The following is a 71,221-nucleotide window of genomic DNA, read 5'->3' on the forward strand; positions in this document are numbered from 1 at the left end:
CATGCTCTGTTGTATCTCTTGTTTGCTAAATACTGCCCGTTTCCTTTGAACCACATGCAACAGAAGTACAAAAGCAGTCTCTAGAATGATCGTTAAAATTAATCTGAAGAATACAAGTTTAACTTCAGTAAATGCCTTCAAAGGCACAGCAGACCCTGTAGCGCTCTGGCTGGGCAGGGGGGTGGTTATGTCTTTAAATCTCTTTATTCGACAGCAGACTTTTTCTTTCCCATGCAGAAAACCCCACCCATATCTCTGCAGTATCTGCAGCATGAATTAGAAGGTCCATGGGGACATCTAGGTCAGCATGAGCAGATCTGACATCAGCCTGCAGATTATGCCCACAATCAACTGTGCTGCAGTTGTTTCTCTTTCCTCCCCCTCTTTGTACTAGGAAAAAAATGATTCTCAAACGGCAATTCTAAGAAATGCTAAAGTGCCTCTACAGACAGCCTTGGCAGGATGCACAGCAGAAAAGCCTCGTGTGTAGAGAACATATAGAATCCGATCATGTGTATTTGCTAATGCAGTATTGACTGGAATTCAGAAAGCCAGCAGAGGATTGCAAAAGGAAAGAAGCTGAAAGCTGATGGTGATGCAGAGAGGAAAAATGCAACTCTGTTATCTGCTAATAAAAGCTTTCAGCAACAGAGCCGGTGGCCAGATCCAGAGCTCATTGCATGGCTGTCTTAATGAGAGCTGCTCCGCCAGCTGCACAGAATTGTTCTGTCAACTTTTATAAATAAATTTGCCCTGAATTGGCAAATCTCTACCAAAATACCACTTCTTGCTTCAGTCCCTTGTCTACCAAGCAGGTCCTGCCTACATTTTAATTTCCCCCACCCCCACCCCCTGCCTAGATCCATATATTAAGATATAGTTCAGAATTCTCCAATTTCCTGTGCTGCTCACAACCTCGGGGGCTGTCTCTTACATCCTTGTGCTATTTTTACAACACTCTAATTATGCTGGCCTCAGTGGAATTAAGCCTAATGTAGCCTAAGGTAAAACTAAACTCAAGCTCCCCAATTCTAAGCCCAATTATACAGTGGTGTAATTCACTGGAATTAACCTTAATTTCCCACATTGTACCTTGGGACAAAATTTATCCCTTAGGATATTGTTAAAGCAGCTGGGAGTAGCCATGTTCCCTGGCAGCTTGCTTTGAAGTGAGGTGGAAGCCTGAAAGATTTCTGTATTCCCTATGGAATGGAAACTTGTATTATGTTTTCACTACAGGCAATGGGAAAGTGGATTAGGGTAGAGATCCTATGGCTGAGAGCTGCTGGCTTAAGTAGAGATGAGAGACCAAGGCTGGGAAAGTGATGCAGAAAAGTCAAAAGATTTGCTCAGGGTCATTCTGCAACAGATCGGTGGCAGTCCTGGAAATACAACTCACGTCTAGTGTCCAAGTCACACTTCCTATTAGAAGAAAATCCTTTCTTTATTTTTTTTTTTTTTTTTTTTCCTCCAGGGAGCTTTTCATAGGTAGTATTTTCCTTCTAATCACAAGCTGGGTTGCATCCTACCCCCTGAGTGTCTTGCCTGGTGAATATCCCTGTCCTTTCAACCAGCTGCAAAAGCCACCTGCATTTCTAGCGACCTTAAATCCTGGTGAGGGGCCGGTAAATCCTGAATCTGGACGTAACAAACTTAAGCACGCTCGTGCACAGACAGTACAGGAGAACCCGTGCGACTTGGTGTCCGCCTGTGAAACAAGTATGGCTTAATTGGTTTTATTTCCCCGGTGCTGATTATCTGATGAAGTAAGCTGGGACCTTCTGCTGCTGCTAAGTGCGGAATAGCCGAGCCAGATTGAAGCTGCAGAGACTGATGCTGCTATGCTGATCAGGGGATAAATAATAAATCAAAGCCAGATGGGATGGCTGTTTCTTAATCAAAGGCCAGTGCCTTTCTGTCACTTGAACGGTGACGTGCTTGGATAACTGTCCAGAGGAACCTTTGCTCCCCTGCAGAGTCCCATTAGCTTCCCGTGGGCACAACGGGCTGTCTTTGAGGACCCAGGTGCAGACTTTATCTTCTGCTAGAGATGACTATAAGTACTTTCCTTTATTATTTTTCTGAGTTGAACACCTTCCAGTGCTTGAATGCAGTAAAAATGACATTTCGAGAACAAATTGGGACATAATTCTAAGTTCTGAAGTATATTGGAATAGAAAGCTCTGTGGAAGGGCAGAGTAAAAAAATTATTAAATAGCCTTCTAAAACCCATAACCTTTCTGTCCTATGAGAAGACAAATATTTTGACATTTCCCTGCTTATTTAAATGCAATAAACTAACTTTTTTCTTGCTTTTTTCCTCTTTTTGGAATTCCAGTATGACGTGAAAAATATGGCAGCTGGAGATCAGCTAGCAAATTATGCTAATACTCTTTGAACTTCTTTTTTTCCAATTATGGTTTGGAGGGGGGAATAAAAGCAGGGAATGTGAAACTAAAGGACTTTCATTAGAGTATATTTTCTTGCAACGCATCGTACGTTACGTGCCAGTAATGGAGATGTAGGAGGGCAAAAGGTGGTACCAGGATGTAGCTTCTGTATGCCTGGATCAAACAGGCAATCTGTCTTTTAATGACCTTGAATCCACCAGCAAAAGTCTTAGATTTCTATGCTTAAATGGAAGAGTTAGATAGTTTTACAGCAGTAATTGGTTGAGAAAAGCTTGCGCAAGAGCTAGGGCATCAGTCTAAGTGTTACTTCTGAATGGAAATGTAGCTGTTGTAGATCTGGCAACTGGAAGAGGCAAGGAGAGAGTTTGGGGATGAGGACTGGAGAGGAATATATGATTAGCAGCCTGACCGGGCAGCGTCAGCTGCTGTGCAGCTCTGGAACCCCACCGACGTGGTCCCACCATGCCTCCTCCCGGCCCAGCACGCGCGTGTGAGGCACGACGAGCTGTGCGGTGCTGAGCCCACCACCTGGGAGTTCAGCTCTGTGTACAGGTGAAGGGGTTTTGTCAGCTGCGGAGCGGTGAGAAGGTGGTAAAACTGGTGGTCCTTGCAACCACCCGTATCTTTGGCTTCCCCCTTGAAGGCTTCACGCTGTGACTTAGGACTCCTGGGGCTCCTGGGCTTTGGGTGAATTTGACCTACAATGAATACGGATTGTCTGATTTGGCAGTACCTATTTAACAGATGCAATTAGTATCAAGTGCCTGGACTCACCTGGAGCTTTGAGCCATGCTGGGAAGTGTTTGCATTTGCTTTTATTGCTGTCTGACTATTAATTCTTTTTCCATTTCGCATTCTGAAGCTTAATTAATTAAAGCATCTTTCTCTTATGAATGCAAAGCAGTTTGCAGTATTAGAGGCCATTGGGTTGAATATACCCGAAAAAGATAGCATACTGATAGATACAACATTAAGGACCTGATTAGATTATTAAGCGTTAATGAGTAATTTTCTCCCAATTAGTGTGCTGTGGCTACAATTATAGCCACTACAAGAGGGGCTTCTGTGTTCAGAGGCACAGGACTGTTCATATCAGCCATTTCCAACCTACAGCAGGTCAGTCGGTGCTTCCCTGACAGTAATGAACAGCAATTTAGTCTCTTTTGCCCTTGGGTGTCATGTTTGGCAAAGCCAAGGTGCAGCAGGAGCTGAAGATCGACATTGCGAAACCCGCTGAAAGCAGCAAGTGGTCTGCAGATGTGTCCTGAGCACGCAAGGTACGCAGGTGGGAGTTAATCTCAGGATCCGAAGGGGTTTTGTGTACTTAACCTCCCTCTTAAATTCCTATTCGGGATTAGAACTAAATCTAGAGCTGAGTGAGCTAGCAGGGAAGAAGGAAAAAAAAAACAAACCAACAAACCAGCCACAAAGCACTTCCACACAGCGCTGCAGTGGGGCTGTTTCCAGCCCTGCTCACTGTATATGAAATGAAGACAACAGAGCCTGGAACCAGAAATGATGCTGAAGGGATCCCAGGTTCCGTGCAGCCCTGTGATGCTGTGCTCCAGCTCCCTAATCTGGAGCTTAACCATTTTGTTTCAAGAACAGTTTAATGGGAACAGGTACAGTTTTATATGAAATAAATAAATATATAAATAAATGAGCCTGGAATCTGTAAGCTTTCTTCTTTTGGCCCAGAGATCACCACTGCTGACAGAATGTAATTTAAAAATAAATAAATAAAAAGAATAAAACACAAGACTGTAGGAGGCAGCTGGGATGTTCTCAGGTACATCTGAAGGACACTAAGGTGCCCCAGCCCATGGGACTGGTTATGGGTTTGGAAGGTGTGCGGAGCATCAGTCTGTGGGATAACACGGCCATCCCTGCCGTATTCCGAACAGGCTGCACTGATGCTCTGCAGGGAAAAGAGGGAAGTTCTGCTCCATAACAGCATCCAGCTGGGGCTGCTATTGCTTCAGCCACTTAGCTGAAGGTTAGTCTTTGGATTTTTTTATTTTTTATTGCAACTAAGTAGAGATGGAGGATGTTGTTTATTTGCATTTTAGAGCTGAAAATAATTCAGTTTGGAATTTTTTCTTAATTTTCCCCTCTGGACTCAGTCGCTTAGCTCTGTTTGCTCTAGTAGAGCCAGTGATTTTGTATTTATTATTAGCCCAGGATAAATCCCAAGCAGCAAGAAAGACCCCAGCTACACTAGTTTGGGTGCAAACACCATGCCCGCCCCAGGTAGCCGCTGGTAGAGGGCTGAAAGTAAAACATCCATGTCCTGAGCATCACGGCGTGCGGGGATGCTTCAGCTGTAAAGTTTTAGCCACACGACAGCAATGCCTTGGGTTGGCGGATTGTTTTGGAAGTGACATTAATTTGTGGTTAGATCACACCGATTCCATCGCTGCGGTGTTTGTAGGCAGCATGTTCCACTGAAACAGCTGATGTCAAGCTTGGCCTCTGCATTGTGGATTCAAGGGCAATATCAAATCAGCTTAAATCACCACTGCCCCCTCGGCATGACGACCACAACAACTTCAGGCAAACCAGCGTGGGCATTATTCAACACTAAACTTAATATATTACCTGATTAAAGGCTGAGCCAAAGTCTGTGAAATGAATGGAGGTAGACGTGGAGTCGTCTGGTCCTGTACTTTTGGTTTGATGGTTGTCAGCCCTTAACGTCGTAAAGTTAGTGTAACAAGATGCCGTGGTTCCTGATCCTTGAACTTGGTCTGTGCACACAATTATCTTTCCTTAATGACATCTTTTAGATTGCAGCCCAGCAGATTAATTTGAATCTAGTCAAAATCGAAGATAAAAAGGAAAACCAGTGCGTGTAAAAAAAAAAGAAAAATGTTTGGAGAAAGGGGATGTGAAGGGTTGTAGGTAGTTCAGCAAGGTCTGGAATCCATATGATAATGTGACGGATGATGTAATGATACATCTGTGATGAAGCGTTGGGAATGATTTCAATATGGATTGGCAAGAACCACCGTGCCATAGCTAAGCTGCTAGCTGAGTGTATGATATTTTTCTTTCCCCCCTTCTGGCTGATTTTTTTTCATGTTTTTTTATTATTCAAGACGGGTTTAGCATCAGCCGGGCTCAGCAGGCATGACTCGGAATTCTACCAGGGCAATATACAAAGAGCCAAACCCATGACACCAGGTCCCCAGGGGTGTAAACCAGTGTGCCTGAGGACATGGGCCAGTTTCTGCAGTGGCAACTGGCCCACAGTGTACAAGGGCTGCCTGGAGGGTGCACCCAACACTCAGGCTCTTGTTACACCCGCTGATTTAAAAGCCACTTGCAGAGAAATTCAGGCTGCCTGGAACGTTGTGGGGTTGTTTTTTTTAGGGTTTGTTTTGTGGGTTTTTTTTTCCCCAGACAAATATCGTCTCATTAAGGAAGTAAAAGATGATAACATCTTAAAACTTCAGCCAGGTTTGTCTTTGAATGAGTATTTAGTCCTTACTTTTTTTTTTTTTTTTCCTGATAAGTTTAGAAGACCTCCAGACATACTTCACAGATAGTGAGGAAGCCAATTAATTGAATTCCTTCGTGTCCTGAGCAAGTTTCTCTTTGGAGCACTGTAATAATGTACTGAATGAACAGTGACTGTATGAGCACGTGTGACCTGCTGCTCTGTCCAATTAATCCTGCATTCTCAAACTGGACCTTCCATCAGGACACAAGGGGTGTCTAGGTAGCTTGTGATGCGAGCCAGTAATATTTTGTAAAACTGTAGAGGTGTTTGGGTTAACAAAATCAGAATCTTCATGTTTTAAGAGGACACTTGTGGCTGAGAGCAAAATTGTGCTGGGGAGTCTTACCGGAGCAATGCTTCTGCTCAGAGATGATCTTGTATCCTCACCTCCTATTAATTTATTTGGCTTATTTCAGAATAAGCTATGTGAAGGGCCATGAGATGGTGCTTCATGATGGCAGCTGGCTCGGTTATCCACACTAAGACGCTCTGTTGTGAATTTTCGGTGTTTTCATGCTCCCTGAATACCCCCTCCTTGGTTTGGCTGAACTGGCAATGCTTTGACTTCAGCAGAGTTGGGCTGGGGAGGGATGGGTCCTAAAAAAATCTCCTGAAATGGACTGGGGGACCCCAGTGAATTCAGATGAAAAAGTGAGGAGGAGTGGCCCGTAGGCATTGCATGAACCCTCTGCACCGGGAAGGATTTTCCCCTAAAGTCTTGGAAGATAAAAAGAGTGAGCACCGTGGAGATCGGCGTTTAGTCTAGGGAGATATTATAAATGCTGTGCTATCTTATGATGTGCTTGGTATAATTATTAATCGCATGATTAAGTGTTTGATGTTCTTCATAGCCAAGTTATCAACATGTTCAACATTAATTTTGCTTGTACTGCTTTATGCAACTTTCATGCCCCATAAAATGCATGATAAGTACTAAGGATGTTTAATAATGATGTTTTCACTAGGGCACGATTGTAAAACTCCCTTGGGTTAAAAAAGATGAAAAATAGCAATGAATAAACTTCCTTTGACAGGATAGGTGAGGACGCTGAGCTGGTTAGAAAAAAATCTTGAAACAACAAAGGTAAATGGTAAAGGAGTTTTTATATCGTTTGTCAGTGGCACGGATCTGAACCAGCATCGAAGTCCATGTAGTGACCGGGTTTCCTTGTATGAATGTCAAAAAAACAAAGAGCTCTTTAGTGGTGAGTAATGAAAAATCTGATTGAATAGGAGCAGGTCTGGTTAGTTATCTTTTCTGTTGTGCTCTGCATCACCTCTGATAGCAGGAGTGATTTCTCTGCTTCCTCTTAGGATACATATATATTCATGTATATTCTTAGCCCTGGCAGCTGTTAAGTGGATAACAAATGGGTACAACGTCTTTTAAACTGCTCATTGACAAAACGAGGTGGGGAAGAACCTCTGCTTCAGAATAGCTGAGGAACATATAAAAGCTTCAAGCAATGTTGTTTTAGATTATGACTGCAATTTTATGGGCCAGTGGAAAGGAAAAAGTCTATTTCTCATACCCTGCTACTCTGTATAGTAAATCGATAAATAACTAATGGCACTCATTTTAACTCCATTGCTAATGGATTGTTGTCCTGATACTAAATGGGTGCAAATTGAAAATCCAACAAGAGCAGAAGAAAAAAAGGATCCTGTGTTAGTGTTGGTTGCCCCAGAACTGCTGGGAAATATAATTTAGGATTATTGTTTGATGTAAATATTTTTAATGAAATGCAAGCATCAGTAAGAAGCATTGGAAAGAAGAGTTTGAATTCAAGATAGTGCTTTCTAATAATGAAAAAAACCTGAAAACTGTGGGCTGGGCTGTCTTGAAGTCATGAGAAGGGCAACTGTGAGAATGGGAAATGGCTCTTGTGGTGGCCAAGGAGGTGCTAGAATAAAAAGTAAAGAAAATGAAATGCACATCTGAATGCTGAAGTACATTTATGCTGTGGTTTGAGCTACGAATATAATCTGCTTTCATTCCTGGCTAGAATTTGTTTTTCAACATTGCTATTGAGGAACTTCTTTGTTCTAACCTACCTTTCAGTGTTGGGTAGACTGGTTTCCACGTGCCCGTGTACTGTTTACTTGGTAAATACACTAATCCTTGGTTTGTAATGTGTTCTATAAATATCCCTGGTGTATTTACTACGTGCTAAAATTAGCTGCATTAATCAGTTGGTATCTATACTTGATATTTTGCTGCACTGTCTCTCAAGGAAGCAGATCTGGGCATAAAAATCACAAACCATACCCCTGAATTAAACCGCTGTTTTAGCTGCGTAACCTTCCAATTTGGATGACTTTAGTTGTAGTGGAGAGCAAGCTGGCTCATAACCCACTCCGTTTAAATGTTCTTCACTGCAGAGAATTTGTTCTCTTTCTCATACTCTTCTGGAACACAAAATACTATGCGAAGTTGTCTAAGCCATCCATGTCTTAAAGATGTGCTACTCGTTTCTACAAAGAAAGTCAGTCTTGGATGTACTTTTGCCTTTGCAAGGGAAATTGCTCGAGCTCTTAAAAAAAAAAAAAAAGAAAAAAAAAAAGAAAAAAGCCAACATAGAGACAAAATTCACCATTGATATTTGTCGGCTCGCTGCCATTGTCTTCAGTGGAGTTGCATCTATTCATCCCAATGGCTCAATTCATCCCTGTGGCTCGGTCCCCACTCCATCCCACCCCCCCAACCCCCCACCCCCAGCATCGTGGTTGCTTTTCCTGCTCCTCAGCAGACAAAGGAGCTCTTGTCTGTGCAGCCCAATACGGTGCCAAGCCAGGACAGCTGAGCTAGCTTCGAAAAAACCAACACTTTGGGTGCACGTAGCTCCTCCAGAGCACCACTGTTTCTGATACCCGCTCTAACTTTGTTAGAAATCGATTGTTTCTGCTTAGTACCATAACAAAGACATTCTTGGAGCCAACGCTAGCTGAGCCGCTATCTTGCCTGGTGAAATACTCCTGCGTTCGTGTGGTGGGGGCTTGCAGGTTGATGTTTAGTCAATAAGTTGAATTAAATTTATAGTGAAATCAGTTTATGAGAAATCGAAGGGGGGGAGGTGTACGTGATTTCACAGTCTGAACATGCATCAGGTCAACTTTGCATGGTAGTTTTAACAAATTGCCAGATTGCTTACAAGCGAGAGAACTTCTACAGAATAACTTAATGTATTTGACAACATTGCAATATGCAACGGTTTTGTGCCTGCAACTGAGACTTTCTTTTGCCACGGTGCCAATACTTATTATTCATCTCTTCTTGTACATAAGGCTGGACCTTCTGTCTAACACAGATCTCTTCAACCTTCAAGAGCTTGTCAAGAGTATCCAAAAGTAGGACAAAGCTCTGTGCTGTCCTACTAATGTGTTGTAACATTTGGCTTCGGTTTCCTGCCAGTCTAAATCGTGGTTCAATGTATAGACATCTCTGCAGTCATAGTAGCAAAGCATCATCGTTTAACTTCATGCAAACAGAGTAGGTAGCTACGTGAAACTTTGGAGTAGAAGTCATCGCTGGGTTGTATCTCATGTTATTTTGGTTTAAAGACTAGAAGTCCCTGTGTCTGAGAGAGAAAATAGCTGTCGGTGGGGTGGTATGTGGCTTTGACCTTGCTGGCTTGTCATTTAGGGACCGAGAAGTCTAATAAGACTTTCAGCTAGTTCTAGCTCAATAAATGAAGTTTATTACTCCTGACTTCTACTGATTTGGAGACCCTTATTTGGGAAATGGCAAAGATTTTCTAAGTTTCTTGATATGGCCCATATAGCAAATGTACTGCAGCTGCCCTTCAGGTGACAGTCCCTTACTTTACAAATGTGCCTAGTATAATGGAGTTTTACAGCATGACTATATTTAAAGCAGTTTAATAATAATAAAAAAAACCCTAAGTTATATTTTATGGCTTATAGAATATAAGCTAAAATTGGTTAAGCCAGATAATCTGTAAAATCAGAACCCGGTGTTTAAATTCTTTCATTCAGTCCATCAGCCTGAAAGGAAACCAGAGATCAAGGCAGTATTTCCCCATCTGGATCCCAGTTCAGAGAAACCCCAGCGAATGGGTGGGAGTGGTTCTGCCTGCTCAGAACAGGGTTTTTAAGTTTCCCAGTATCATCGATTGCAGCAAATTACTATCTCAATCTCTACCAAGACAGACAAAAAAATTTAGAAGGGTAATTTGTGCTCATGTCTTGTGAAAGAAATGAGGACATCATATTCACATCTTCTTCTTTCCCACCCGTACCGTCCTTCACGGAAAATTGGGAAGGCAAAATTGGTCTGGCTGAGTTCCAGCCCGCTTTGCCTTGGAAAGCTCCGCTCCAGCAGTTCACCAGCTAGAACCTGCTCGGAAAGGCGACAGTCCTCACCCCACGCTGGCTCTTCCACCCGGTTTCATGTCAATGCGTAATTTAGGGGGGTCTGTTTCAGGGAAAACCTGAAGCATTTTGGTGAAGTTACTTCTGGACAAAGACCTGGAGCACAGGTTGTAACCGATGTAGATTTTGCCACACGTTGGGGCAGGTGACTGTGAGGTTGTTGGCACCAGATGAAAGGCACGAGAAAGTACCTCCTACGACTCGCTTATGCATTTTTTTGGTTGGGCATCCCGTCCCCTAAAATTAAGATGACACTTCTCATTGACCTTAATGAGATCTGTCCCCCATCTGTGTTGGTGCTGGGCCGACGTGCCCAGTAAATGCAAATGTAAGAATTGGAGATCTGGGGGCTGATCCTTTATTGCAGGTGGGTTTGCTGAAGATACCGACTGTGCCAGCCGGTTTGGTCAGGTATTAAGAGGAAAATGACAAAAACCACCCAGAGGATGAAAGACACGGCGGTTTAACACCAAGCCCTCTGCTGCTCCCATGCTTTTGCCCAAGCTGATGGCAAGACAGCTGGTAACCAGCTTCACAGGGAAGCCCAGTACTGGTTTGATCCCAGCATAAAGTATTAGCCTGTCTGACAGCAACCATCCATTTAAAATAGAAAAAGTCAAAGGGCAGCTGAGTCACCATCCCTAGAGGTATTTAAAAGCCGTGTAGCTGTGGTGCTTAGGAGCATGGCGAGGTGGTGGGCTTGGTGGTGCTGGGTTAACAGTTGCACTTGATGATCTTAAAGGTTTTGTCCCCACTGAGACAGTTCTGCGGTTCTGTGATTCTGCGGCTGCAGGAGGCAGCGAGTTGGGATCTCGATACCCAAGGGTCTCAGTTGCGAGCGTGTGTGGTGGTTGCTGGAGCAGGGGACCCCAGGGGAGCGGGGGACCCCAGGGATGCGGGGGACCTGTGTGCCGCTGCCCTGCTAAGCTCAGCATGAGCCATCGCCATGTCTTTGCATGCCTGTACGGCCGCGTTGCTCAGCTGTTGGCAGCGCAGGTATTGCTTTGTGCTAATTGAAGTTCATCCGAACTTTTTGCCCCTGGAGGGGGGAGGAGGAAGGTCAATTCCCAGCTCTCTCATCAGCTGTGACTTCTCTACAGCAGCGACTGTTTTCAGCGAGTCCGTAGAACTGCTTCTTCGTGCAGCAGCCCCTGGCCAGGTTGCCTCCAGGCGCGATGCCAGTATAAACAGTGAAGGAGACAGGAGACAGAGGCTTCTCTGTCTCCTTTGCTTCACCCTGGTAAGAGAAACAGAAACTTGGCACCTGAGGGCTCCTTGGCTCACATCATCTGCACGCAGGGAAGATGTGACAGCGCCTGGTGCTGGGCTTGACCCCTGTTTGTGTTCCCCATACTTTGTGAATTGTCTGGAAATAACAGAGAAGGACTTGAAGGTTTTGTTAATAATTCACAATATGTTTTTATTTAGGGTGTATTTGGAAAAAAAAAGAAGTTAATTTTGCACTGAAACCATGGAAAAGAAATCGTCCCTAGCATTTCTCATCCCAGTGTGGCCAGGAGCTGTAAAGAGAAGGTGAGGATGGCCATCTCCCCTGGGGACCCAAAGGCAAGCTAAGGGTGCTCAGGGCAGGTCCTGCAGGGTTGGGGTCACCTGCTCCAGCCTGATTGATTTCCCATTTTACTGGGAAAAGAGGCGATAGCCATGGTATCTTTATAGTATTGTATATATAATTAAATGAGAGTATTGTATATGCATATACATACGTGAAAAAATACTTTCACAGATCCTCACTGAAAATTAAAACCGAAACCTTAAAAATAAATTTTAATCTTGAAGTTTTTAAACAATACCACTTTTTACACAACCCAGACTATTGTCACGACAAGCCTCCGGTGTTTTTCTCCCACGTACCTCTCCGTGCCTTTCAATGTCTTCATTGCTGTAGCTTATAATATAACCCTCATGAGTGTTTATTTTCCATATAGTAAATACTGATGTAAATACTACTGCACGTGGAAGGTGAAACAGGAAAGAAGCCTAAGCTAGGAGGAAATATTTAGGTGGAGACACAATTTGTAAAGATTTAATGAGCACACGGAGACTCGGTTTGGAAGCGTGCCTTTGACAGCAAGGGGGATTAGCGTGTACGGTTGTTGTAGAGCACTTGTGTGTGGTAGGACCCCAGCCCTGCATGGGGGGGTTGTGATGTACAGTCCCTACTCAGAGAAGAGCATTTAGAAAGTAAATGTACTTCACTGCCTGGCCTTAAGCTCTCTGGAGTATGTAGTGCGGCTGCTTTGTGAACTTCAAAATAGTTTTGTGTATTCTTCAGAATGAGCACTTGGTAGTTCGTAATTGACCTCATTAAAATGCATTGTTTCTAAATCATATTAAGAATATTATTAATTAAATGAACAGCTGCAGTGGGCTGCAAGGAGTTGCAGCAGCGATGTAACGGCTTATAGCAAGGTTTCAACTGCAATGCAGGAAAAAGAAAATTCGCTGGTGGTGGCAAAATCCATGATTATATATTATACATATTATTCAGAATTAATTTACACCTGTATCATCCTCTCTCTGTTAAAACAGAGTATTTTACATCAACGTGTGGTTTGACATCGGTAGATTTCTACACCCCCACCCCACCCCCCCACCCTGTTTCTGGGAGAAGGAAATGCTGTTGTAAGTATGTGGGAATAGTAAGTACTGTGGGAAGGTCAGACTGTGAGAATATGATGTTGTTTGTCCTGTTGCTGTGTGAGACAAATGCTGATGCCATGGTTTAGCTGGTGCACTGCGATCTCTCTGCATTGGAGATGGAGTGGGGGAAATGCAATAAGATGAGGAGTATCTGAGAGTGGGTGAGATAAGATACTGGTTAATTAAAAGCTGAATCCATGCTAAGATACTGCACTGGTTTCCGAAGTTTTAAATTGAAATTAAAGCGACCTCAGTCTGTTTTCAAGGTTAGGATGTGGTTGGAAGGAGAGAACCGGTAAGACCAAGGGAAAGGGTGTGGAAAAGGGAACAGGTGGAAAGGTCAGCTAGGATGAAAACCAAATCGTACCACCTAGCCGTTGCAGGGACCGGGGACAGTATTTGCAATCAGTGCTTTGCGTTTACAACCCCACCACAAGTAAAGCTCTTCACACCGCTGCCAGAAAGCGAAGCTGGGCAGGGTTTTCCTCATTTCCCAGGCAAGGAGAAATGCACCTAATTCAGAAAGGTGCTGATTTCCAGCCACACGCCGTCTGCTGCGACGTTCTGCACCCATGCTCTTCTGTGTTACTACTCTGCGCTGCCCTGGTGAAGAGCTACGCGCCCTGTCGCTCAGCCCGTGCAGCTCCATCCTCTGCCTGCAGACGCTGCTTCCATTTCACACATTGCTCCACATAGGTGCCCGTTCCATGGGGGAAATGAGACCCTCACTCTCAGAGAGGCCAGGAGGCGGTTATGGGGCAGGGGGGAGCAATTCCGCACCGTTCGTGTGCTACAGGTTGCCTTTCTGTTGTAAGCAAAGCGGCCAGTGTCTTTTTAGTTGTAGCTGAGTTGAAAGAGATTTGCAGTCAAACGGCTGCTAATTAAGTGGGTCTCTTAAACAGAAATGTTGGGAAACATTTCCATTTGTCAGCGGAGTGTCCACATGCTTTTGATTAATGCAGAAAACAAAACAAATATTATGGGGAAATAAGCCTACTGTGTTCATCTGTGCAATTCTTCATCTATCACTCGGCACTGTGAAATCAAGTACCATAAATTCTCTAAATGAAGTAATCGGAGTGTGGTTCCATTTAATCCATCCATTATTTTTTAACCTTGACATGAAGTTTCTTGATGCTGCTTTTCCACTTTTTCTGTTAGTTTTTCTTAATTGCTTGTCTTGGCAGCAGGACGTTTCAGCTGTCCCAGTGTAATCTACAATACCCTCTGGGAATGTTTCAACAAAGGTTTCTGTGGAGTCAGCCTTTCTGAAAATAAAGCAGATACTGAGGTTAACATAAGAGATGCATGCCTTGAGGTCACATTGTAAATTTTTTTATTTTTTTAAATTTTTTTTTACTGCATATAGGAAGGACAAGATTGCCTTGAAATCCTGTCTCTCCCTGGGTGCCTTGAAAAGAAAATTATCTCAGATGGTGCTAAAGGGTGGCTTGGTTATTTAGAACCTGCTTTTTGTTTCTTAAGTTGTAAATACTCATTGTAAAATAATCACAGATTTCACCTTAAGTCCTGAATTATATGATAAGAAGAAATACTTTTGTCCTATTCCTTGCACATCAGCCTTTCTTGTTTAAAAAAAAAAAAAAAAAAAAAGCCTGTTTAAAAGGTGAAACTGTTTTGAAGAGGGAATGGAGGGTGAACCGTGTAACCTTTGAGCAGCACAAACATCTTCAGCTCTGACACGCAACATGATAAATTTCAGAAAGATTAATTCTTTGAAATGAAGCAGCTGCTGTTCTCAGTGCTTTCCCATACCTGCGGTGGAAGGCCTCCCATCAATCATGTTATTTTAAGACGCGAATAAAGAGGTTGGATTTAAGATATTGGATTTAAGCAGGGGACATCTCATCTCAGACCTGGAGCAGCCCAAGGGGTGTGCCTGCCCCTTCTGCAGCAGGCATTTCATTAAAGACATTTATTCTTCTTATTAAGATTTATAGGACGTACACTCAGCCTATTTGTTACAGATGTAGAATAATTGCTATTATCTTATCTCCTCATTGCACTGAAGTGCTGAGAATTAGCTCTGGTGTATCTTCGCATTTGCTTTGGCAAAGCCAGAGATGTTAAAGTCCTTGATGCGCAGGATTTATCAGGCATCAATTTTCCTTCTATTGAGATTTGCCACAAGATATTGTAAAGATCAAGTGCTGCTCGTAGAATGGACATTTATTTTAAATAATGAACATGCCTGGAATTAATATAAAGTGAAGACTTTAAGTTTGGACTGCTGCTTGGAATTGAAACCCATGTGTGTTGGCTGCAAAATGAGCAGGATCTGGAAGAGGTTTTTGTTTTGTTTTTTTTTTTTTCCTTGTGAGTGTGTTACTGCATCGCTGCCTGCAGCAGGGCTCCTTGCTGCTTCTGGAGATGCAGGTCTTGGCCATGGCACGTGGCAACATCCCAGGCTGGATAATTTGATCAAGGTAGCGGCTCCCACCACACCGACGGTGACACCGAACGTGTCACTGAGATGGGTGGCTGGAACATCATGCCAGACAAAGCACTGTATTGTAAACTCTGTGGAGGGAAGCTGAGGGATTCATTGCTATGTGAAACTAAATGTGCCTGTTTTCCTGAGTGTGATCGATCGTGCTATAGATGATAATTGAACGCTTCAGGAAGTTAAGTAATTCTTCATAGAGAAACAACCCCTTGTTTTCTCCATGCACAGCTTTGCACAGGTTTCTAACTCACCAGATTTAATATTTCTCTCTGAATGACCTGATCTTTATAGTATTTTTGGCTACAGCCTCCTTCGAGGATTGAGACTGACTCTCCACTGACAAACCTTTTATTTCGAAACCATCTGTTTGGGGCCCTTTCCATCCTGCTGTGTTATTTCTGTTGAAGCTGAAACATCTGCCAGGAGAGAGGTATAAGGCTGCCTGTGAAACCTCTATTTTCAGGTGTCCCTGAGATAAGTGCTTTTTGCTGGAGCAACCCCCACCCTCACCCCCATCCCTGGATCACTCAGCTCCTCATACTCCTCTTTCTGACAATATAGTAAGCTGGAAGGATGTTATATATATATATATATATATATATATCTGCAGTAAGGTTATGCAAGCTGGGAAATAGATTCTAAATGAAGCGAGTCTTGTTATGCAAAATAAATTTGGCGTTTGCAGTCCTAGATTTGAATAACAGCAGGAGTTTTGCTGGGTCAGAGGTGCTCAGGAGTGATGCAGGCTGCATCGCCGTGCCCTGCTGCTGGTTTGGCACTGGAGCATCTTTGAGAGGATCTCAGAGGCTGTAAGGCTGCTCCTGGGGGTGGTTCCCAGCCTGAATAAAGGATGTAGTAAACAGGGAGGTGCAGACTCCTTAAGACCAACGCTTGGGCATCTCTCCTTCAGCAGCAGAGCTCGTCAGCTCGTGCTTAGCTTTGTGAACCCAGCCCCTCCTGAAGTTCATTGACAAACAGAGGTCACCAAGACCTCTCCACTTATTTTTGCAATACCCAAGGCTGGCCACTGTGGTGTGACACGCTTCACTCAGCTCTCACCATGGGTAATGCCTCAGGGTCCAGCACCATGGTGCTGTGTCTCCTGGGGTGTTGCGGGGTACTCTTCCCTTTGGCCGCATGGTGAAAGGTACAACTTGGGGTTTACACCCATTTACTTCTCCTTGTGAGGATTCTGTTGTCATCCCGTGCTGCGGATCGAAAGGGCGGCACGCTGTGTCTTCACAGTATTTACTAATATCTTTACTCAGTATTTCCTTACGCCTGCGGGTAAGAGCACTTACTAGTATCATACAAAATAAATTAACACTAGCAGCTCCCTAGGGTAATTGATTAGAAAAGAATTCTCCTCCTGTTGCTCAGTTCCTTTTCTGTCATGCCCCAACCAAAAATTCACTGTAGCCTTTTCTACTGATTTAAGTCACTCTTCCATCAGCTCCACGGTGAGACATCAGTTCTTTTTTTCCAGACAGGGCAACGTCACTGATACTTCGTTCAAAAGCTGATGTCACAGAAAATTACCTTCTTAATTGATAGTATAGGCAGCTTTTTGGTTGTTTAACTGATGGCTTGAAAGGTCACGCTGGTGCTACTGTGCAGTTCAGCATTTCTCCAAAGAGCTGACCTTACTGAAAAGCACCCTCTTGTCCTGCACTCGCAGGTGAACACACCACCAGGCGAATACCCAACTCGGCATTTCTTTCTCGCAAAGTAAAGATTTGTTGGGTTGTTTTTTTTCTCAGAGGCTAATGTTAATAGCTCAAAATCAAGCTCCGAAAGCAAGCAACAGCACATAGCATCCTTCTTGCTTTGGTTAGATGTGTAGATTTGGGAATAGACTCTTCCCACCAGCCAAAGGACCAAGAATTTGGGGTTGGATATGAAGAGATGTTCTTGTGAGCACAGATTTAATTCTCATTGAAAGGTTTCTTCCTCAGGCTGCGCAGGAGAGGCACGGTTGTATAAACCTGGGGTTTAGCAAGTTCCCATTTTGCCTTTTGGCAGCTGCTTCCCTGGTGAATTTGGAAAGATTGCGTAAAGCTGCTGCCTCGCTTTCCCCATCTGGAAGGCTAAAATTCTGAGCTCTAACCTGCTGACTGTGCAGGCTTGTTTGGAGGATTAGTTAATATTTTTGAAACATTGTGCAAATCCCATGCACTGGTCAGACAATGCAAAAGCGAGCAGTAAGTCTGGGATTTCTTCAGTATGTGCTGTTCCATTACCGAGCTCTTTCGTAACTTTTTCCATCTGCCAGGCTAGAGGGTTGTTGCTCCTCACACCCCCCATTTACACTGATGTTTGTAGGATGCAAACGTTCAGGATTAAAGTGAGTTTTGACAGCTTCTCTCTCTAAACCATCGCTTACGTTCTAGAGCCTGTGGTCTTGATGGGGTTCCAGCTTGTGCGTGAAGAAGCCTGTGTTGCCATCCCATATGGCTGAGAAAGGTGATGCCGGGGCACTTTATTCCTTAGAGTGGAATAAGCTCAGGAGCTGCAAATTGTGTGACAAAATCCTCATGATACTGTTTCAATTGAATTTTCGTGGTGGGACTGGAACAGAATGTCCCCCAGCTAATCGTATCCTTCCTAAGAAGCCACATGTAGCAAGTGTTGGATGGAACCAAAGGGTGACCAAAGGTCCAGCGAGTTCTCAGTATGCCGGGGGAGGTCACGCTTGCGTTGGGTGTCAGGAGCTCGGACCAAGAAACAGCCTTGTACCGTGGCTGCTGCTGTGTTAGTCAGCAGGGGCTGCACACAGAGGGTCGGTTCGCAAGTTCCCGTGAAAATCTTCCTGTGTTTAAACAGCAAATGGCTTGTCAAGTAAATCGAAGCTGGCACGGATTTTCCTTATTCACTTACAAAACTGATTTTCCGAGATTAAAAACTGTGACATGAGTGTGAAGCGCTTTGAATTTTTGAGTTGCTGGGTTCTGATTTTTTTTATATATATATATATATTTTTTTTAGGCAAACTGACAGGAAAAGATGAGGGGGTTGTTTTTTGCCAAAGGGGGAAATACAATGTCATTTTGTAGCAAAATCTGTCTTGTCTTTTGAAGTAATATCCTTAAACACTACAAAGTAGAGCATCAGTTAAAAGAGAGGGACCCTATTTAAGGGCAGATTTTGGAATGGAGGTGTTTTCCCAAAGATCAGTCTGTAGTCACAAGTGTGATTGATGGCTCATGCAGCAAATTCTACGCTTTGGGGTGCCGAAGCTTCTGGGCAGGCAAACCTTTGCACGCGTCAGATGTGGACAGGTTCAGATTGATGTCATCTACAAGTCACTGAAGAGCAGACCAGCTCCCTTCTGGAAGTTGTAGCTCTGAGTTAAAATGATGGAGAATAGATTCTGCCACTTAGCCTTGTGTTGTATCAGTGCATCTGCGATTTTCAGACTGAATCCAGCCCCCCTGGAGCTCTGCGGGGCACATCTCCCAGCACCCGTTGGAGCAGTCACCAGCTAGTGCAATCCCCCCGTCAAACACTGAATATTTGGAGCACGTGTGACTTGCCCAAAGGTCAGTCTTGAGACCATCCAGGCAACATCCAGGTGTAGAACGCTTCCCTCCTGCTAAAGCCCGGGGGACTCTTTGCAGGAGAGCTCCCTGCAGCACAGCCTGGGTTGCCTGGCTTTGGGAACGATGCGCTCCGCTGGCTGACGGCATCGGCATGACAGGCTGAGGTCTCACAAGGCTTCCGTGTGAGGCAGCGCTGCCTGCTTGGCAAGCGGTACCGTCGGCATCAGTGGGACATGACAAGCTGGCTTGTGCAGGCGAAGCAGTTATCCTTGGGATGCTGCGGCTCGTGGCGTTCGCTCCACGCTGGGGTTACAGCAGGTGCTGGCAAAGGCACGTTACCTTACCTGCACCCAAGGCTTTTAAATAGAACATAAAGGTGCAGAATTTACAAGTTGCGCATGAAAAACTAAATAAAGCTTTGGTCTAGGCTTAACGTCACCCGGCCAAGGGTCTGTCTGTGCCTGGGGGAGCTCAGGGGTGGAAGGGCAGGTTTCTCCTCATCTCTCTCCTACTTTGTACATAGAGACTGACAGCCAGGCGGACCTGGGCAGCTTGAAGCTGCAAGAAGTCAGGTTTTAGCTTTCGGACTCACAAAAGGCACGTAGAAAATGAGCTACGTGATTCAGGAGTTCCTCTTGCCTGAACCACTCTTAACCCCAGCCAAAGTGTTTCAGATCAGAACATCCCTGCAGCTTCGAAAGCTGTGCCCCCATGTCCTGAAATTAAATGCCCAAAGCACGTGTATAGTCTAAGGGAAACAAAACTTTGTGTTTTCTATCTGCCCCGAGGACGGATCCCGATGCCGGTGGGGGTAAGGGCAGCCCTCCGCTTTGTGTAACTCCTGGGATTGTCCTGAGAAATCCTCGGAGGCCCGGGTTGTGCCTGTGGGTCTGTGCTCGTCTGTAGAATTGGAAGCTGCTTATAACCCGTGTGCTGTGGTCAGATATTCAAAGACCCCTAAATACTTAACTACCATGTTCATCTAAACACCTTTGATTTTGTAAGATTTTAACGTCTTTTTAATTTTTAGCTAAAATAAGTCATTTTCTCTCCCTGTTTGCAAAATAATCCTCCAACACACTGAATTATTAATTCCTCTTCATTTTGCATGTCCTTTCAAGATCTTTTCTAAAGAGGGTTTTTTGAATACATTTAATTTTTTTTTCAGGCATCTGTGTCCCTACCAGCTAACGTGTTTAATATAAATTCACTCTCTGTCCTTGCAGATTACATTATGCAGTCTGGGGTTGATGGACTTTTTAATAAAGTGAATATCAGAGACAGATTTGATAAAAGACATGCCACATCTAATGATGTTTAATGAAAATAAAAGCTTTTGGGTTTGGTGTCCTGTCCATTAACTTAAGTGTGATTATATTTATCGTCCGTCAGGCAGCTCAACGCAAGCTCAGTCAGAAAATGAAATTTTAGTGTTACAGTAAAAAAAAAGGGAATGGATGCTTTGGTTGGGGGACAAATAGGGTTCGCAAGGTCACAGTAAATCTATGGAAACGTTGCCACCGACTGCAGCAGGGGTCGAACTGCCTTGCAAACGTAGCCAGGGAAGAAACTAGAACAACCCTGCAGGTCTTTCTAGTTAGGGCTGAAGTCGTATGTTGGATGGGTAACCAGATCCTTATGTTTTTCCTAATGTTCTTTGTCTGTTTCTGGTGGCTACTGGAGTCTCTGGACGTGGCTGGTTATGCTGCTTTCCCAGTGGTGATGGAGACCATGGGCTTGGCAGGGAACAGTGACAGCTGAGGGGGCTCTGGAAGATGAGCAAAAAGAAGAAAGACAAGAGAAAGCAAGGATACTAGAGAGAATGAGAAGACTTTCTGATATAAGATATAAGCGTGTGCTTAGAACTAAGCATATATTAGGATTGAAGGGCACTGGGTTCGTTGGAGTCCCCGTACCGTGGGGCAGAGGTGGGCACCCAGTGTGGTTTGGTGCCAGATCCGCTTTCCTCTCTGACCCCTGCTTCCCTGATCCTGATGGGAAACCAGACCTGGTTAAAGATCTTCCAGACCTGGTTGGAAAAGTATTAAAGAAAAACAGTTTTTAAAACACCACCGTAAAAATATTTAGCGTTTTCCAAATGATCTAATGAAAAGTGAGCATTTGGGGGAGGAGGGAAGAAGTCAGGTTTGTTCCATTTGCTTCCCTCCCTTCTTTCTTTTCTTTGCGTAAAGGAAATAATAAAGCAGAAATATAGACGCCAAAGAAAGGGAAATCCAGCTGCTTGGGAAACTGGAAGTAAAACTGCTCTTATTGTCCCTTCAAAATGGGGAAAGTCTGTAACAGTTAAAAAATGCCTCAACAATCATGTGGAAAAAAGGGCCATTTTTCCACTGGATGCAAATTAGTAGCCATATTAATTTCAGAAATATCACAAGATGAAGTAAGTTTTGTCTGGCTGAATATAGTGAGCCAAAGCATACACATGGGGAAAATAAGTTAAGAAAACCTCCTGACCGTTTTCTTTTAAGTGTAAAATTACTGCAGTTGCTCATCAGGTTTAGAACTGATTCTAGACCTTGTTTTTCAGAGAAGTCGGATACAGAATAATTGAAAATAAATGGCTGTTGCACGGTTTTTATAAATGTCATGTGCCAAAGACACCAGGTCCCACTGGCCAGATTCTAAAGGATTGGCTGGACGCAATAGTAGCGGGCTATAAAGGAGGAATTAACAACTTGAATAATACATGTGAGATAAAGAAATAAGGTTGCCCCCAAACCATAACGCTATCAATACGTTCTGAAATGAAGGTTTCCATGTTATGTTAAATATATTCTGAATGAACACCTACATGTACATAGACGTGGCATTAAATATCCAAATATCCAACGTGCTGTGCTTTTGTGTGCGGTTCCACGTGGTTTGTATGGGTGTGCACACACGTGTGTGTTGCATTTAGCACATGCAGCAGCTTTTATCTTCATGTACTAAAGGATTCCGAGTGAACACAGCGTTCTTTTTGTGGTCTACATATATTAATACATAAATATGAATACATATTCTACATGAATACATAAAGCACCTTTGAATCTTTCAAACCCTGGGGTTACACAGCACTTTCCAGAACAGAGTAATAGTGATAAATAACAAGAGCAGTGCTGCTTACTTTATTCCACAAGCAGAGAGAGGAGCAAGCATCTCTCAGTGTGTTCTAGCCCCCGGCTGAGCTGTTCCACAGGCTGGGGGGAGGGATGAAGTTCCACAGCGGTGATGAGGGGGGGCAAGGTGTCTTCTGCCCACCCCATTTTGGGGAACAGTGCAGCTTGTGGGGAGCCCTGGGCTGTTCCAGGTCAAGGATTTGGGTATCATGGTGTGTCAGCTGAAAAGTCACTTGTGTGCAGGGAGGGCAGAGCCCAGGTCCATGGGCTGCGGACAGCAAAGGCTGGATCCTGCACAGGGAGGGGAAAACTGGCCAGAGAACGCCCAGGCATTTATTTCTTTTTTGTGGCTACCGCTTTCAAATAAGAAGGTGAGTCACATCAAAGTCTCAGATCAAACTTGCTCCAAAATTGGGTGGATTGCCGAAGGAGATGCTGGCTGGAGGGGACGGGATCTGCCCTCAGTGACAGCCACAGCTCACTGGGAAGTGAGCAGCGTTGGCATCGCCGACGGGGGGGTCGTTCTTCTGGGGCTCAGCAGCAGGACCTGCTGCAGCACCCACGCTTTGCAGCAGGGTCGAGCACCAGCGGCTCTCACTTTACGGAGGAAGAGTGGTCCAAATCCCCAGCTTTTGCAAAACCTCCCACTATCTGCCTTCTACCGCGGCTCCTGAGATACCGTTTGCATAAATACCGTTTGCTAAACATGTCAAAATCAACCCGAACGAGCGCTGCTGTGTAACTTTGAGACAGTTTCCTCTCCCCAGGATCCTATCGTGACTTTCCTGATAAGACATGATGCATAAGCTGAGCAGGCTAAATATTACCACCTTTTTTTCGTTGTGAGTAACACTTACCAACAGGTTTATTTCTGGTGTAAAGAAGCAAATGCTGGCCCATGAATTTTTTAAACTAATATTGAAGCTTCTATGCAACTCCTACATGCCGTGAGGTACTCTGCAGATGCCCAGAAGATGCACGTATGTACCTGCTTTTTTTTTTTTTTTTCCTTTCCATTGGGCATAATTTGGCGTGTACTTCACAAACATCTATGCTGCTTGGCACGTTCTAAATAAGTAATGAGGAGTCACTTTTCTTCTGATTGCAGCATTCCTAGTGATGGCAGTGATGAAGTAAATGACTCTAACCCCATGTCAGGGTGGCTTTTAAAGCGAGGAAATGGTGACATGCATAAGGAATAGGGATGAAATTATTAATGTAGTCATTTGGGGTAAATAAACCCCGTGATGTTGGTATGAATTAGAGCTCTTGCTCATTTCTGATGGAGGTCTTGTGTTTCCACTCTGGTTAAATTTACAGAGTTTTGGGTCAGGTCTTATCAGCGAGAGAGGGAAGTCTGTCTGCTGTTTTATAATGTCTAGACAGCTGCCGAGATATAAGATATGTTGATAAGGGCACAATTAGATGCACCCACCACCACCACCTTTCCCTTTTCTGTGGGCTTTGTCTGCCTGGTGACTGGTGCTGCTCAGACCCAGGGCTGGGAAGGAGACTGCCTGGGGCATGTGGGATGCTGACCCAGGCCAAGCCGTGGCTGAGGAGCTCCAGTGGCCACCTGGATGGTGTGGCTGACCCAGGGTCCTGGGGTGGCATGCTGAGCACCCCAAAACCTGGCACCCTGCGATCTTCCTTCCCAGTGCCTCTGGGACAGCGGGTGTTCGTTTGAACGTGCCCGTGTTTTGGACAAAAAGGGAGCGATTCTGCTCGGCTCTCTAAGGGTCTCTGTCCTCATTTGTGTGTCTTCTCCTGCCTGCACTCTGCAGTAGGTCATTAATTTTTCAGGTTGATTTTCCATTCAGCTGCGTGCCTGCAGCACACAGCTGATTCTAGCATGAAAAATTCACAGCACATTACAGCCATCCGGAGGTCTGGTGGCTGCCCAGGGTCCCACTGCCGTTTCTCCCTCTCCCCTTTTTCGGGTGCCGATGCTGCATGGTTGGACCCGGGTGGGGTTATTTGTTTCCCTTCCCAGGGCTTCGCTACAGGGATTGGCAAACAAAGACCAGTCCCAGCAGAGCAGTGCATCAGTGCATTGGGACATGGTGGCATCAGAGGGGTTAAATATACGCTTTAGCGTGGGTACTGCAAGTCATCCTTGCTGTTATAGCTTAGAAAAGACCAACACAGGCCCCTTTGGGTGGGCTACCATGCACAAAAAAGGGAGTGAGGATCCAGAAATGTACGCTTAGCGTGGAGGTTGGGTAACTGGTCCCACTGGGCTTAGCCCCCAGATTGGGTTGAACATCCCCTCTGGAGCCAGGGGAGGCAAGTGGGGGCTCGGAGAGAGGAAGGGGGGGCTGGGGTCCTTATGCTGAACATGCAAAGCTGAAGCACAAGGAACTTAAGCCTGGAACTGAGTTTCCAGGTGAGTGAGCGTAACGTGCAGGGTGTGTGGAAGATGCTAAACTCTTCCGAAAAGCCAAGCCTTGGCTGCAGCTGCGAAGCACCAAGAAATCTGGCTGCTGGCGTGGGAGTTGGTCCCGTAGCACCGTCTGAGAAGCCAAGAGGGACTGTTGCCTTGAAATCCAGCTCGAAGCTACACAAGCAGCGTCAGCCAGCCAGTGGGAATTCTCTTGCTCTTCTGAGGGCGTGTGTACTGGGAGTGAAGGTGGCAAAAGCAGAGAATGGAGAGGGGTGGACTCATAACAGAGTGAGATGCCTGCAGCAAAGCACGTGGGCGCCCGGTTGGTGTCTCTGAAGGCGGTGAATCATGTTCATCTGCTTCACTACCTTGGCTGGGAGGCTATGGTATGGGGGTGGGTTTTGTGTGTTTTCTTCTCTGTTCAAGTCATCTTATGGGTTTTCTACTGCTATGAAGCCTCATCATAGAATGGGGCTGGGTAGCTGGGATTTTTTGGCTGAGCGATCTATAAAACGTGTTTAGCAATTCACTGCAGCACTTTAACGGAATGTACCCGCTGAGGGGATTCAGGGACGCAGCTCTCAGTGCTAGCTGCAAAAAGTAACATGGAAAATGCATTACTTCAGTGCACTTAAGGACATAAAAAGACATTCAGTGTATGGCAGAGAGCCGCTCCTTTCTCTCTCCATGCGTGAACAGATAAGAGAGAGAGACCGCCTCTCTATCTGCAGCGCAGAGTAAACGCACCTGAGTTCTGCCCTCACTTGTACGGAGGCTTGCTGGAAAAGTTCTCCAGTTTTTCCCAACGTTTTTTTACCTCCCAAAGGGGGATGCCTCCATTTCTGAAGTCCTGCTGAAGTCGTGTTAATTCTTTTCATTTACCCTGTTTCTTGGGGCTGTGCACTCAGGTCTACTTTGTCACATGTGACCGAGGTTTCCCTCTGCTCCTGGGTGCCATGGCTTAGACCAACCCTGTGGAAACTACTTTCCCTTTTTTAATAGCTCTTGCAGACACATCTGTCAATATTTCAGCCTCTGCTTTTTTCCCCTAGACCTTCTAAAGGCCAGGGCCATGCATTACATGGAATTATTTATGGATCTAATGTCAGTAACAGCCTGTTAATATCTGTGTCACTTTTCTGAAAATTGCTCTAAAGTGATCTGGGGGCCGGGGCAATTGCTGGCCCCCCAGCAGCCCCCCCTGCTCCTTTCCCAGGGCCTCCCATTCCCTCAGCTCCAGAGGAAGGTTAGAAGCACCCAGCAACGCCGTACTCGGGAAGTTATCAATAAACTGATGATTTAAATAACATTGAGTAGCTGACAGCTGAGGTTCACATGTAGGGATGCTAACGCCCCGTGGCAAAGGCCATCAGAGTAAGAACCATTTCTTTTGTACACTGGAGAGCCGTTAGGCCTAGCTGGGTGGTAGACAGACGCCAAGGTCTGAATTCTTAGGGTCTGTCAGCCAGGAAACTTCAGTATTTCCGTGAGTTTTCCAGTGGATTCAACCTGCAGCCTTTTATTCACTTATTTGCTAAGATGGTAATGATGGATGCAGTCCCACGAGGCTATGAAAGGTCTATGGGCATAAGGAAGCAAAAGAAAAAGAAGGTGGAAAAAATTTCTTAATTTCAAGTTACAAATGACATTTATTTGATGAGGGCTGGTAGGACAACGTCTTGTTTTCTGATCAGTGAAAGCTGAATCAATGAGGACTGCCTCTCGCTGCGTAGAGCTGAAAGGGTTGCAAGGGTTGGGTTTAGCCCATTTATTAGTGCTCTGGTGCCTCTGTGTCTGAAAAACTGAATGTGCCCCGCTCTCCCCACTCTGCCTGGCTGGTGGTGTTCTTGTTAATGTCTCCTCCACCTATAGCTCAAGGTCAGAGGAGGTAGTAAATTCAGAATTGATTCCTTTGAGGTGATCGCAGTCATCCGATAGCAAGCCAGAGAAACTTCTTCTCCATGCCCCATTGCCCTCTAATGGCCAGCACTGAATTTGCAGAGCAAAGTGGGCGATTCAGAGGACCAGGTGGCAACTGCTGAGGGCATCGGGCTGTCGTGATGGTCCGTCCGGTGTGCGCCTTAATTTTGAGAGCCCCCCAGAACTGCTCACAGTGACGATTGGTTCGGAGGCGCAAAGAGCAAAAGGTTTGCTGGCTCTCGGTAGCGGCATCCCTCAGACAGAGGGAGGGAAAAGAGGGATGAAAGAGGGTGGTAAATTTGGAGCCTGAAAAGAAATAGAAGAAAAAAGACGTTTTTGTTTTCCTAAGGAGTAAAGGGAGATGGAAGAGTGAAGCGCTCACTCGTACTAAAAAAACCCCAACAAAACAAAACAAACACCACTCCAAAACCAGTAGTAAACTGCTTTGCTTTTGGGCTGGACGCAAGAGGAGGGTCCGGCACACGGCTCCCAGTCCATGTGGGTGCAGCGGTGGCAATGGCACTGTGCCAGGGTCCCCTCTGGACCTCGCCATACGACGCCAGCCCATGGGCTTGTGGCTGTACCACCTGGGTGGCAAACCAGCCCATGGGCTTGCGGCTGTACCACCTGGGTGGCAAATCACGCTGAGCAAGGGACCCTGAACTGGGAAGAAGGGAACAGCTGGACCCGCACCAAAATATTGCGGTTTAGTGAAAAGACTAGGGAGGGAAACGTAGCCGATGATGCAGTAGCCTTCTGGGGCTACCTACTGCAGGTTCTTGGCAAGCGGAGTGCTGGAGATGTCTTCGGTGTTCTTGGGTTCACGTTCCTCTTGCAATAGAGGTTTTTTAACAGTAGATGTCACGTTTGCTTAACGGAAAAAATAGATTGTACCTACAGAGCAGCCCTTTGTGCCAGGCCTGGCTGGAACCACAGAGCACGTGCCCCACTGCGGGAGATACCATCACCTGCCCTAGGGATGCTGGGACCGAGAAAAGCTGTAAATCATAAACTGCTCAATGTAATTTTTGTGCTCTGATGTAATTTTTCTTAGGGTTCTACTGTAAGTCACTGCTGAGGATGGATGCTTGGTCTCTGCAGCACTTGTGCTCTGCTCGGGTGCTGGGGTTCAGGTTTGCTTGCTGAAAGTCTTCAGGTATCAAGGTTGGAGCCCGCACAGGTCGGGCAGGGTGCAGGTTTTCTGCAGGAGAACGTAAACCCAAGCTCCGTGGTTTGGGAGTTGAATCTTAGAAAGGTAATTAAGAAAAAGCAAGGCTCTAGACCTCAGCTTGTTTCAAATCTCGGTGTCCTTGGAAAATTCTTGAGTGCTCGTAGAGTGGACAAGGTCAGAAACCATGAAGAAGTAGATTTTTAAGCTGACAGAAAAATTGTGATGCAGTGCCTTGTCAACACTTACTATAAATTTAATTCAGTTTTCTGGCTAACTTGGCAGGGTTTGGCAACACCTGTGAACGATCTTTTTGGTCTAAATTGGGAATTTAAGGGATTTGGCAATATTATAAATTATCCTAATTTTACACTATTGTTGAGTGTTTCATGTGCAAATGATTATAAGACAAAACAACTACCTCCAGTTCAGGTAGAATAATTTTAATACAGAAATCTTTGTCAATACATTAATTACAGGTCATAAAAAATAAATTCTGAGTCTTTACACCATAGCCACATACAGACAGATTAAAATCCATTTCCAACCGAAATAAAGGAACAATTAGGCAAAGCAGAAAAAAAAAGTGATGCTCTTCCAGTAACATTTACCCTGAAACAAAAAAAAAAAAACCCAAAACCAAAACACGTCACTCCTCAAACCGAAGGCTGTAATTCCATTCGTCTGTACTTGATCGGCAACCTCAGAGCAAGCCTAGCCCAGAAGAAGAATTTGGGGTTTTTTTAGATGCATTTTTGCATCAGACACGATGGATGAGCCCAGAAGAAGAAATTGGGGGTTTTTTAGATGCATTTTTGCATCAGACACAATGGATGTGCAGTGTGCCGCCGTGGTAAGGCTCGCTGCAAATAGCGAGGCTCTGCATTGGAGACGTCACCGTGCAGGTACGTGGTCAGCAGCCGGACAAGATGACGTGGATCAGGACTTCTGCGGGTGTCAACTGGGTCGTGAACTTGAGCAGAAGCTTTCAGGCCCTCTGAAGATGGGGCTTTTTAAAAAGTCTTAACAGGCCCTGGTCAGAAGCAAGCCCAGGGACAGGGGAGTGTGGGGTGCTGGCCCGAGGCCCCAGGGTTTGTTTTGGTAGTTTGGTGGCCGGGTGCTCTGCCTGGGCAAAGACGCCATGGCCAAGGGCTGGGAGCTGCCTTCCTGAGCCACAGCATAAGCCATCTGGGTCTGTCCTGACTCTGATCCCGATCCAAACCCAAATCCAGTTCAGACTGGAACCTCTATAAAATCTTGAGTACTTTGCGTCCCGGACGGTTTTGTTTCTTTCTCTTTTTTAATTTTTTCCTTCCCCCCCCCATCCCTGGTAAAATTTTTGTTCCTTGAAAAACCCTTCTGTGCGCTTCAACTGAAAATGATGGATGCCAACCGCGTGAACATCAGTGCCAACGGTAACAATAGCATCAGCGCCAGCACCCTCACTGTATCATTAACATCAGCGCCAACAGTATCATGCAGATCCACGCCAGCAGGCCGATAGTGTCAACAATGCTGATGCCAGCAGGGCAGAGCGAATGAAGAACCCCACAGTAATAAACCGGCGTGCAAAGCCTCGCGCTGCGACGCTGTCCCATAATAACAAACCCTGGTGCCCAGCCCAGCTCTCATTAGCAACTTTACAATAACACACACCGCTGCAAGAGCGATTAAATGAAAACATCAAGGTGTGTATATTCTGGACGGGAGAAATGCTCGGCTATTCCTGGAGCTGAGGGGCAAATGAAATAAATCGTTAAGGATTTTTGTTGACTGCGCTTTTCTAAATTTTTCCTGTCCAAGTGCAGTGGTGGCAGCTGGAGCTCTCTTTAAACTGGCACAGCCAGTTGCAAGCCAGTCGTGCTCTGGGAGCACTTGCAAGCAGCGAGTGGCTTGACTCCCGCGTGCTTCGCTTCGGAGCCTGTCTCCAGTCCTACCAACTCAGCAGAGGAAGCTTGTTGAACAGGTAATCTAAGGATTAATGAGAGAACCCGATCCAAAAGGATCTTGCCAGAATCAGTGCATTTCCAGTATGTAATCCAAATTGTTTGAAAACTAGCTCAGGCCGTGAGGACAATTTTTTCCCCCAAGGGCGGGAAGGATTATTCTTGGACCAGAACGTGCAGTTTGCAGATGGAGGAGAGGAGGTCTGCTCTGTCGCCAAAGAGAGGGCTGGCAAAGGTCCGGAAATGTAGCAAAAATTGTACAATTATACAAACACGTAACACCCATGCTTCCCCTGATCTTCCCGGGTCTGTACCCAGAAAAGCAGTGTGGACGCAGGGCATCCCAGTGCAGCCACATCTTGCGGCAGTGGCCAAGGGCTTAGGATGTGCTAAACGGCTTTCCTAACTTACTCCCAGCCTACACCTCAGTGCAAGTAGTGATGCTGCTTTTGTTTCCTTTTGGACAGTAGCTTGATGTCATCGTCAAAAGGTTCCTCGCTGTTGGAAAAAGCAAACTTGTTCTTGCAAAGCAGCTGTCAAGCTGACAGTCTGTTGTTGTTTTAAAGAGATCTTGGTTGCCTGAAAGTGGAGGAATCAAGGGACGTACAAATTGTCCCTGAAAATTCCAGGTATCTCAATCAGCCCTACTTCAGAAGCTTCATACCCTGGGATTAATTGGAGGTTTTAAAGCCTACGTGGGGGAAAAAAAAAAAAAAAAAAAAAAAAAAAAAGAGTTAAATCACAGTGTGCCTCGTGCCATGTCAGTGAATTACAGCCCGAAGGAATTGCTGTTCCCATCTGAACTCCGGTTACCTTTGGTGGAGGTGGAGGTCTGCCTTTGGGAACTGGGAGATGAGCAGGTTTTCTTTCTGGTGCCTGTAACAAAAAATGTTGTTTAAATGCCATCAGGTTTTGCTGTTTGAGCAGCTGCAGGACGTCCGCAGACCTCAGCTGCTGCTACTGTTCCCTCATGTATTCACTACAACATTTTCCTGGTGCAAAAGCTAGGGGTGAATTAGGTTAATCTATCCACATGCAAGAAGGCACAATAATATAAATGCACAAGGGATACAGAGCTCCTGTTTCAGAAGACCACTGAGCTATTCTCAGGGTTTGAATTAATCTGTATCAAGTATCCATGCTCAAATAAGACTGCTTTGGAAGCCGAAGCTGATCAACGTGTTCGAGGTGCATGTTGAGGAAAGCATCTCTAAAGCCAGTGGGATTTAAAGGTGGTTTTATAACCAAGCTGGTATGGTCAGTTTAAATTTATTTATTTATTTAGTCCTCATCCATCATTTTTCATGCAGGCAGGACCATGCAGTGATGCTGGCAGCGTGAAGATGGTTGTATTGGGTGGGCGGGAGGGCCAGATGCCGAGGTAGTCAATATTTGAGGGAAGCATTTCCCTTGAAGTAGGATGCTTTGGGTTTATTGATGGGAAATACTTGGATTTTTCTGGTTTCCAAGGCTTTTTTTAAGAATTCACTAGATATATGTATATATGCACACTGAGGGAGATCCCCTGCCAGGTGGCATCCTTAGAGACCACCACACCTCTACAACACAGGGACCATTGCAGACATCTGTAGTAGCAAAGATGCTCATTGTTTGCGTTGTGTTTACACCTGAAATTCCTGTTGGTTTGGACTCCATGTACTATTGCTAATGAGAAAGGCTTGTGATGGTTTACAGGACTCCTTGATTAAGATTATTTTGTGCGGTTTAGGATTATGTGGCAGAAAAGGTGACTTCTACCCTAAAGAATATGTGGTTTGAATGTCTGTGATTATCAATTTTTTCCAGCCACAGTCAGAAACTGAAAATACTAATTAGCTTCTGATAGTCATTTGCAACTCAGATGAAGGACGTGAGAAGTTGTGAGGTTGTACTTACAAAAATCTCCTCTGTGTAACAGGAGGCTGGTTTGGTAGAAGGAACGGGAGGTGGGGGACCTTTTGGCCTCATGGCAGGCTGTGAAAGAAGAAAATGTGAAACATACTGACCCCGTATATGTACCACATACGTGTGCATCTGCATGTTCCTAGGGGAACGTGCAGGCTTGAGTTCTCTATAAAAAAGGCATTGATGGGGGTAAAAAGGTGCAGTGATTTCATAAGCAGGGATGCCTGGTGCTGTTTGGCCCTGAGGAAACACGCTGGGTCTTTTCTGGAGCTCAGTGATTTCCCCAGCCTCTGGGACCAGGTTGTCCTTGCCTGTCTCCACCGTGGCAGGAACCGGGATGTGCTGCCTTCCCCAAAGCCAACGGGAAAGCAAAGAAATTCTCTAGAAGTACTTACGCTCCGGAGCTGTGGTTTGTTCTCTTGCAGTGGAGGTACGGGAAGGAGAAGTTTCTTATCATTCACCTGAAAACAGAAAAGGGTTAAGCTGGATGGAGCCCTGACCTGGTTTATGCCCTTTGCACGCCCCTTTGCTGCGGAGCATTGCTCAGTTCCCATCCCCTCCCCTTGCTGGCGTTCACAATGCTATCCTTGCAACCCCAGATGAGTATTTTGAAACCCTTGAGGCAGCGTAGCGTGCTATGGCTGATGGGTTTCCATGTTTCGACCCCTTGGTTACAGTCCCAGGGAGACCACAGCTGACGCAGTGCCCCCCCGGCTCTTACCTTCGGGGTGGGTGCTGCCAGGACAGGGTGTTCTCTGCATCTTTGTTCTTGATCCACAAAGACTTGGTTTGTGGCTCCAGGTCCCCTTCTGGTCTGGCAGCTATGCAAATATTACATATAACTGTAAATCTTACCCTGACTGAAGTAGAAAACCCAACTTGCTGAAGCTGAATGCCTGCCTTACTCCTATTGCTGTGTCATATAGTCATGTCCTTCCTTTCCCGATTAATCTGAAGTTACAGTTTCAGGTCTTTGGTCTCTCCCAGCTATGGGATTTTTGGACCAACTTCCTTGGCTTTCCAGTATTTTCATTCCCTCCACCTCCTTTGAAAACCCTAGCTTAAACCCCATCCAGAAGCGGCTTGGCTTTGGGTTTTGGTTTTTTCCCTTGATGGGGATAAGCATCTTACCTCTTCTTGAGTAGTCGGAAGCGGATAAGTAACGCTGCTGCGATTGCTGTGACAGCAAGGACAACCAGCACACCGGCAACGACAGCGAAGCCTGTCAGGGAGAGAGAGCACAAGTTGCTATTTCTTAAAAGGTCCACCGTTACTGAGCGGTTTCCCATCACGACCATCAAAGTCATTTTTTTCACAAGTTCTAGACCCCATTTGTCCTCGCTATTGCTCAAGTTCATGGCTTCTCCTGCCACAAATGGTGACTAAAGGAATGTATTCCTGCCGGTCTTTGCCGTATTTGAAAGCTCTGGTTATTTTCTGCACTGTCCTCGGGCTAAACGAGCCTAGCCCTGTCCATCCATCCTCCGAGACCATTTCCGTGTCATCCCTCTTCTCTTTCTCCAAGGGTGTTACCCAAAACTGGGTGCAGGCCTTTGGGATCGTACACAATTAATGCTTCACAATTTCCCTTCAACAAAGCTATTCTAAAGCCTCAGCCAAGCCACAGCGTTGGGAGCTGACAGTGCTCTGCTGAGCGTGGAGAGGGGACAAAAATATTTAATAACACAAGCTGAAATATTTTTTTTTTCCCAAAAACACATGGAAAACTGTACACAAAGTGTTTTCCCTTCGAGGTAGATCAGTTGGAGGCCAGTTCCACGCAGATGATAAGGAAATGAACTTGCCCGCCTCTCTCACAGCAAAACCTCTGGGAGCTTGCCTCCGCTCGTTTGACAGGGCCAATACGGCTACTTGTTATCTCAGGATGGAGAAAGGGAAAGCCTGCTACTCTAATCTCCTGGGTGTTTCACTTCTGTCGGGTTAGACAGAAAAATAGCTCCCTGCAGTCATTCATATCAACTGCGATGACAAAGATGCGCAGGAAGCGGAGACCTGGGGATGCAGCACCTGCAACGAGATGCTCTGGCCCCCGGAGCAGGGTAGGGCTGTCTCGCTGGAGCGAAAGCAGCTTGTTTCAGCCAAGGGTTGGCAGTACCCACTGCGTGGCCTCCCAGCACTTACTGGTAATTGCCGAGGAGCTGTCGCAGGTTGGTGGTGCCCACCCTTCTTCACACTGGCATTGCAGCTCGTGGTCACACACCTAGGGAAGCACAAAGCCAGGAATATCTTGGGGTTGGAAATACAAGCGAGGCTGTAATGCCATGAGGTTTCATGCCCCTCTTGTTCTGCATAGCCTAAAATTTAGCGCTTGTGCACAGGACAGGCCTGGCTGGCCGCTAGCACGTGCCTTTGGCAGGGGTTTCTGCAGTGACAGCTACAGAACAAGGCACGAGGCAGCAGTGTTGTTAGTCTTTACATCTGTAGGTTGCTGAATGTTCAGAGAAGATAAGCCCAGTCACCTTCCCGAAACAGAAGCTGGCCTGAAGGAGAACAGCTGTGATACTGGGGCTGCGAGGCAGGACCTGGCACAGGATCTGTGTCCATCTCCTCCCATTTCCTTAGCAAAATTACCGATGCTATATCAGGTTAGATTCACTTTCATAAAAATATACAGGAAGCTTCTGGCGCCAACATTTTTTGCAAATTCCTATTGCAATGTCTTAAATACCGGCATCAATATGGTCTGTAGCTGATACACATAATTTTCTCTCTTTTTTTTTTTTTTTTTAAAAAAAAGTTAATAGCATAAAACGCTCTAATCTTACAGCATGTCCAGTACACTTGGCAGAGCAGTTGGTTGATCTAAAGAAACCTTCGGCGTAGACACACTCCCCATTGCTGCACACCTGAAATGCACAGGACAAACGTTAACAAAGTGATTTATCGCTTTCAGAAGATGCAGAGCTTGCAAGTTATTGTGTAAAGTGATGAAGAGTAAAAGGAGGCATAGAAACAGGTCAGCACATCACTTAAACCTGCGTTAGGAGTTTGATATGTGGATATAACTTTTCATTCGACCTTTGGGTATTTTATAGCCAAGGGAAGTGACAAAGATGTACAGACATCACTGCTTTCCACTCCTCTTCAATCATTCATCCCTCCCTTCCCCCTCAAGTAGAAATATATAGCAAAGAAATTGGAAATAGCACCCAGTGATGCCTAGCACATCCATTATAGACATAATTAAAAATAGTAATACATGTATGATCCTTTAACCCCTCATACAAAGGTATGTTTCTCTTGCCACATACATTTATGTCAGTAAAAAGTAATAAGGCAGCAGTCAAGCACAAAGAAATCGGAATGATAGCAGTTCCCGTTTGCTTTGCTACTGATTGATGATAGATGTAAGGCAGAAGGTATGGCACATCAGCTCAGCAGAGAAGGCAGAAGATATGGCAAATCAGCTCAGCAGAAGTTTAGTGTCCACTTCAGTCCTCCTTGCTTGAAAGTCTTTCTTGTCTGGTAAAAGAGCTAACGGTCGGAGCAAGACTGAAAGAGGGGGGAAAACAAGGAGAAAAGCTAGTCTCTACTAACCATCCCATTCCCACACTTGGTTCCATTGAGAATCATCCCTGGGTCTCCTTCTCCATGTCTAGGAAAACTTGCTTTGCAGGACTCAAAAGTCACTAGGCTCCCATCCTGAGGCATCTCCTTCCCCCCAGTACAGAACAACTTTCCGCACATTATATCTCTGGAAGGAGAACAAGAGGTGCTGGAGCAACGGCATGGCACAGCAAAACTGTCTGAGCTGGTCTCTCCTCCAGCCTGACTTTGTTGTGTGCAGGGACTCCAAAGAAAAAGCTGCAGAAAGGGGTGGGGGTTTTTTTGGTCTGTGGTGTGTTCAACTCTGTTTATGAGAAGGTGGCAGGTTCTTAATTCCTCTCGAGCTTCTCAGAGAGCCCACAGAAAAGAATATTTAACTGACCTGACCTCCACTTCTGAGCTTCCCCCGAGGCTCACCGCAATATTCAAAGGGACAAGGGACACAGGGAGATGGGTGTCATCTGAAAGGCTGCGCTCTTTGATTCTGTCTCTTAATTTGAATAGGAATGGCCTCTCTTCCCAAATCCCAGCGAGTTCTGTAACACAGTGCTTACTTTTTTTTGCATGGGACGTGACTACCTTTTTCTTTTCTGCAGTATCCATAATATACCCCCTTCTCGTTCATCCGGTAGCAGGAAGCTGCACCTTCGGTTGCCTCTGTGAAAGGGGAAGATGCGATGGCGTGAGCTGAGGTTCTCTGCCTGGCAGAACTAAGAATATTCTATTCCCTTTACCTGGTAAGGAAATGGCCCTTCCCAGTGAAGTTACCCACGGGCCTGAACCACCCACTGGCACTGCAACGGTGCTGTGCACCCCCAGCGGAACCCCCCTCTGTGCTCTCTCTCTCCCCAGTATGAACCAGTAGATCTCAGCTGACAGAAGGGACACAGCCAGGACAGGAGCTGATGTAGGACCGGGAAGAGGGGAAGCCACCACACACCTTCAGAAACCCGAAAGTGTGTCAAATTCGGACATTCTTTTGAAATGCAGATGTTTTCTTTTCCTATCAAGCGAAGAATACCCTCTCGGTTCCTTTGCAAAGTGAGCTCAAAAATGCTGTGCAAAAGAGGAATGCGCTCGCCACTTCCCATTTCTCTAGAAATATGTTGCACTGTATGTGCTGACCTTCAACTTGCATGATTAGAATCACTTACAGTGTTAAATATAATAAATCAGTGTCTGTACACTATGAACTAGAACTCATTCCTATAGATAAACTGTTCCTGATTTACAGACGATCCTTGCAATTTTGCTAGCAGACAACGTCTGCCTCCCTCTTTCCCCTTTTGCCTTAGGCAACCTTATTTTTTCAACTCCAGCTTGTACTTACGTGGTCCAAAAGCAGCTTTGCACTGGTTTTCTCGGGTGGGACAGTTTCCCATGTAGCAATAGCCTTCGCCGTAGTTGCAGGGATGTCCGTTCACACGGAATCGATCCACTGGGCAGTTTGCAGAGGAGCCGGTGCACATCTCAGCCAGGTCACAGTCGTGCTTAGCTGCTCGGCAAACAGCTCCTGCTTTTTTGTACTGAAGGGGTGGGAAAGCAACAGCACACTTCACACACTGCTCCTCCGTGCTGTTTGAAACTCACGCTGAACTAGACGGCTAAAATTAGGGGAGACAAATCTCATCCTCACTCAGCAAGTTGCCTGAGGAGCCAGGTCCGTATCTAATTTAACGTTGGTTATGTCGACGGGCAAGATTTTTGCCTGATTGTGACTCAGATTTTCTTTCCAGGAGAAAACGCATAATCAAAACGCTCATTTCTCCAAGAGGTTGAAAGATTGAGTGAATGGATAGTGGTGGTGTAGTTTGGGATGGACAAAGAAAGCTTGAGTGAATGGATAGTTGTGGTGTGGTTTGGGATGGACGAAGAAAGATTGAATGAATTGATAGTTGTGTAGTTTGAGATGGACAAAGAAAGACTGAGTGAATGGATAGTTATGGTGTAGTTTGGGATGGACAGAGTGCTTTTGTCATTACAAAAAAAATTGTAATGACAACATTTTAGTGCTTTTGTCATTACAAAAAAAAACCAAAAACAAACTAGCACCACATCAGTAATTAGGAGTAAAGGAGATTGGGTTTTTGGAGGTGTATTACTGCTTTCTCATGGGGGGTAAAAGGATACCTTGGAAAACATGAGAGGTTAGAGATTGAAAGGAGCCTTACTTGGCAGTTTTCACAGCACTCTCCATGTGCGCATGTGGAACCTGCGGTCAGTTGGCACGTCTCGGGGTTGCAGCACTCGTTTGTGCACTCCTGTGACAGAATCATCAGTCAGGGCACTGGGACGGTCCCCTCTGTACCTCGTTCCCAACGAACCATCCCGGACTTGCTTATGGAGGGAGGGGAGGCTCCCTCGGACCTGCGCTTTGCTGTCCTGAGAACCATTCCCACCAGAAGCCCCACCAGCCACCGTGAGCGGGCACTTAAAGAACACAGAGCGTGTTTGAATATGGAAGTGCTGGTAGAAGTTGTGCTGGGAACTTGTTTCTACCGAGGTGGTTTTGTATGTATGGCTTCTCCTCCTCCTCAGTTCCTCTGTCAACACAGTGTAACAAACCACGCGGTCATCTTTCCCACCCTTTGGCATGCGCTCTATAGGGATGCTGACATTGCAGGTCAGCAATTCGATGACCACAGTTTCTCCAGAAATACTTCAGGCTTTGAACTGTCAGCCTGCTACTGTACAGCCTGCATAAAACTCTCTACCTCTTCCAAGTATTCTTTTATTCCCGGTTATGCAGATACCTCAGGAGTACCGCAGTCGCATTCCTCTTCTTTTTCCACAAAGCCGTTTCCACAGGATGGAGGTGCTATGATGCTGCTGGGATCTGGGATGTTAGTTAAGCATTTTGGCATGTCGCTCAACATGTATTTCTCGAAGCTCTGGAGGCTGCAAGAGCTGAATTTCTTGGGGATGATAGAGCTGTGTTGAGAAAGCGGGAGGATTTGCGTAAGGGTTGGCAGAGGCAAGGAGAAGCAATACCCTTTACAAGGGAAAGAAAACAAGTGACCATCCCTCAAACTATCGGGTGCAAACAAGTAGAAACAAACAGATTGGAAATACTTCATGTGCTAAATGTCAACATTGCATGTAATAAATCGCACACCCCAAAGATTTAAGCCTGGTCTACACAGTTTGTGCCTGGATGCTTCAGGCATTAGGAGTTTGCCAGTGGGCCGTCCAGCAGAGGCTCAGGATGTTCAGCTGGAGATGAAAACTCAACTAAATTCCTAGGTAATGGGTGTTTATAAAAGATGCAAGCACCTTATGCAGTTTGCACAGGAGACGTCTTCAGCGTAGAGAACAAAAACCTACTTTAAGTAAATCTTGGGGAAGCTCTGCCATCCGAGATACCACAGCAGTTCCGTGCTGTCGTCATTGTAAGGAAAAATGATTTATGGTTTAATGTGAGGGTCTCCACCACACGTGCAAGATAATGTTGACTAAAGTTTGGGTTGGGCTTGGGTTTTGAGTTGGTTTTGGTGGTGGGAGGTATCTGTCTGGGAATATCTTACAAGGGCCTGGAATGTCTTCAATTTTTTCTTCTTTTTTTTTAATACTTGGAATGGAATAATCTCAGAGGACAAAAATAATCACTATTCCATTTTGAACCTGGCAGCTTATCCAAAGCCCATCTTGACGCGCCCCATGCATTACTGCCCTCCCTTGCCTTTTCATCCCAACTCCTACCTGACAGTATCTGTCATGATACAAACTTTACTACTACACGTGCAGGCTTGGGTGTCATGACTCATGCCCAGGTTGTGTCCCATCTCATGTGCCACGGTAGACGCAACTGCAATTTCATTTCTGTTATGATCCTGCAGAGACAAGAACAAGCTATTATTTCTATGAGTACAGAACAAGTAGGAACATCAGAGAAGCCACATGGCTAAGAAATGAGACAATTTTTCTTCATGTGAGATTGTCCTTGCTGCTACACGAGGATTGATACGGTGTTCAATCCATGCATGTGTCTATTCCACAGTTTATGCTGTGTTATGTTATAATAGCAACAAGATGATACCACTGAGTAAATGGGTATAATTAGTTTTTAAATAAACATGAGGAAGTTAGGCTGCCAAGTATCAACTGAGTGTTAAGGGGAACTGAACATCTGAAGCTCTTAATCCTCTCTCTGGATAGCTGTCTCTGCGCTTAGGGTAATTATGTGGGTGCGATATAATTATTACTCGTTACACCAAGGTCACTGTTGTGCTTGCACAGAACGGCAAGGCAGACACCGTGCTACGTCTTTGCTCTTAGCTTGGTGCTTTGTGCTGCTTGGTGGGAGGGAGGGAAGGAAATATCCTACTCTTCTGAGTAAAATCCAGAGGTATCAACAGCAGGTGGTAGTGGAAATACCTAAAGCACGAGGCACTGTACTGGCCATGCTCTTCCAGTGTGGCGTTGCAAATCACGCTGCTACAAAATGCATCCCCATGCCTGGAAGAGCATTCCGGTTTAACGATGGTCCTGGGATTTCCTTATGTTGTGGGAAAGCTGGAATTTCATGTGGGTTATTCCTCTTGCCAACAAGCCCAGCATCTGAAGCCGGGTGCAACGGTTGAGTTGCTGGTGGTGTTGGTAAAGTTTTGGATTTTGTTGGTTCCTGCTGAGGCTGAAGTTTAACTACAGTAGTTTAGGCAGCTGTAATCAAGTGGCTAAACTGAGGATATACATTATGAGAGTCAGAGCCAATTCCCCATTCAAAACAGGGAACCTTAAGGTAGAGGCAGAAAATAACTTATTTCTCTCCTTGGACTCTGTTGGAGCCTGGTACTCCGAGTACAGGTGTCCGAGCTTGATGTTGGTGTTTAGCTAACACAGATACCATGTGTTGCATGTGCTTTCTTTACTGTCTGCACTTTATTTAAAATAAAAGCTCTGACTGCAAATGTCTACAGTCTAATAAAACAATGATGTGAACCAGACAGGGAAGTGAAAGTGTCGTACACCCGACAATTGTCATTAATGTTCTTTGCTGGTTGAGCAAAAAACATTAAAAAAAAACAAACAACACTTTAAAAAATTAAAATAAACAGAAATAAATCAGACCTGAATAATACCTGCAGAATATATATCGCTGCATATGGATTTTAGGAAGGCTAATCCAATCGTGGTCCCCTCAAAGTCATAGCCTCTGCAAGGAAGAAGAAAGGCAGAGTGATGTGCCGTGATGTGACCAGGAGGCAGATCTGAAGGCAAGTCTGCTTTATTAACCAGGCTGAAGGCACTAAGCATATACTAATTCCCAGCTCTGCTTTGCATCCCTGATTTAATACAATAATTACTTAAATTACGTTGCAGTTCATCAGGCTCAAAGCATCTGTCTGAGGGTAAAGAGCTTGATGAAGTGCTCGCAACGTAGCAAAGTGCTTGGATGAATCAGGGTATTGAACGGGAGCCAGAAGAGTGAAGTGAGTGTCGGTTTAGTTTGGCGACGTGCATTTCCCAGCCATTAAACTTCACGTTGGGGCTCCTTAGGTTGTCAGCCCGTGCTGCCATCCTCGGGGCACTCAACTGTTCCGTCACCAGAGCAGGGAAAAGGGGAGTTTGGGACGTAGCAACCGTTTACATTGCCTGGTTTTGCAAGGATTCGGATGGAAAGTTTCCATCCTACGTCCTCGCAGGTAATTGTGCTCCACGCAGAAAAGAAAAGCAAGACAAGAGAGCCTGCGCTCACCTTTTGGTCTAGGATTGGAAAGCATGAAATCCCACTCGGTACAGACAGCGGCTGCCAGCTTGGCGAGCAATTTTTAAAGAACAAATTCCTTGAACGTATTTGGAAATGCAAACAGGCAACAGAGCGATACGCACGTGATCAGCTGAGCATTGTCGTTTCTTTTCCTCTTTAGTAAATCTGATAAACGCCACTTTGAGAAACTGTCCAGAGTGAACCCCGCGGCGCGGCTCAGGGGGCATTTATCACCATCCGTCCAGATTTCCAGGCCAGTTAAAGCCACGTAGATATTTATGGCCTTATAAACCTGCAGCAGAGAAAGAGTGTTGCTGTAAAAATGAAGTACCTTATGAAGACTTCGAAACAAACACTCATCCTGGTCACCGGTTCATTTTGGTCACTTGCCATCTATTCCGCTCCAGACCTGATTTAAGTTTTTCCACACTTTGAAGTCGCAAAAAAAACCCCTAACAAAGACATGGAATCTCGTTTTCCCCCACATTTAAACCAACTAGAAAAATGGCTTAAAATATTTGACAATGCCAGCAATATTTTTGAAGAAATTTGACTTGCAAAAGATATCAGGAATCCCTTCAATCTTTCTGAAGGATTTCGATCATCACTTCATTAACAAGTATGAAAAAATAGGGTATAAATCTTCCTTTATAGAAATCTTGTATCTGAAGGCAAAGAATAGCATAGCATGGACAGGTGTGTTTAACGTATTTAATAAATTACAGTGAAGTTCAGTTTTCATTTATTCCTGCATGTCGTAACGAAAATTCGTGATGTTTGCAAAAGAAAAACATTATAAATCACTTCTGTTTCAATTTCACTTCCCTGTCTTTGCTCTTACCGTGTTAATGAAGTTGACTATTCCAAATATCCTTTGTCTGACGGTTGTAACATCTTCCTCATACTTTTTATACTAAAAAAGTAAATATAGTGTGTTAGAAAAAAGAGAGGAAAAAAGTGATTTACCAGAAAAAAATATAACCCGCAGAAGACTGCATTGCAGACTACACCATGCCTGGTCTACTTATTGTTTTTTTGTTGTATTATTTTATTAGACAACATGTTTCAAGATCAGGCCCTTGTAAAATGCCTCTCTGTGTGTAGGGTGCAGAAGAGGACAGGTGCTGTACGTTTTTTTTTTTCTGAATTCTTGTCATCTCCAGGTGGGATTTTCAAAATCAATGAGCATTAGGAAATCCTATTCCCAGCCAAAGCCAGTGGTACAACACAGCGTAGCACTGGGGTACTAGTCGGAGCTGAGGGGTATGAGTAGTACCTCTTGAGAAACCTTACGTCTAGCGGGTCAAATGAGAAGAAATCGTTTCAGTACTCACCAAAGTATTGTCTGCCACTATGTAAACTTCCAGATACTTTTTTGCTTTCAGGTATGCTTTCATCTAAAGGAAAATGATACGTTTCAATGACTTCTAAGGCTTGTTTCAGGCTCAACCTCTGCAATTTCAAACCCAGGTATTGCTGATGCGGGTATTTATTTAGCTGAGTCATTTAGAACAGGACCGCCTCATTTGGAAAGGTAGGCTAGCTATTAAAATGATGGTTAAGATTGTGGAAGGTAGGCTAGCTATTAAGGAGTTTTTGGATGTTTAAAGATGCACATGGGCATCTATTGGTACGTGCAGGAGGGCTTAACTCAGGTGGTGGCTCTGAAATCTCAGACCTGTGAGATTTTGCACTCGTTTAAGATCTGATCGTGCTTCTCCGTTTGCAATCGCTTCTTTTCTGGAGGTGCCACCAGACAGAGCGGGGCTTGTGCTACTCGGGGTCCTCCTACGGCTGCAAGTTCTCTGCTTACATGTCCTTACTGGACTGTTGCTTAACCACGTACTTACTTCTGGACTGTTGCTGGATTTGAAGATGTCATTGATGGGGTCATTTGAATCCTCTTCCCAGGTATTATTGATCAGACCGCAGGTTTTTATGGACTTTTGTGCGAGTTTCGCGTACTTATAGACTGCATGCTCGTCTGTGTCCGAAGTTCCCAAGGGCTCAATGAGGTACTTCTGACCACGGGTCTCAAAATATCCACTAAGAAAATGAGTTAGACTGTGATCTTTTGAATCCACAGGACTAAATCAAGGTAGCAACAGTATCTCTTAACGGCATTTATTTAGCCCAAGCATACAGACCATTGCAAACACTGATGCAATGGAATAGTTTGGCAGCATGCAGGCAGAATGTACAATTTAAAGGCAGAAATCAAAGCTGCTGAGTCAGTTGGAAGATTTGGCTGGTCAGTGAAGTTTCTGAGTAGGAGACTGTCAAGTCAAAAATGGGTTTAGGAATGAATTAGATTTACATTTGGGGGGTTTCTCCTAGCAGAGGTGATTGAGATGTGAATTTCGGTTCAGTGGGAATCCAAAGTTGATTTTTCATCTCTAATTGAGATGAAAAGCTGAAATACTGAAAGACATTAAGAGTTTTGAATCATTTTGAGCAGCAAATGTCAAAATAAGTGTTCTGTGTTAACATGTAAACTATGCAAGAGGTGTTCACAAAGAAAATCTGGGTTTTGGCCAGACTCCACTAACCATCAGGAAAACATTCTGCAGCAGCTTCTCAGACCCAACAGCCATCCTGTTGCCTTTTTGTGGTATACCACTGCCTCATCAATGATTAGAAATGAGCAAAATCTTTTAAGTGAGCTTTTCATACAAAAAGCTTGAACTTCCTGATGCTGGGACTGCTGTAGCACTAAACATTTAACCTTCTCTTGAAGTGTCAGTGGAGGTTCCTATCACTCAGCAGCATCAACCTTAAATGTTTACCGTAAGCACGACCAAATGATTTATGGCCAGATCAAATATGGAGTTAATCATATAAATTTATTATTATCACTGTTTCTTTAGCTTGCAGTTCATAAGCTCTGAAACTGAAGTAGGAAGGTAACTTCTTTCTCCCTTCTTTCCCTTTTTTTTTTTTTTTTTTTTTTTCTGAACCAGTTTCCTTGTAAGCATAAGCGAAAGATAACACCACTTAATTTACATCCTGATTTTTTTTTTTATATTGGGAAATTTATCCTCATACAGTATACATATTTGGCCATCGGTATCCTTTGGGAGCCAAACCTCTGCCTTACCTTAGACCTTTGCAGGCACTGATGCTTGCTACAGAATCGTCATCATTCTGAACGTAACCTTCATAATAACAGTGATCCTGTTTAGAAAGAAAAAAAAAAAAAACGCGTCAAATCGGGCCATGTCTCGTTGACTGCAATGGATTAGCCTAGATCCAGTGATTTCAGGAGGCAAACCACACTTGCTACAAGCTACACCGAACTGCAGTGTCTGAGGAAGGCTCCCGTCAGACGAGATCACTACAGTGAAAAAAGCTGGTGGCTGTCACCACGTTTGCTACGGTACCATCATTGTTATCCCTTAACACCAGGGGACCCAGGTTGGGACAAATGCCATCAGGGTGGGCTCCGATCGATACACCATAAAATTAGAAAATTGGAATATTTGTATTTGCTGCTCAAAATTGAGCATATACTGATGTGCTCTGCTGAATTAAGGTCCACATTGGATGGTTTTATTGTGGCCAGATTTCAAGGAAACACCCATTAATATCAACCCAACAATTAAATGCATTCACTTCAATGAGGTCAAAATGGATATATTATATTAAAACATTAGGGGCAAAACTATCGTGACTTGATTGACTTAAGGATCTAAGGTCTAATGAACACTTCTGCGTTCAAAGAGGCTTCAAAATCAGTGAGGTGTGGTGGAAAATTTTTCCATAACGTTTTCCTTAATAGATCTCTTAAGAGAGACCTGTAACACAGTATTCAAACCGATGCCTTGTGCCTTTTGTTCTCTCATAGATGTTTGGTTTCACTTTTATTTGCCATTTATTTTATTTACCACTTCATGCCTTCCTTCCACTGTAACACGGCGACTTCCTTACAACAAACTGCAAACTAGAGGAAGAGGTGGAGAATTACTCTCCATCTTTTGAGGGCACAAAAGAAAAACTCCTGAGCTCATCATAAAGTATCCAGAAGGCAGGGATTCAGCAAGCTGCCCTGGTTGGCATGTTTGAGATTGTCTTTAACGAGGTGTAGGTGTTATCTGCCATTCGCAGGGTCCGTCCAGGGAGATAAGTAACTGAAATGATCAGAAATGGCATTTTTTCCACAAAAAGAAAGCTGGCTCAGAATTTTTTACGTGCATCTACTTCACTCAAGGTCCTCCTGTTCCTGCTAATTGCTCCATGAGCAAGGATATTAGGCGTTGTATGCCACGTGTTACAACACGCGACGTGACATGGGACACAAAGCTTCAGGTGAGGGCTCTGTGGACCATCAGCCCCGTGGCTGCAGAGTTAATTAAAAAATAACTTCTGCAGTGACTTCCTTTGTGTCTGGACCTGAATGACTGATTCGTCATGGCTCAGAGGAACCACCCGGGGTAACCTGCGGTCCATTCACTTGTGAGCGTGGGTGGCACCGGGAGCCAACAAGGGACCGTGTCCGTACCAGAATCTCTGATCTCACTGAGATTAACAGCGAGTCACCGAGTTGCCAAGGTAGAAAGTGGCAGAATGGCCCTGGCTCCACTCCCTTTTCCTGACGAGAGAGAGAAATTTGGCTCAGAAAATGTGTTGATCAGCCATTAAGGTAAAAAGTGGTTGGCTTTTGGAAAGGCAAAGCGTGTGTCTGATTCTCACCGGGTGTCAATCAGTGTCATTCTGCCAATGTCACAAGTCGCATCTTCCCTGTCCCTTCAGGGGCATCCTAAATTCTGGTTTAAAATCTTTTCTTTCTGCTTGATGTGTGCTATCATTTGATGGACCCGTGACTCTCACACAGAACTCAGGACTGCCAGCACGGGGGAAGAAAACCTTTTTTTATTACCTTGATCTGAGGTCTTGGGGTTTTTTATTACCTTGATCTGAGGTCTTGTTGTTATTTGTTGACCGTCATCAGAATAAACTGTTTCGGTATAGTCTCTAGCTAATAGACGCCTGCAAAGAGTCGAGTGCAATTATTATTCAAAATAAATAGTAGTCATCTAGGAATGAGGCGATTACATAATGTGCAAAGTATGTCAGGAATTCAAATGATTACTCAGGTTATTATTAGTATTGAAAAACCAGGGAAGCAAAGCTGCTGGGTGGGGAATTCTGCTGGTTAGTAATCCTTATTCAAACAAAGGAACGTTTCTAAAATAAGAAAGCAATTAAAGTCTACTTGTTTCATCGGTATAAACTAATCTCCTAGTAGATCTGAAAGTAAATGTACAATTACATATGCAATATTCATCCTTTTTTGGCCTCCGATTCATGTAGGCAGTTCCACCGCTCCAGGGTGTGTGTGAAATGGTTCTGTTCCCTTCCCTTCCCAGTTCACCCCCACTGACTGTAATTAGCAAAGGTCTAGTTCAGTGGCAAAGCTGCCCCGTCTGTTTCACATGTGCCCGTGCATACACGTATGCGTACATGCGTGCACACGCAGAGATTCTGTGAGATCACACTAACGTATATTTGCCTGATTCCTTTGTTCACAGCTTTTTTACATCTCATTTCCTCTTTGTAATCATTCTGTCTGAACATGGGTTTTCTTTTTGGTCTACACAACCCCCCTTATTTTTGCACACGTGTGTGCTCCTGAACCTTTAAAGGAGGGCATCACGGCTGTGGAATGAATTATTCTGTTTCTGCCACCACTGGGAAAGGTGCCTTTGTGTTCCTTGCCAGCATACACGTTTGCCTTTTGCTATGGAAGGCCAGATCCTGCAAGGCTCTGCACACCCAGGCTCCTACGCAGCAGAGCATTAAGTTAATGCTTAACTTTAAGCCGAGGCTGTAGTTTTACCCAAGCAGAGCAAGTCTACGTTACTTCTGTTTGGGCAACTACCCCAAACTACCGCAATCCATTTCTTTTTAAAGAGCAAGATGTAGTACAATGTAATCCCCTTTCCTGCCCTCACCCCACCCCAGGTATTTAGATTAACAGGGGCAAACAGTTAGTTATCGCCTATGTTTAACATGAACTGATCATAGTATTTACACAGCTATTTGAAAAGTACCTAAGAAAGCAGACTTGTTTGATCCTATGCTAAATATTACGGTGGAGCCAGCGAGCAGAAAATCACAGCTGTGCTTTATTTTGGGTTGCTCTGTATGGTTTTGGATGACTTTTTGTATGCTGTGTTCTGCAAAAAAACCCCACTGCTTCTCTGCACCCTCTGCGCGGCCCATCTTAATGCTGCTGATCGCTGCAGCAATCCTTGCTCTCCATTTCCATGAAGCATTTTGTCAATGCCAGTATGTGTTGGACTACTCAAATTCCAACAATGGTAATGTTAAGGCAGGGAATGCTGGAAGCTGAATTATTAAGGGTTATTGCAAGATCTTATTATTATTTTCCATTTTTGGAAAGCGTACGGAGCCAACAGCCCCATTTCATGGATATTTCTCTTGTTCTCTGTAGTTTCTACCAGCACAGAACAAATAAATACAACCCAAAGTCTCTCCACAGACAGAGAAAACCTTTGAAATAATATGAAAACATTAAACATTCAGTGGATTGAGCCATTTAGGAAATAAAATGGGAGAGCAGACTTAGCAGTATAGGCAAGTCATTCCATCACGGTAGCGTGATATGCCTGTGTAGTTATTTGACATGACCAAACAGTGACATGATGCTTTCTCTCCCCTCCTCTTCTTTCATGGGGATTGAAAGGTTCTTTGTACCAAAATCCCTCTGTCCTGCAGAGCCTACGTCCTGTTTCGTTGTACGCCGAGTGCCCTACAGAGGCATTTACAGCGCGGAATAATGCTCAAGGGCAAAGTTGAATTGAACCTACTTATTTTTTTGGAGATGCAGTACGACTTCCTCTCCACTGGCTTTGATTCCATACTCCATTGTGTCATCGTATTTTGTCTGTAAACAGTTTTAAGTGTTAGAATATGAACTGTTACAATTTCCAAGCTCGCTGTGAGGTGGCTGTTACTGAGTTGCCAACTGCATTCTTTTCCTCCTCTTCCCACCAAAAATAAGTATTCTGGCAGTTATAGAATAAGCAGGAGGTCACTCTGTTTCATATTTTTTAATTAAAGGAACAAATTTAACTTTGCAAATTCATTTCTACCATCTTAAGCGCATATCCTGCATACTTGGGAAAGCACTGAAGCGGATGCTTAGATTCAAACACTTACATACTTCAAGAGGATGTTATTAAAAAGCGTGCTTGCTTTTAGGCATTTGATTTCGTTCACTTCAAATTAAAAAGGACATAGGTTATTAAAAATCTGAGTAGAATCAAACCCTGCATCTTTGCAGAGATGCAAGTACAGCATACCCAGGGGTGGCACACAGGCAGTGCCCTGCATACGGCGCGTACCTCCCTCTTTGCCTTTTCCAAGACCAAATCTCTGGCTCCAGAGAATCTTACCCTTGAAAACCAAGGGTACTCTGCCTCCACAAAACGTTCCCCATCTCCCAGGGAAAAAAAAAAAAAAAAAAAAAAGTAAAAAATTTATCTCTTTTAATACCTCTTTGTTTCTTTCTACATCTCTTTTATGTACTGTGTGCAATTTCCGTGGATAAACTATTTCGTATTGCTCAACTCCAGGTAATTTCTTGCTGGTGCTCCCTAGGGAGAAACAGAGGAATATTTATGAAAACACAGTAATAACTTATTAAACACCGTATTTCATGTCTGTCAAGACTGATTCTTTTGGGCTGTGGAGTCATTCAGCTGTTGCGACACCCATTTCTGGTGTATTCCCTGCCCTGGTGTGTAGCCATCTGGTCTGCTGAGCAGTCACCCCCATTACGTGACCTGATGCGAGGTTTGTTACAGTCTGGATTTCAGATGAAATGACAGACCTGAGTATTTCCAGGTGTCAAAAGATTTTATGCAAGTCGCGTTTGGGTTTCTTTCCCCAGCACCAGTAAGTGGTTTCAAGTACCGATGTGCTAGACCAGCTACGCAAGGTGCAAACTTTGCATTTTGACGTGAATTAAGTTCCACGGTTCTGTGAAATCAGTGATCTCCGATCCTTATCCCCTGATGACACGCAAGTTAAGATTGCCTCTAGATAATCAAATAACCTCATGGAGTTCACTGCAAGTCTGGAACAAGCCTAGATTTCTGCTTTAGAAAGCTTTTCTGCTGGTCTTCTCACAGGAATATTTGAGAAAGCTCTTTAACAGCCCCACTCTTCAGCTATTAAATCAGATTGAGGGGGGTTACGGCCTTGGGACCAAAACCAGGACACTGCAGAAGGTGTTTGAGCAAGACTAAGGAAGATGATAGGAGATAGGCAGTACAGCAGGGGAATCTTGAAGTTGGTAAGGACTCCAGGTAATCCCCCAACTCACACAATCCTTTTTTCCTGGCGCAAGGCATCTTATGTGCCTGCAGGGGCGATAAAATGACTTGAGGAAATGCAGTGCTGATGAAAAGCTTATTTTTTTGTTTTCTGCTTCTAAGAAGCTCTTGGCAGAAGTTAATTCATGGCATGGCTTGCAGGGGTGGGCAGCATACGTTGCATCATTTGAAGTTAATAATAGCAGCTGCTGTACAGCATTTGGGAAAACAGGGTCGTACAGGAGACGTGTTGGTTTCCAGCAAGGCAACAGCAGGTTTTATATGCCTCCTAAGCTCTTTAATCTCCTACAAAAGGTCATTTCATCTGAACTGGCAAATTCTTGAGGGCTCAGCACTGGGCTGTATTTGGAAAAGGAAAAAAACAAAACAAAACAACAAACACACACCCCCCCACATACAAAATCCACAAACAACAAAGGGAGAGTGCAACTCCCATTTTAATTGTCTGCCTCAAGGCCAGATTTTTACAAGAGTAGGTCATCCAATTATTGTAATTTTCTAGATCTGTTATAACAGAGCCCATCCTCATGCAAATTGTTCCAGCAAAATAAACAGATTAATTCTTCACAACTGGTTTATTTGATTAAACTCTTTCAAAAACTAATTGCAGAATAAACTTGGTTGTATTTTGACAAAGATGAGTGCTGTAGGGAAGGGCACGAGGGCATAATGGTACTATATACCATATATATATATATGGTGTATGTATATATATACACCATATATACATTTTCTATATCAGCTGAGCCACTACACAGTGACTATCTGTGCATTAGCAAAGACAGAGTGCAAGCTTGGTGTTGTAAGTTATGATGATGCTTTATCTTTTATTTTAAGCAAGGAATTAGGTTTACTTTTTAAAAAATCTTCTGCTCAGCAGACTTAGTCTTTCCGTGAGCTTAAAGTAGACTCTTATGTCATGATTTTAGGCCTCTCAGGGTAGAGTTCTGTGCTTTTTTATTTTATTTATATAGTTTTATGTACCCACTCCCCGTTACAGCCTCTTTATACAAGACCCAACTGTAGCCCAGACGGTTCAGGATCAGGCTGGACTTGGATGGAGACTCAGAACTAAATTTTCCCTTTTCCTGCAGTGTGATACAAACAGCATTTCGAGGAAAATAGGTTGGTTTTGTGCTGGAACAAATAGGTTCTTAGAGGTAGGGTGTTGGTTGGTTGGGGGTTTTTTAATCGACTCAGTATATTGTGGCTTCATGCATTGTCTTGAGTCGGTAGCTTTAAGGAAGAAAAAAGTTCCTTGGGCCTCGTACAACAGCTAGAAATCGTGCTAATAAGGAACAAATAATTATGTACTTTTCCTAAACCAGAGCCTAAACCAGGAAGAAAAATCATTAGTGAGGATTTCATTGGCAACGGAGGTTTGGTTTTGTCAAGAAACAAAATATGTAACACCTTAAGCATTAGCACTGTATGCTCTTTCAGGTATTCTGTGCAAATAATGAAATTGTAAAGATACCTGCTTGAATACAAATTACATGTCCAATTATGTATATAAAACCTCTGCGTGTGTGTGCATGCCAGAATCTGAAAAAAATCTTTTCCCTGTTGACATGAATTGAAAGAAACAATGCACGTGGGGGAAAAAAAAAAAAAGTGTGCTCTGTTAAGGTTAAGTCATTTAAATACCTGTAACCTGAAGTATCACACAGATAATAATGGTACTAACTATTTTAATTCAGTTACTTTTATTAATTGAATTCAATTAAAAGTCTTTGGTTTTACAGCCAAAATGCTGTCAGTGTAATAAGTTGTCCCAGTTGGATAAATTGTCCGCTCACTTGCAGGAGAAGTATTTTCTTAATTGGCTTACACAACTAACCGGTTCTGGATCTTTAGGCAATCTACGGCCAGTTTTCACACAAGTACATCTCTACCTAGAGAACTTTAAATAATCACTCTGAACAACAAGAAAAAAAGCAAATATCCCTTACTTCAGCAACGCCATTTGTTCACAATGCCTTTAATTCACTGTTCTTCCGTATTATCTACATGTTAATAATTAAAAATCCATAAAAGCTGTACAAAGCCATCCATAACAATGACTACTAAAGGGGTTTTTTTTAAAAAAAAAAAAAAAAAAGAGCCGTACCTTGTTGCAAATGTAGCAAAACAACAGAAACAAGGAGTAGGTTGGTCATCTCGGTTGTGTTTGTCTCCTAGGAGTAACCTCCGTGGTGTGGGAAAGTTGGGTCCCCAGCCTGTCCCCGTGCCGGGCAGTGAATGAGAGGCAGTGAGTGGTTCAGCTTTATTCTTGTTCCTATATGAGGAAGTGTTTACTAAAGGTGTTGCACAACTTTCAAGTCGCGGAGCGTTACAGCACGCGGAAGTTCCTGCTGGTTAGTTCATGTCACACGAATTGTGATAGATTGAATACTTCTCTGAAATAAATTCCCTAAAACGGTTTAGCGGGGGGGAATGGAAAGAAAGAGGGGGAGTCAAGTGGTCCTAACGTCTTTTGATCGTTGGGTTGGTAAAAAGCTACACTAGAAACAGTGGGTCCCAACGGTGGCTTGAGGAACGGGAAAGTTTACAAGAGGTTTAGGGTAAAAGGGATACGCAGGGCTGGCGTTGAAGGTGTGTTTCAGTTCTCACCGATTGCCACATGAAAATCACCACAGATGAAAATCTGTGAATCATACCTCAGCACCGAGCAGGTCCTTTTCTCCCCTTCGATCTACATTAGTAATGTTTGCTTGAGGTCTACGTGGAACTGTCTAACAGGATGCAGACAAGTGAGCAATCAAGGTGCCGCCTGTCAAATCCTAATCTAAAAATCTCTGCTAGAAACACCACATCGACTCAGCCAGCTGTAATAAAATAGTATTATACAACTGTCAATATAGAGCCGCTTTATAGAAGTTTAACTTTTTGTATGTTGAAATAGGTGTTACAGAGCATGTAGAACTAGAGTAGATACACTGCAGTATACGAATATAAAGTTATATTAGTAATACGCATTACACAGTAGTATATATATTAATTTATTACATTCATTTATAAACCAGTAAATAAATCTATAATAAACTTACTGGACAATTTTTTCTGCCACAGCAAACAAAAGTTCACACTTCTAGTGTAAGTGTTATTAACTGTTTCTGTCTCAGAGATGTGTTGAAAGTTCTGATGTTTTGAACACTGCAATCCGAAATTGTAGATTCAGCCTTTCCCCTTAGATTTTGCCAAATCTCCAGGCATTTGGGGATAGATTGGGAGCTACCGACAGAAGGGCTGTGAGCTTTCTTTAAGGATAGAATGGTGCTGATTAATCATCCGCGTGCGGTGGTGATCGCAATAATCACCTCAGGTGCAGAACTGGCATTTTAGGAGTGAAGCTTGATTTAAGGCAAGAGCCTGATTATCGGTGTGTCTTTTATTTTGTTTAGCCACTTACAGCGAAGCAGAGTGATTTTAAAATGGATGTGAGGTGCTGCTGGAGAGAAGCGAGAGCTTCCCATCCCCTTGCATCGCTTTGCAGCGGTGGGGGTGATGGATCTGAGGGCAGAATAACTTCTTGCCACCCCCGGTGCAGGTTTTGCACCCCGAGCATCTTGCTTTGCCTTCGGTTGCTCCGAGGGATGCTGAGCTGGATGCACGTACAAACCCTTCGTGCAGCTTTTCTTGCCGCTGAGCAACTGCGGGGCTCCCTTCAGCATCTGTGTTTTAGGGATCATTTGTTCTGGTCTGTGGAAGGGTATGCTCTGCTTTGGCAGTACTACAGTGTTTTCACAGGGCATGTGGAAGTGTAAAATACTCCTACACAAGAGTAAATGTAGACCAGGTGCATTGTCTGGCCTCCGAGCTTGCTCTGAGATGTGCTAGGGCAAACACTGTGTAACTTCGTGAGTAATGCTGGGTTTGAGCCGTCTCTGCAAGTGTGTGAGAGCCCCCAGAGCAGGATTTAGTGGAAGGAAGAGGGCTAGGGAGAGGAAAAGGGCATCTCGTCTGCCAGAGTCCTGATAGCTACCCCCAAACCCCTCCTCTGCTGGAGGACCGGAGGGCAGGGGTTCTGGTGAGCTGCAGCAAGGTTACCGTATCACGAGTCAATTTTAATCTCCCACTTGCTATCAGAAGAAGGCTAATTCTAGCTAGCACTCTGCTCTGACAAAGGATACCTTTCCAGATGGACCTTCTACCTCCTCTGAGCGCCTGGGGAGCTGAGCCTTCCTGGGACAGAGCTGCGACCTGACACTCCTGGGACAGGAATGTTTTTTGGTAACATTTGGTTCCTGGGGACGCTACAGCTTGGAGCCAGAGCGAGCTGATTTTCTGTAAGAAAAGTCACATACCAGACCGTGTTGCCGTCCCGGGTTATGAAAGAGCACTTCAGGCAAGGGACTAACGAAGAATCTTCGTGAAGGGTTTGGACACAGCCCTGCCAAGGTGTTTGTTTCAGTCACAGGGAGCATCAGAGAGGAGCTGTGCAATTCAATTTATGTCGGTGGCTTTTTAGTTCTGTAAAGATAAAGCTTAGTCCAAAAGGCAGTTTAGTGTTTGAAATGTTGCATGAATGGAAATAAGCGGTGCGTTCTTGGACTGCATCCTTGCCTTACAAAAATAATTAAGAAAAATAACTGTGAACAACTGGTTTTCAAAATGAGTGGCTGCTATCCAAGCATTTATCTCAGCTCATTCTCTCTGCATGACGCACTTGAAAACCATGTGCTGACCCCACCAATCTCCTAAGATAATGTTCTTAATAAGCTGTGCTTTCGAACGGTATATAAAGGAGAGTGACTTTATGAATAGACACAACATCCCAACAAACAGCTGGCATTAAGAAGGGAATGTGATGTGGCGAAGGTCTTGGGTAGACTTGAAAGGGAATGGGATGTAATTTCCTTTTGTGAGTTGAGAAGCATTTGATGTTTCTGCCCATGCTTCAGCGATTCCGTAATCATCTGATTGTAGCTTCTTCCCCCGGAGGTGGTCAAGGAGGTGTCTGCAAGGTCCCAGCTGACAGGAAACCAGCTTCAGACTTTTTGAAACCCCTTAGTAATTGTGCAACGTCTCAGTGAGCAGATTACATATTTGAGAAAAGGGGGGAGTGTAAACTGGATGACAAGTTTGTCTCAATGTTTAGTAACTGTTGGTAGTTCTAACTCAAATGCTATCTGCTCAGTTAAAAGAAGGAAGCAGGAAAGGGTGAAATGCACCCCTACGGAGGAGGGTCTGCACAAACCCTGTCTGTCTGAGATTAAACTGGGTATTAAAAGTGAAGTGATAGTTGTATGCTGGGGCACTAGAGCGAGCGCAGGGAAAACCAGGGTTCGAATCGCTGCTCTGCTTCTGCCTTGTCTGAATGTTTGTTCACTTTGAACCAGGTTTGCAAAGGTACTGATGCACCCAACAAGAAGTTTCAGGAGCATGTGAGCAACGCAGCTATCTCTTTCCCCTGCACTTAAATAGATCTCTGTTCAGCCGTGACACTAAAGGCACCCACACAACTACTGCAGGCAGAGATAAGCAGTTGGGAGATGTAATTTTGCTCTCCCATGTGTCTCCGTTTGTTCCCTTCTGCTTTCCCCCCATCCAACCCTGGGATAGCTTCGGCAAAGAGCTTTCCAGCTCCACCTCTTAGCCCCACAGCTGAATCCTGGTCCTCCTGGGAGCACCTTCAGGGACCGAACGTGATAATCCACACACAGCTGCCTCCAGACCGACCGTGGGTCTATTGGATCAGCTCAGATAGCAACCTGCCTTCCACCTCCCTCCGTTTTCTTCTCCACCAAGCTCCCACCCCAGTCAGCTGCAGGTTAGTTTTTCTCCGACATACAAAGCCAACCACAGGGCTCTGCAGCCTGCGCTCCTCCCTGCTTCCTCCTCCTATTCACAGCTGCATTCCAGCCTCCCCACAAACCTGCCTCTCCATGCCAGCCCCAAGCCCTTCGCCTCCATTTCCAGAGCTGATCCAAAAGCCGTTGAAGTCAACAGAAGACCTTCTATTGCCTTCCAGGGCCCTTGGATCAGCTCGACGGTTCCTTTTGAAAACCTACTCTTTCCATAAAGCTTTTTCTTCTGCTCGCCTCTGTTGTCACACATTCCCAAAGTTATCCTTTTCCTCAGCTACCAGTCTTCAATGTTTTGTCCTCTTATTTTCTGAGTTTCTGTTGAAGGATATAATCAGATGGCTGGTTTAGACCTATACAGAGTGTTTGGAAAAGTGACCTGCCTTCTAGCTATTAATTACTCAGCTTATGTGCAGCGCTTGGCTACGTTTGTATCGCCAGGGTAATTCATACCGGGTAAAATGCTCTCACCTAAACTGTGACTGAAACTAACTCAGTGAGCACCGGCCGAGTTATTTTTAGTGTGGCTCTAATCAAATCACAGACCGTCATCTGATTCTGACTAGTGAAACCTCATTGCAAACTTTTTACATCTCTGTCATGTTTTTCACCAGGGAGAAGATCGTAGACATATATGGTATGTTAGAAGTATGTTGCTTCCTTCTTCCTTCCCTTTTCTTCAAAATGTAGGACAAAAACACGGTTACTTCATCTTCCTTCTGTATCCCTCTCTGTTGGTTGCATGCGTTTTGCTTAATTCTCCTGCACCGCTGCGACGCAGTGTGTACAGCAGCAATCTGGTGCAGGCTGCAGGTAGTTAATTGAAGGTATGGGACCTTCTCACGTATTTCTCAAGAACCACTAACGTTTTACAGCTTCTTAACAGGATTAAGAAGGTTAATGCTTCTCAGAAAACACCTGCAACCCCATTGCTGGCTGTGCTGTGTGTTGTGCAATTGTGTGCACACGTACAGACTGTTTAATGTTCTCCATCTGTACAGCGTGAGCGACAATGTAGATCATTGTGAATTAAGCACTGTGGTCTTAGTTCCTTTTTTTTTTTTTTTTTTACCCTCTCTTTAAGGGTGTTGCTTATTGTATTGTTTCTACTTGTAGTACGTGAGGTCTGGCTCAATTTTGCCAAGGGTCAGGGGATTCTGCGTGCTGCGATGTGGTACGTGGCACGCTTCTCTGCTGGTTGGCATCCATCTGGGACTCCACTTGCTACGCGCAAGGGCAAAGAGCAGCTCAGTTCTTAGAGCTGGGTTTTAGGCAGGAGGAGGCACCACCCAAAGCTGTGAGTAGACCTACTAGGTTGTGTTAGAGCCGTGCATGGCAACGTGTGTGTGCGACAACGAAAGGATCCACACCTTAGACCTCCATGTCCTGAACCTCATCTCTGCCCATCTTCTCCTTCCTTTGCCCCCACGTTGCCTGTGGAAGGTCTTGCACCTGCCTGCCCTGCCTGCTGTCCTGCCAGCACTGCCACAATCAGGCCTTTCAGCTCCACTCCTTTCCTCGTGGGGAATTTGGCGAGAGCTGGCGAGACACACGGCTTTTTTTCTGGCAAGCAAGAAACGGGAAGCAGAACTATTTTACCTGGATGACCTGCCGTAGTGTCTCCAGCCTGATGGACTCCAATTGCTTCCCACACACATAGGGCACATTTTATTGAGTCATCTTACCTCTGCGCTTGAGGCAAGAACACGAACAAAGAAGTAACTGTCCAACCTGAGCTACCTCCGCAGCAGGAGATTTTTCCTGGCGTAGGAAACCTGACAGAGTTACTGACAAAGAGCTCCCAGTGTGGACAGGGCTACCCACCAGCTGAGCTCCGCTTTGGACCAGCAGGGGAAACACGTGTTCTGCTGGAGTAAAACGAGCCCTACAGGTACGGTACGATTGTGTCTACACCAGGATGCCATGTCTGGCACAAGGGTGTTTTCTTTACCCCAGTCTCCATCCTTATGTGACACAGAGTGCACACTACAAAGAGCCTGGGCTTCTACAGTGACCGCAGCTCCTCTAGCCTAAAAGGAGCTCTTGGCCCAGTCTACTGCCTCAAAAAAGTTGTGGGTTTTGCTGTCCATCTTCAGTAGCTGCCTTTTGCTTCTTAAGGCCCTGGTCCTGCCAAAGAAGAACTCCCCCAAAACACCTTTAGATCGCTCCAGCCTCCAACATCCAGACTTTGTATTCTGCTGGCTAAGAGAAACGTCTTCAAAAGACAAAAAATCAAAGACATTAGTGACCGCTCTGAACTCCTCCTGGTCTCCACGATCTCAACAGCATAACAGTGAGCAGTCAGGTGGGCACCCACTTCACGTGAAGCTGTTTCCCAGCCCACTTAGGGCACACAGAAAGCAGAGCCGTGCAGAAACACGGCAGCAGAGGACCCCGCAGCCCTGTTTGGTCATACCCTGAGGGACACCTTGACCTGGAGCAAACAAGCACATCCTCATCACAAGATGAAACCTGTGCGCAGAGGTAGCTGAGGACGGGGTGAGCTGCAGGTTTGCTCTGTACCTCACCTTGCCATAACCTAGCCGTATGGGCATGCTTTTTTAAGCCCAGTGAAAAGGGAGGTTCGTGAGAAGCAGTTGCCACTTGTCTTCTGCTGACTTCCCTGTGGAAATGCTTGCTGTGATGACTGCATCCCAAAGTGACGTCTGCCTTTTGTTTCCTCTGTTAACCGCTTCCTCCTTTTGCTTCCAGCTGCTTGTGAGTCTCAGCCCAGGAGAACAACAGCAGCTTTGTGTTATTCCCTCGGTTACCCCTGGAGCCTTGGAGGGGCTGGCTGCTCAGAGATGATCTCTACCCACAAGGGTGAAGAGGCAGCTCTCCCTGCTCCCTCTTGACTGCAGCCTTCAATAATTATCCACAGCTTTTCTAATCTTCTTTTAAACCTGTCTCTGAAGCAACAGACGTGGCTGTGAGTAGTCCCAGATAGGCTTTGACACAATCCTTTCAGGATCAAAGGGCCACGGAGCAGGTGCAAATGCAGTTGAGTCCCTCTTACACCTCCTCCTTATTACTAAGAACCAACCCTCAACAGTCTTAATAATACCTAGCTTTTCCATAATGCTTTTCATGAGCAGGTCTAGAAACATTCTGACAATAAGGTTGGTATTTCCCCATCCTACAGGTGGGGAAACCCGTGATGTACAAATTGGTTGGGTTGCTGCAAGCATCCAGTCTGGTGGCAACCTTCTGGACCAGACATGTTTGTGTGAAACTGAGCTGGCAATGAGCTATCACACCTTGTGAGGGAATATGGACAGTGTTTACACTCAGGGCCAGATGTCAGTCATCTGTTTTTTCATATTGTTTTGATGTGAGCAACTATAATGAAAGTGAAAAAGCAAAAAGAAACCCAGCTCAACCCCACCAATGAGCTGGAGCATCTGTGGATACTTTGGCTCCAGGGGATTGCAATGCTTAAACATGTTTTGTTACTTCCAGTGTTGTCTTCATTAAACAGGCCTTGAAGGTGATTAGTTGGTGTTGCTGACGGCAGGCAACCCCTAGGCAGCCTAACAGGACAGATCAAAGGATTGAACGACACTGTTTCCTTAAAGATGGATATCTGTTCTGCCTTCGCCCTTACTCGAATCATCTCGTTTGACTTATCTAAACCGCTCTGCATGCTTCGGCTGCTTTCAGGCAGCACCTGAGCCTTCCCTTAGGCATGAGCATGTTAATGAGGTTCTTGACATGCTGTGCTAAGTTGGGGATTTTGGGTCCCTTTGCATTTCTGGTAGGGTGTATGAAGGGTGTTGCTTCCAGTCCTGGTACTGAACGGTCAAACACGCCTTTCCATGATATTTAGGCTGGGATGACTCCACCGGAGCCATAGCCATCTTGGGGCACCAGACAGCTGGGGACTGAAAACCCTTGCTCCTGGGTGTATATACAGTACAAGCAGTGAGGAAGGTGCCAGAAGGTCTCTGTGATATGTGGAGGTGGGTCCTTCTCCTGAGATGGGGGAACGGCTCATAACAAGAGCAAGATCACGACTGTAAATTGCTCTTACTGGGGCCTCATCCTGGTATCCATGAGGCACAGAGTGCCTGCCAGCTTGCATGATGAGTCTCGGTACATTTACTGCTTTCCCTAAAGTCTTGATCCCTGGACGTATGTGAATGGTTCTATTAGTTTATTATTTTTGTATTATTTATTTTAATTAAACAGAAAGCCATTTTCTAGGTCTCGGGGATCTAGAGAAATGCATGAAAACATGAACCTGAGCAAAGTAAAACTGAGAAAGCAAATAAAAAGATATCCAAATGCATTAATTTTTATGGGTTTTTTTTTTAAATCTCCTTGTCTCTTTATTATTTTTTAGGTCTGGCTGACGGTTTTGCATGCTTGTGGTTGGCAGTCCTGATCTGAGCCATTCCCTTTACTGAAGAGGCTGCAAGCTGTTGAAAGACAGAAAGTAAATTAAAGCATGGATTTAATCCTGCTTTACAGATGTAGTGCTTCGGAGAGTTTGGGGCTAAGGACCCAGGCTCTCGTAGGAAGTCTGTAGTGGCATAAAGAGCCAATTTCAGATCTTCTAAGTCTCAGTCTGCTCTGCTGTGAAGTAGCCTACAGTCTTCACTAACGATGCTATGATGCTGTGTTGTTTCTGAGCAGCTCAGAGTAAGCTATTTCTAAAAATAAATTTAAAAAAAGAATTGCAAGTAGACCTTGAGTGGGTATAAATGAGTAGAGCTTCAATAATGTGGTGTCCTGGTTTCAGCTGGGATAGAGGAGAGGTCGGTTGTAAAAGGAGGGTTCCTGGAACCAAAATGCCATTCTTTTTTAAAAAGTGGTCCCTGCCTCCCAGCGCCCCTCACCTTGTGATCAGAAATTCGTTTTGTGTGGCTGGTGTTTCTCCTGCCACCCTGTGAGAAGGACAAGCACCCAGCACAGAAGGGAAGGAACAAAAGCAAGGTCTAGTGTGGCTGTTTACTCACTCCATGCACTGTTGTCTTCAATCAGATAAGCCTGTAGCCATAGGGTGGAATGTTTCCAGATCCAAATCAGCCAGAAAGAAAAAAAAAAAACCCAAAAAAAAAAAAAAACCCAAACACCAGACCTCTCGAGTTTCCTCTGTCCCAGGTATGTACCTTGCCCCATCAAGTCATATGACAGGGAACTGGCTGTGATTTCCATGCAGAGAGTGCCTTCTAGTTTCGTCCTGCTCAAAGGTGTGCCTCCTACTGCAGGGAGATTTTCCTCCACGGCATTCTCCCCACTTAGGGCAAACCGGTGAGGAGGCGTGAAGGAATCGGGTATCGGCAAGAAAAACCGCACCTGCCATAGAGTAGGTAGGTTGTTGCTCCAAAGCTGCCAAGCCATGAGCGACAGGAGGGCTACAGGAGCCAGGAGCCAGCCCTGTGAGTGATACTTCGCTGGCCGGGACCTGGCAAACCCCTGTCTTGGCTCCCCAGAGCCACTTCTCCAACCAGAGGCCACAGGTCGGGCCGTTGTCCCAACCTGTCCGCGCTCCCCGTGTAAACATTAGCCAACCCCGAATTTACTGACTTGCATGTATTTTTCTTTTGAAGCTGGCACGCAGCCAGGCTTTAATTGGTGTTGTTCAGCCGCAACTTGTTTACCACTTTTGCCTGATTTCCGTGTGACTTTTGGCCTGTTGGAGTATTTTAATTGGAGGTGAAGTAAAGACTGTTTTAAAATGACATTTGTACGGGGGAAGTTTTAAACCATCCTGTTTAAAGAGCACATACGCTGAGCCAAGCCAAATGGACGCAGATACATTCAAAAGAAAAGGTCCTTTCAAATTGTTACCTGCAAAAGATAAAATTCTGAAAATTAAATCGAGCGAAACAAACTTCCAAACGCATTTTGTTGAAAGTTGGTCGGTTTTATAGAACACTGTGCATTTAGTAGCTATTTTTGAGCTGCTAATCTACGCTTTCCTGCTCTTGTTGCCGTTTTGATCCTGAGAAAACAAGGAAAACTATTTTTAAAGAACAGACCTAGTAAAATACTTCGTAGAGAAGGTAGCAACCAGCAGTAATGTGTGCTGCAGCTCGGCACATCTCCCCAGCACTGTAGGAAATGTCTCGTGTGCCCGTGGCAGTGGTGCCAAGGTTAATGGCAGTAGGCGCTTGCCATGGAGTGACTCTTCTTGTCATGGTCTTGTGTTGTCACAGATCTTGGCTTTGGTTGGCTTTTTATAAGCTACCACTCTTCCTCACCTCATTTATTTGCATTTCTGACCGTATTGATAGGATCAGCAAAGATTCCCCAAATCCCTGCGCTGTATTAACGCGCTGTTAGCAATTAAATAGTGGCGGAGGTACTTAGGTGTTTGCTAATACCATGCAAATACGGGCACAAAACCATCACGGTAAATGAGGGATAAGACCCCAGCAATTCCTTTTCCACTGCCTCACCTCCATTTAAAAGGGGTGACAGCTTTAAATTTTGCACATTTTCAAGAAGTGACCGAAACTTTTCGGTTGGAAAAGACCTTTGAGACCACCAAGTCCAACTGTTAACCCGGGACTGCCACTGACAGGAGAACGACTCATGCATTTTGCACAGTTCTACCTGTTCCCTCTGTGCCACCAGCACAGGCACCACTGTCCCTCAACAGAGTCATTTAAAGGTTTCATGAACATCCTTTGATGGGCATCCAGCACTTGTCTTTCGTGTGCAGCCTGTGTGTGTGTTACTCATGTTGGTGTTGCAGCCTTCAGGTGTCCAGGTACGGGCTTCGACTCGTGCAAAAATGCAGGAAGAAAAATATTAAAGCAAAACAAAAGAAACCCTTAAATTCCGCTGCGTATTTGAACATGTGGCCCCTCACCTGAGTCTTCATTTAGAGTCTTGATTTGTGTGTCTAGATAAGAAAGAAGGAGACTGTGCATAGGCACAGAGGAGATTACAAAATCTTTAAATACCCCACCACGTCATCGCTGCTTTGGTGTGTGTGGCAATTTCTCTAGTGGGTTTAGTTAAACATTCCCAAGTTCCTTTCTTAAAATAATTCTGGTAGATATTTTTGAGCTCTGATCTGATGCCTAGGGAAATGAATGTGTTGGGTTTTTTCTCTTTTTTTTTTTTTTTTTTTTTTTCCAGTCATAAAAATTTGGGAAAGGCATAGTAACCTTGGAAGCTTGCTAAGATACTGATCTGAAGCCAGGCTTTTTTTTTTTTTTTTTTTTAAGTTTCATAAAACTTCGGGGAAACATTTTTTTTTAAAATTTTGTTTTCTTCTGAGCATCCTGGCCTTGGTCAGTTCTCTGCAAAAAGTGCCAGAATGCCCCAAGAAAGGCTGATTTTGCAGTATTTCCAAGCTCACTAGTGCCATGAAGTAGTAAAACAGAATTCATGAGAAAGAAACATTGCAAGTTTTCAGAAATAAAATGTTTGGGGATACAATTGCCCAAGTATTCTACTAAATGAACACTGTAACTTTTAATGACTTTGCTCTATAGCTGACAAAAAAATTGAATAAAAAAACTTTATAATGTTTATTTGTCTTGAAGGCACCCAATTTTATGAAAGATTCCAGGGTGAGTCCAATGGGGACAAGAATAGGAGTGGAAAAATATAAAATGAAATTATGTTTTATTGAATTGCAATGGATTCTTACTCTCTACTACATAAATAACTTCTACGACTTTAATCAGTACATCCGTTTGCTTATATTGCCTTTTAAAAGGAAAAAGAAAAAAACAACCCACGTTTTTGTTTTCCTAAGCCTTTTTATGTTCTACCACATGTGATGAAACCGTGTCGGCAAAAAGCTGAGTTGCTCTGCGCATTTAATCGTGATGGCTGTCAACAGTCATGAGGATTTGCAGTCGAGGGTCAAGATTTCCTTCCTGTAATCCCTGAGAAATTGGGGCTGCGGCATTAATCCTTCGAGGAGGGTGCTGGGGCTGAGCTAAGGGGGTGACAAGGTTTCGGGAGCAGCTTTTCCACCACATGGGGAATGGGCACCGCTGGGTCTGGCTCAGCACCTGAACTGGGCTCAGGCGGGAGGAGCTGGAGGGGCTGATGCAAAGGAAAAGACAGGATCTTCCCTGGGTACTTTATATCCATCTTTTCAAAGGATCCTAAGGGGTTGGGGTACCCAACCTCCCGTTTCTCTCTGGGAAAGCCAGATAGGTATTTCGTGTACGGCTCTCTCAAAGTCTTTGGTTTCTACTTTTTGGAGGTTTTTTAATTACTGTTACGAGGAGGAGTTGGATGTGGGTGACAGCTCCTGCAGCAGTGGCCGTGGTTCAAACCGGAGCTCACAGGACGTCGCTGCTTGGGGGGAGCGGTTCCAAGTTGAATGAAGAGTCGGCTTTTCTGTGCCATTATTCTTGGACCATGCAAGAACATACAGGGGCAGGGGGAAGAGCCCAGGGCTAGTCATCTACTTTGAATCTCACATAATATGCTTTTTGTTGCTGTTACTGTCTAATCCTATATAATCTTGTACCCTGGCAACCCCCCTTTATCCTGAGGAAAGGATAGCCCTCTTCTTAGGAGAGAGAGTGCTCTGGTGAACAATGCGAAGTGCTGTTGGTGTTCCCTATCTCAACGAATAGCTGCAAAATTAGAACAAAAGCTTTTCTGTGATGTGTGTGGGAAAACCTTGTGTTTGTGGTGACTTTGGGATAGTGAATACGTGGCAGTCGACCCCTTAAACAAAGCAGGAACGTCCCTGGAGTGAGATCCTCTGCTCCTTGGCCTTTTTACCCTGGCTAGGGCAGAAACATCACCCGCAGATCATGGCTTGTTTTGCACTACCTATCATTTTCACCCCCTTGCCATCTTGCAAAGCTGGAACTGGCATTCCAGGGGACGCTGAGCATGGCCTCTGAGATGCTGAGATGGGCCAGCAAGGCCACCCTGCCCAAGAGCATGGGGTGCACCGGCAGGCACCTCAGCAGCTCCCTGGACGTGACATGGGACTGTGGACAGGCAGGACACAGAGCTCACCAGACCTTTGGCTCTTCCAGAGACCTCTCTTTCTCCCCAGGGTAGGCTTGACTATTAATTTTCACCAACAGAAACCCCTCGGACTGGCAGCCAGCCTCTGATGGGAGGAAGAAGTCGAGAGCCAGGTCGCTAAGACAACTGCCAAGATAACAGCTTATCCAAACACATCTGTTTATTCTGCAATTCATTCAGTAAATTGCCCTGTCTGAATGAAATTTGATGGGAAATTATTCCGGGCATGGAACATAGCTTACAGTATGTCCACAGCTGCCATGTGTCTCCCTATTTCAACTAGAGCAAATCTGATCCCTAGAAGATGTTATTTTACAAAATTGAAATCTATTTAGCACGTTTCAGAAAGTCTGTCCTGTTGGTGAATGTCGTGAAAGCGATTTCCTGCAATATATCGGTATTTGCCAAAAATTTGGGCTGTGACATCTCTTTCACATTGTTGTTATTTGCACTCATTAGAGTCTTGTTAGATTCATATTGCTTTCAAAAGGTGCTGGCAGGAAATTAAAGTCCTGCCACAGAGGTCAATACAACAAATCTGTCATTCTTTCCTTTAAAATCTTAAAGTTCTGTTGAATCCCCAGTCCTGTGCCCTGGTTAAAATAAAACTAGTGACTTTATACTTCCAGAGCTTTAGGTAACAGGTGGAATGAGTGTAGGGGGCAAAGCTGTGAAAGAACTTCTTGTTACAGCCCGGTAGCCTGTGCTTGCCGCCTTGTCCTTGGAAATATTTGGAAATCCTGCCCAGAGACGCACCTGCCGGTACGGCAACAGCAGCTCCTGCGCAAATCCGGCAGCTTTGCGCTTTGAAATCCATTTTTGGCTGGGAGGGCTTTGGGGGCATATGGAAAAACACTCTTGCAGGTGCAGAGAGACAAGCAGGTTTCTCTGCGTGTGTAGGCAGAGAAGGTATTCATCCTCTCGGTACAGCAAGCTCAAATTTTGAGGACCAAAAAAAAAAAAGAGAATAAATAGGGCTTTTCTTCTGCTGTTCAGGAATGTATGTTTCAGCCCTTGCCCTATGAGAATTTCCTGGGAATGCTTCCGAGCGTCTCACTCGTGCGACCAGGGGCTTTAGCCAAGAGCAGTGGGCTGAGGACCTATCCCAGTGTCACCCAGCAGACGCTAGATGCGAGCCCCTGTTACCGCACCGCAGCGTTTAACGGCGTGCTGGCTTTTGCTGTGACACCCCAACGCTCCCGCAGAGCTTCTGGAATTAGCAGCTTAGTAAATGTACCTTGGTGATTAATGGCATGAAGCTCTCCAAGCCTTTCAAAAAGGTACATAAATATCATTCCATCTATTTCCCAAGGTGGAAGGCAAGAGAGCAAAGCTGTTCTCCGAGCTGTTAACGGTGCTGGGGCTGGGCTGCAGGGCACGCCAGTGCTGGGATTGTAAGGAAATCCCGAGGCAGGTACCAGGGGGTGATTTGGGAGTGAAGATGAGCAGAGATCATTCTCCAAGCACCCCCTGGGTTTGGTTTCTGTTGGTATCGATGTTAAAGCTAGCATCCAGGTCTTAACTGCACTCTGGACTTGGTCCACTGGGTAGACTCAGATACCTCCAGCAAGATTTTGGGTTCAGGCTTTTCCAAGAGCCCATGGGCAGACAGTGCTTAAATGCCAAAGAATTGCAAACCAGGATGCCATGACTGGGAGGAGGGAAAAGGGGGAACATTTGTGAGTGATTTGGAGGCCACATCATCCTTCTCTTCCCCCCAAGTGCCAGTAGGCTTCTCAGGAACACCACACTTAGAAATGTTACCCTTAGAAACTCCTGTTATTCGTGAGTTTCAGTGATACTCAAGCATTTCAGAGAAGAACAGGTTTGCAAAACTCAGATTTGCCTTCTAAAATATTTTGAGACGTTTGAAAGGTGCTCCATACTGCAGCTTTCCTTCCACATGTCACTTTGTTCGATACGTACCACCACAAACTAAAACAGGGGAAAAGTGGAGAGCGAGATGAGTGATGAAAGAGTGTGAACAAAGCCTGTCCTCCACTCCCTATAGCCCTAAACATTTTTTAAAGGTGCTTCAGTTAAGGATTTGTTGCTGAACAGTCTGTCGGTCCATCTTGGCCAGGTTTCACGTTGCTGACTAATGCTGTTCGGTTGTTACAAGCCAGTGACTATATTTGCGTCATCGAAGGACTCAAGCCAAACAGTGTGTAGGAATTCATGTCTGAAAAATTCGATGGAAGATCTTATGGAAGGGAAAGGAGATTTTTATTTTACTTAACTTTTCTGACTTGTCTCTATCTATTCACAGTCTCATACCTACAGAGTTAAACCCGCCCAGACGTATACGTCCAGGTAGTCTGGGCAGGATGACTTGTGATGGCATGGAGATCAAAGGATGCGGGCTGCTGTGTCCCTGTTACAGCTGCTGTGGTCCTCTTGAATGGTGACAATGAATCGGGGTTTTAATAGGTCTTTTAATACCCTTTCCAAGCCAGCAGTAGCAAAAAAAAATCTTTACATTGCCCTCCCTCCCTCTTCGGCAATTGTCTCTTGTTTCCTTTAGGTATCTCGCAGCTACGCTCTCGGTTCCTGTTAGGGTAGCAGGAAAGAAGTACAATACATACAAGTCTCTCTTTTTTTTTTTCTTTTTTTTTTTTTGCCATCCTCCTGCCCTTCGATAAGAAGCACAGGTCTTCTGCTGACAGCCCATCTCTGCTGTGCTCTTGATGCAGAAAATACCATTCCTGATGTTTGCCAATATAATTGCCCTCAATTGTATCCTTAGTTCTGAGCGCATGCCGGTCTTTTAACCCTTGCTTGTGATTTTTTCTGGTGCTTTCACAAAAGCACATTTGCATCCACACCTCGCTCTTACCTATCACAATTTCTGTGGTTCCTATCACAAAATTTCTGACACTGAAGCCTACAAGTCTTGCCTATTGCAAGAAAGAGTAAAAAGGGAGCACTAGGCAATGCTCGGTGACTACTAAAAATAGAATAGTCAGGAGAGAGGAAGGATGCAGGAGGAGAAGGAAGATTCAAGAGAGACTCTCAAAGCTTTTTCTAAGACTTTTGAGTATCATCTGAAAAAATCCTGCAAAGCTAAAGGTAACAGCACCTACTCAGGTCTCTAGCGACATTTCCATTTACTCCAAGATGAGTTGCTCTGCAAGTGCTATTTGTGCCCTCAGGTTTAGCAACAAGCAAGTCAGCCCTGGGGGTTTTTTGGGGTTTTTTTTGGGGGGGGGGAAGCCCAAGTACCGTGGGCCCTTCCAGTGCTACTTGCTGGGACAACTTGGAAAGAACAGCATTTTGGAAGCTGAGCAAGGGCAGCTGGTGTTAGATTCAGCTTCCCAGTGTGCTGCTGGCTTTCGCAATACTGAGGAAGTTTTAAAGCACTCATAAAAGGTCACTTCTCATTAAGATATTTCAAGTAAGGAAAGACAGATTCATTTGCTAAGGGCAAAACTGTGACCATTACATAAGAGCAGAACTTTTAATTGTTTTGTGGTGAGTGGGTTTTACCTTAAAGCAGCCTAAGCATGTTGGAGAGCTGTGATATAAGCTTTTATCGCAGTGTAACAGTTTATCCTCATTGGAGGCATGGCTGTTACTTCATTTCTCACTCAGTTTTTATTACCTGGTGTTTGTGACCAGCTCTAGGTAGAGGACTGCTGACTACTTCTAATCCCGTGTTATATAAGCCTTCCCAGAAATAGTTGTTGAACTGTTTGAAAAACATGTGTGGAAAGCACACTTAAATTACACATTAGTCATGTTTGGTTCAAGTGCCGTGAGGAACGGAGGATATTAAGGCAGAGAACATTCCCCTTGAGCAGTTAGCCCTGTGGTTATCCTACGAGACCCTTGCACGTCAGCGTTCGGTTGTGTTTGATGGGTTAGGGGCAAGCGATGCGGGTGGAAGGTGAGACTCGGAGCTTGTACTTTTAGAGGTGGCTTGAAAAATCACATTTTTGTACGATCATACGTGTGCAATGCAGGTACGAGGGTTGGGTACATGCTGCCTTTGGCTACTTTTGGTAGCGTATGTGTAAAGTTACTGAGTGGTGGTGTCCCTCGGAGGGGAAAAAGAGTCTCTCTGTTGCCCCTTTAGTTGTCATTTCTCATAATGGTGCAGAAAGGTGGTTCGAGAAGCATCAAACCCATCAGGAATCGCAGAGGCAAGGCAAAGCTGACTCTTATCACCTGGCCTCATGCCGGGGTACCTATCCTGGTGCTCAGGCAAAAGATTCTCGTTTACACCTGCAGCACTGGGGCCAAGGCTTCTGTCTTGTGTGTTGCTGCCATCCAGAGCTCGCTGGAGCAAGGTGCATTGGCAGAAGAGACTGCTGGTTCTCCTCATGCGAGGTAAAGGCAATAAATAATAAATGCCATCAATAAAGAATGATGTTCCAAAATAGCTTCGGTCTCCGGCAAGAACTGGAAGGCGCATCTGCCGCATCTGGAGCAAGAGTCTGTTTTCATTTCATGTTCACTCAGTTTGCTCTTCCCCCAGATACTGGCTTCAATGAGGAGAACGTGATCTCTTCAGAAGAGGAGGCCAGTGTTCATAGATTAGCGTTTCTATAACTTTATTCAGTTACTCTTAAATAACTCTTAGTAGTTCTGTATAAAAAAATAGGTGTAATTTTGGCTGCTGAGTGATACGGCGATGTATCTCAAAAGCGAAGAGAAGCACGGACCTCCCGTTCGCGTCGTTGCACGAAGCCTCCTGACTTCTTGTTTCAAAGAGAGCAGAGACTTGAGAATTGTATCCCTGGGAATTGCGGTGGGATCAGACATAAGTGCTGGAAACTAAGGATGTAGCGCTGTGGCCTGGCTTCAGGCACCACCAGCTGTCTGAAACGTGGTCCTGTTGTCCAGATACTCTTCTGCCATGGGGGGAGGGAACCCATCCCAGGGAATTCTGTGGCAGGTGAACTGTTTGTTCCTCAGGGCATCTTTGTGACCTCTTGTAGTGTCCAGCATTGTAGGACCAAACCAGCTCAGGCTCTTCAGGAAGGATGCTAACGTGGCTTCTTTCTTTCTTATTTTTTTGGGTGTTGTTTTTAAACCGAGGGAGTGGAGGTCATGTTCTCACCAATTCCTGTAGACGCAGTACACTTGAATTTGTGTTCTGTTCTGCTGCTTCTCCCCACCCCATCCACATGAAAGAACTAGCCTCTGTGGAGGGGCAGATCCTTGGCTGGCATCAGGCTGCAGAACTCTGTCGAAATCCGTGCAAATGACCCGAGCATCTTGCCTGGAGTGTTTACTGTAGCATTACCTGATTATACCTGCACAAAGAGCCACTTGTGACCCACGGTGTGACTGAGCCTTGCTGGTTAATTTTAAAACTGATGTAAGAGAAAGTTCATCCATTTTACTGGAGAGCAAGACTTGGTTGCGAGAGCGAGCGTGCACGAGGAATGGGGCAGAGGCAGTGCAAGAGAACAAATACCGAGAAGGTGAGTCACCAGGTCTTTGCTTGAAAGCTCCACACTCCCCCTCTAGCAATATTCCAGCTCAAATCCAGACTGTAAATCACTACCTGCACGAACTGGTGAATTACTCATTCATCATGTGTGCGGCCAAGCGGTGCCAGGCTGCGTTGGTGGGTGGTTAACCCCCACGCCCGGGCTGCTGAGCCTTGGGGAGCCTTGGGTCAGCCTGGGGAAGGCAAAGCAGAGCCCTGACGGGGGGTGGAGGTCACTGGGGGGGTCTGTGGTAGCTGTTCAGTAGGTGTCTCTCGGGTGACAGGGCAGTAATCCCCAGCAAAGGTGAACGATGCATTGACAGCATGAGAAGGTCTGGCTTTCTGCTCTCGACTTGCAAGGTTAAAGTGATGGGCATTGTCTCATCCCGCTTCCATTTCAATTGGAGAGAATGCAACAGGAGGGCCTGAGGGTCCTAAGGAGCAGGCGTCTCCCAGCTTGTCTGGGAGATTTGGATTCACTCCAGACCTTATTCCTTGACCTGTCCATGAGTTCCAAGGGCGATCCAGAGCAGAGCGTGGGCACTTCAGTGTGGTAGGGCAGCCATGGAGACATGGAACCTTACGGGGCTGTTAGGCAAGACTGCAGGTTTGAAGAACTTGCTTTCTTTCCCCTCTACGAAGGGTCTGAGGCAGAAGCTGTCAGCCTCCCGCCCTCATAAAATCGCAGAAATCAGACAACACTGTCGATTCAGGGATGGCGTGTTATTGGCAGAATGATGCGGGTATGGGGGGTGACGTTGCACAGAGACACTGGGGTGGCATTGGTGTCCTGAGAGGCTGATCCCAGTGTGTTCAGACTTGTTCAGCAGTGAAGGAATGGGAGAGGGCAGCACTAATATACTCCTGTCCTGGAGCACAGTCCCCGTAAGCTTTCATAGCTTGCAGGTTGCCAGGACCTCTCTCAGCTGTGATGCTCACCTGGAGCTGATCTTTCTCTTCATTTCCAGAACTGCTTGGGCTCCACTGCCTGTTCTCCCTGGCTACTTTATGTTCCCCATTTCCCATCTGAGGGGGAAAAAAACCCCACATTTTTTGAGGCAGGGATCAAAACCCATCCAAACTGCTGCAAGGACCGAGTTTGACAAGGGGTCAGAGCAGCGCAAACGTGCTCCCTCAGAGCTGCTGCCCAGGGCGGTGAGGGGGTGATCTAGGTGCCTCGTGGGCCACGTTCCCAGTGATGTCCAGTGCCACAGCGGTGCTGCAGCTCGGGAGTGATCCCAGCACGTCCCACCTTCTGAGTTTCCTGCTTGAGGACCCCTGGAGTCAACTGAGCTTTTTCGGTGGAAAGCTGCTGAAGCATTTCTCTCTATGCAAATGGCTACAAGATGCAAGTGGTGACTTCAGTCCCAGTTGGTGAGAGGAAGCAAGTGAGCAGGGAAGAAAAATTTCTGAGCTTTCACAGTCATCCCTCATTTCTTCCCCAGAAACCACCCCAGAGCGCTGCCGCTTCACAGTGTTACGGAGGCATGGTCTGGGAAAACTTGCAAGAGGAAAACAGGTCCTCACTTCCCTCCTTCCTCAGCTCCCCCCCCCCCAGGCAGCCAAAACATCTGACCTTTCCTGGAATAAGATCTTGGGCCAGTCCTCCCAGCTTTCTGAGAAAGGCTGCTCAGGTGAGACGTAGCTGTCCAGGCAAAGATAATTAACACTGTCCAAGATATCACAAAAAACCTCTGTGAAATGCTGTTTCAGTCCCCATTCCAGAAGATTGTGGCTCTTTGCAGGGGTTGAATTTCCCAGCCTCATTCAAACATCCTAGACCCTCCAATGGCGTTAGCTACCTATGACTTGGCAACTGTTCTTTGAAGCAAAATCTTCCATAAAATGCTAATTACACCTCATGTACACCCCAGATTCCCTAGGTGGCTGTAGAAACCACGAATCTGGAACTGGACACACTTGGTCTCCTATAACAAATTACTGACCTACAAGGAAAGGGATGAGACTT

General features: G+C 45.1%; 1 protein-coding gene across 1 annotated transcript; it reads right to left on the reverse strand.

Moving 5' to 3' along the window:
* Positions 1–27,986: 27,986 nt before the first annotated feature.
* On the reverse strand, positions 27,987–51,284 carry ADAM28 (ADAM metallopeptidase domain 28). The gene is made up of 24 exons (XM_037371772.1): positions 51,158–51,284; positions 48,206–48,306; positions 47,518–47,594; positions 45,595–45,673; positions 43,785–43,861; positions 42,538–42,733; positions 42,022–42,084; positions 41,529–41,600; positions 40,810–40,979; positions 40,048–40,132; positions 38,680–38,810; positions 37,734–37,911; positions 37,152–37,241; positions 36,311–36,506; positions 35,535–35,637; positions 34,972–35,128; positions 34,200–34,280; positions 33,556–33,634; positions 32,545–32,635; positions 32,135–32,234; positions 31,809–31,874; positions 31,405–31,482; positions 30,322–30,384; positions 27,987–30,199 (listed from the first exon to the last, which is right to left on the reverse strand). The coding sequence occupies exons 1-24, from the start codon at positions 51,204–51,206 to the stop codon at positions 30,167–30,169; spliced, it is 2,415 nt and encodes an 804-aa protein (XP_037227669.1). The 5' UTR covers positions 51,207–51,284; the 3' UTR covers positions 27,987–30,166.
* Positions 51,285–71,221: the final 19,937 nt, after the last annotated feature.

Source organism: Falco rusticolus, chromosome 20 (assembly GCF_015220075.1).
Source record: "Falco rusticolus isolate bFalRus1 chromosome 20, bFalRus1.pri, whole genome shotgun sequence".
NCBI lineage: Eukaryota > Metazoa > Chordata > Aves > Falconiformes > Falconidae > Falco > Falco rusticolus.

What these genes read in the sequence shown, in the direction of transcription:
- ADAM28 (XM_037371772.1), bottom strand. Translation starts at nt 51,206, where the DNA reads ATGACCAACCTACTCCTTGTTTCTGTTGTTTTGCTACATTTGCAACAA. An exon ending in CAACAAGACCTCAGATCAAG is followed by an intron (nt 43,862 to 45,594) that starts GTAATAAAAAAC and finishes CTTTCTAAACAG; the next exon opens with GATCACTGTTATTATGAAGG. An exon ending in GACAATGCTCAGCTGATCAC is followed by an intron (nt 40,133 to 40,809) that starts GTGCGTATCGCT and finishes TCTTCCTTGCAG; the next exon opens with AGGCTATGACTTTGAGGGGA.